This window comes from Nicotiana tabacum, chromosome 21 (genome assembly GCF_000715075.1).
Source record: "Nicotiana tabacum cultivar K326 chromosome 21, ASM71507v2, whole genome shotgun sequence".
NCBI classification, from domain to species: Eukaryota; Viridiplantae; Streptophyta; class Magnoliopsida; order Solanales; family Solanaceae; genus Nicotiana; species Nicotiana tabacum.
In genome coordinates, this window is record NC_134100.1 from 35,856,512 (window position 1) to 35,928,600 (window position 72,089).

The following is a 72,089-nucleotide window of genomic DNA, read 5'->3' on the forward strand; positions in this document are numbered from 1 at the left end:
ATTAATAATTTTCATATCTCACGATTAAAAAAAAAAACTCACAATATAGATGTTTCAATGCATCAAATGTCTATCAATTTGTTCGATTGTTACTAAACATAGATTATAGCATATGAAAAGTTTTCTCTCTATCTCTATGAATTTGAATTTAGTGTGACAAGAAAAATAAATCAAACCAAAAAATAAATTTTACTTGTTTTTATATATTTAGCAAACCAACCAGTTCTAAGTAGAAATTTAATCAATTCTGACTGTGAACACCCCTAACATTGGGATTTGCCTTGGAATTGGGACATTTGACCCTTTTCTTTGTCTTTACCGTAGATCTAGGCCCAAATAAATAGTTCACACTACTACCATCGTAAAAGCTTAAGGGATCTTTATACAAATAGCCGATTGATTTTATTGTTAACTTTTTTTAACCGATATACATAAATTATATATTATTTATACATGGTTATATATGTATTATACGTAGATTATATATATATTATATATTCTCCGGCTAGTTTTAATTTAAATAATTGAGTGGACTGTTATTTAGGTTAATTGTTCAAAGCTTAATGGGGCAGCCTATTTGGATACTCCTATTTAACCTGTCGCGAGTATTTCCAAAAAATATAATTGGAAGGCAGTGTAAGTAACTTCAGACAAAACTGCTTGAATTTTAATTTTTTTGTGTTTTTTTATTTTATTTAAAATAAGTGGTTCTTGAATTTTGATTATGAAAATAAATCAAGCGAGTGTTGTAGAAAAATTGGTAGTTTAAACTTCAGAAAACCCGATAATGAAGGCCAAAATTCGGGTGTCAGTATCAGACGTTTGGCTGTGGCATGCCAAACTTCAGGCGTGATTGTCGAAAAATTGGCCTCAGTAAATCATACTTCATGTGCATATGTTTGAAATTTATGCGCATATGCCAGAAATTTACTTGCACAAGTAATATGTCAAACATCAAGTAAAACTTCGAATATGAATTTTTGCAAACACGGTTGCACATGTCGAAATATTTTTTTTAAGTGACTAAACTTGCAAAGATTAATAAATCTGGGCTAAATAGGCCTCAAGATGGATGGTCTTGAATTATTGTACGCGCTAGCCCCATGGGCAGAATTTTAAGTTTGACAAGTATTTCCCCTCACTTGCCTCATAGAAATACTTTTAACTTTTGACTTTGAGATTCTGCCCATGGAGTAAGTGGGGGTAAAAAAAATTAAAGGACACCCAAAAAAGTGTCATATTTATGTAATTTTTTGTTAAATGATAAATCGGCTATTTGTGCACTTATCCTAGTAGCATCCTCACATTTGAACCGGAAGAATTAACCTAAATAGCCGCCGACCCAACTGATTAAATAACAAAATATCAGGATAATGTACAATATATGTATAATATGTGTATAACCATGTATAATCAATGTACAATCTATGTATACTAGTTAGAAAGTACACTGTGAATCCAGCCGGCTATTTGTGTAAAGATCCTTTTGAACTGCCCACTATCCTCCAGTACTAATTGGGCCCAGAGATGACAATTCCAGTTTCAGCCCAATGAAACACAACCCGTCCAAAACACTAGGGTTTTTGAAGGTTTCGCCCTTTGTATAAAGTGCCAGAGTATCACTATCTTCAAAGCTAGCAACTGGTAGCGACTAACTCGTTCTGCTCGGTGTCCTCGTCGTCGTTGTCGTGGTAAGTCTCAACCCCTGTGTTTAGATCTAAACCCCTTTATCGGTATCAATCATTTGCTAACTTAGGTTCTGCGATATTATGCTTTTGCATATGCAATTTGCTGAATCTTTGAATGATCTCTAATTTTCTCTTTAAGATATACATTTTGACGTAAATGGTTGACTGATTTCTCGTATTCTCTCTAAGATTTTTCTGTGCTTTTGAATACGCACGTTATATGACTTGTGTTGGGCAATGTAGTTTAAGTCATGAAGCATAACAATGTTATTCCGAATGGACACTTCAAGAAGCACTGGCAGAACTATGTGAAGACATGGTTCAATCAGCCAGCACGCAAGACCAGGAGAAGAATTGGTAAATATTTGATAAATTATACTCTACTAATATTGTTTTAACTCAAATAGTTTGCTGACCATCTTCCAATTGCAGCAAGACAAAAGAAGGCTGTCAAGATTTTCCCCAGACCAACTGCTGGAACTCTTCGCCCTATTGTCCATGGTCAGACACTCAAATACAACATGAAAGTTAGGTCTGGTAGAGGATTCTCCCTTGAGGAACTCAAGGTTTGTTAATCGACTTTTTATTGCTTCGTCTTCCTTAAAATTAACTGTGAGATGAGCCTATTCTTTCTGCACATTCAGTGTCAGTTGTTTGATTAATAGCTTTAATCATGCTCTAATAAGAAAGCAATTTGCCTGGGATGGAGTCTATATTTTTTTTTGGGGGGTGGGGGGACCAATTTATGTCCACCCACTATTAAATTATTTTATTTAAGATTACAAGGGGTATATCAATTGCTTGCTACTAACTAGAATTTTAGCAGTCTGATACACCCCTTTGGTGGTGTCAAGATTGTAGGATTTTCATACTTTCTTCTTTGTGAGCTCATTTACAGTGTATTTTAAAAAGCAAATGAAAACTTAATTATTGGTGAAGCAGCTGGCAAGTTTTTTCGGTGGGCAAGTTTTTTCGGTGCTGATTATTTTTGTCATTCTAATGTTATTTGGGGGTTACACTGACAATTGAGAACGTAATACAGAATTATTTTACTTTGCTGATTCATTCAATTCATGTTTGTCTGATTGTTATGTGAATTGCTTCCAGGCTGCAGGTATCCCTAAGAAACTGGCTCCAACAATTGGTATTGCGGTTGATCATCGTCGCAGGAATCGGTCACTTGAGGGGCTTCAAACTAATGTTCAAAGGTTGAAGACCTACAAGGCCAAATTAGTCGTCTTCCCAAGACGTGCTCGCCAGGTCAAGGTAAGATATGTGGTTTCTGCTAACTGGAAACATAAATGTGTGTATTGCTTCTTCTGAGAGGTGCTTTCTCTCTGTTTGTTTCCTAATTGCTGCAACTCCCTTCAGGCTGGTGATTCTGCCCCCGAGGAATTGGCTACGGCAACTCAAGTCCATGGTGCTTACATGCCTATTGCACGTGAGAAGCCATCAGTTGATCTTGTCAAGGTTACTGAAGAGATGAAGTCGTTCAATGCCTATGGCAAGCTACGTGTGGAGCGGACGAACGAGCGTCACATTGGTGCTAGGATGAAGAGGGCTGCAGAGGCTGAGAAGGAGGAAAAGAAGTAGTGAGGTTTATCTTGGTTGATTTACTTGTCCCATCTTTTTGATTCCTACTTAGTTAATTACAGAATTTGCTTTGAACTTTTTAAATATAGCATTCAATGTCAGCTGAGTGTATCAATTTCAACACTTGTTACTTTGTTGTTGAGATTTTAAGAATGTTTAAAATTATTTTCTTGGTGCTGACCTAATTTGAACAGCAGCATCCTTTGAAAATTTTGGAGTGCAAGGAAGAGTTACCCCTGCCCCCACTGGGTTTATTTAATGGTGAGTGGGAGGAGTGGCGGTAGGTGGTTTGTGTTGATGGCTATATTTTGCTGAATAATGTCCTCGGGCTTGACAGTGAGGTTATCATTTGTAATTTGACCTGATTAATTCGTGAAAGATATGTGATTATTCTGTGAATGTGTAAAGACCGATTACTAGAATGAAGAAACACTGGAAGGTACAAGAGACGATGTTCAAGACCATTAATACCCCAACATTTAAAAGTGCCAAGCTAGTAATAACAAGGACAAAATCTTGATTGATGGGCAAGTTACTTGGTATTTATGCTTGTGGAGTTTAGAAAGGCCAATAGCTGTGGTGCGATATTTTGGTATATAAAATGAGTTTTTGAAGTTATGCGGAAAAATAATTTTTGGAAGTAAAGGTTATGTTTGGACATGCATTTTACCTAGAAAAAAAGTTGAAGCTCTGTGAGTGGAAGAAAAGATTTTCACCCAAAAGTTTGTCCAAACTAAACTTGAAAATCTATTGGGAAAATAACACTATTACATTAAAATTAATTATTATATATATGTTATATTTTTAGTTTATTTGATTAATTTTATATGTATTTCATTTTAGAAAATTATATATGTTATATTTTAGTTTATTTGATTTTTTTAATGTGTATTTCGATTTATAAAATTAATTATTATATATATTATATGTTTGAAGTGATCTTTGCCTGATATTTTTTTTTTTCTTCAAAAACTGATGACTTTAATGAATAAACAATGTTTTCAAACAACTTTTTTTTTTAAAAAGAAAAAAAAATCTATATCCAAATGGAAAATGGAAACTTAATTTGCTGTTGTTTCGTTTCTGCCAGGAGAATAACATTGTTTTTAGAGCCGTAGATTTTGATCCAATATGAACTCGACAATATGGACTTGGATACTGAGTTAACCATAATGCATTTGCTGTTGGGGGCGTCTCGCGTCTGTAGAGTTAAGCCTAGGTTCATTCGAACCCAATAATTAACTCAAATCTTAGCTAGGGTTTGGTTATAGATTCTCAAATTTGTTTTAAAAAAATTAATTTCGGTAAAATTTGATTTGAAGATGAAAATCTGTTTGGATATTGTTTTTCAAACATGTTTCACTTTATTTTTTTGAAAAACATGAAATGTAACTTATACCCATAAGTTCTAAAACTATCAAAAATACCCAATAGTACTAAATAAACAAACTTGTTAATCCTCGATGCCATTCATTATCATTAGCACAAACTATCGTTCCGAACATAGATAAGTTTGGCACAAAATTATTATTTTTATAATAAACTATATAATACACTATCCTAAAACCATAACCTGATATTTTAATATCAACTGCTAATAACACAATTACTAGCCACTATAATTTGTCAAATTGCAATAATATTACAAGATCCACCGGTCCAAAAAAAATTGATAGTAATTAACTGGTGGATTAGTTGGGTCATAATAGATGGTGGGTTTTTCTTTATAAAATATAAAAAGTTTGAGTTAATTTTTGAAATTGTTAAAAAATCCAACGGCAATATTTTGGGCCAAAAACAGGTCTAGAACTAGTTTTGGAATTTTGAAATTTTATTTTCAAAATCTGCCAAAACATGAATAAAATCTATAAATAAATATCTTGGTAAAATCTACGGCCAAACAGAGGCTTATATGTGTTCATTAAACAAGTAGAAAAAACTTAAGTTTGAACTCAATAAATCAAATGAGTTACGGTAGAATTTTGAAGTTGAACTCCTAAAGTTAAAATTTTGAAAGTAGCGTGAGAGAAGACAATTAGCGTGGAATGTCATTTACGAAACTTGATTTCCCTATTCTCACAAGAAAAGTCATTTTCTTGATTTCTTTTAAAACACTTGTGTTTTTAGAGAAAACCAACCAAACATGAAAATTATAGAAAATTTCCTCCATACTGAACACACACTCTCAGTGTGAAGAGTTTCATTCATGATAATATGCTATCCAATCAAGATTTTCTTATATTCCTATTAATTCTGTTTTAAAAAAATAAAGAATAACTAACATTTGGAATTGTTCAGTCCTATTATCACTAATTACCAAAAATAAAAAAAGAAGTTCTATTTTGTCTTAGAACATATATTAGCTTATTTGGGTTGTATAAAGTTGTTTTCCTATTTCTTTTATGGCGTATATAAAATTGCAATTCTGTGGAACAGTATTAATTTTGGGTATCGAAATTGCAATTTCTTTTGTCGTTCGAAAACATTTACTCAAGTCCTTAAAGCGTATATTATATTTACGTTACAATGTTTTATTCTATACTTATATATAAGCCACAGTTTGAGGAGCTTGAGGTAAACATGTGTGCTTCAGCTGCTAGCTTAAAAGCAAACCTGCTTAGAAATAGAGGGGGTTTCCGGTATTTCATAAATTATGTGCTTTAAATAATTTGTACCTGATTCTCTTATTTGTGTACGTTCTTTTTGTGGACAAAGCAACCACACTTCGTTGCATACACCATGAACATGTGTAAACAATTTGCTGAACCAGTGGGTCCGCTTTAATTCACTGTATCATACGTCCAGCTATGTTTTTAAGGCTATTTTGTCCATGTGGGGCCCGTTTTTTAATTTATCATTATACTTCACCATTTTGACACATTCATCTGAGCAATTTCTGTTTAGAGTAAAATGAGCTACTTAGGCTCTTCCTTAAAAGAAACTAAATTAGTCATGATTACTCCATAAAATGTGTAAATTCTAATGGATGGAAAAAGAAATCAAATTCTTTGAGAAGTCTTAATAACTAAGATTAACATTTCAGCAAATAAAATTTATTTCGTCAGCCTCATTATGCAGAAATTTATTGATTAACACCCAAAAAAATTAGTGCAACATCACAACTCCGACGCCAATCTTTTTAGCAGTATTATTATTAAGGGGCCGTCCGTTTAAAATGATTAGGAGAAATCTTTTCAGAATAAAGTTATTCTTAAAATAAGACAAAATTTGATTGGAAAGATTAGAAAAAATAATTTTCACATAAGTAATGCACTTTTTTTGATTGTATTAGAAAAATATTATTGGATAAACTAATGCAGAGTTTAATTAGTCTGCAATTTTAATTAATATACGTCTTACATTTTGCACAGAATTATATACTTTATCCTTCCTAATTTGTATGACGATATTTGACTGGTTACAACGTTTAAGGAAAAAAAGAAGACCTTTGACAATTGTGGTCTACAATGAGCCAAAAATATTTGTGTCGGCTATAAATCATCTGATCAGGCGTATAATTGACATTCTAAAGTTTAATTATTACTCAATATTAAAAAAAATTAATTGACTAAAAAGAAAAAAGTATCACATTAAATAGGACAGAAGAATATCATTTTAGATGTGATAAAATGTCAAATAAGAATACTAATTTTAGCATTGCAGGATTAAAAAGGACAAACGAATTACTACAAAATCTATATTGTTAGAATACGGGTGTGATGACCCAAAAGGTTATCTTATGTTTTAGAATTCGAATCGGTGCTTTTAAGCCTTAAAAATCTTATTTTTACCATTATCGATTTACGTGCGCAGTCCGGACAGGTTTCCGGAAAGCTTTTATGTTGAAAACTAATGAAAATAAGAATTTTTGCCTTAAAAGTTAATTTTAGTTGACTTCGGTCAATATTTTTGGTAAACGGGCCCGGCTCCGTGCTTTGACGGTCTCAGTAGGTCCGTATCGAATTATGGGACCTAGGCGTATGCCCGGAATCGAATTTGGAGGTCCTTAGCTTGAGTTATGAATTTTTTATGAAAATTAAAAGTTTGAAAATTATTTATTTTTAAGAATTGATTGATATTTGGCATTGTTAGTATCGGGTCCGTATTTTGGTCCCGGTGCCCGGTACAGGTTTATTACGATATTTAAGACATGTTTGTGAAATTTGGTGAGAAACGGAGTTGATTTGACGTGATTCGGACGTCCAGTTGAGAAGTTATGATTTTAAAGTGTTCTTGAAAATTTCATTTGAATTGGTGCTAAATTTAGAGTTCTAGGTGTTATTTTGGCGATTTGATCGTGCGAGCAAATTCGTATGATGTTTTTAGACTTGTGTACATGTTTGGTTTGGAGCCCCGAGGGCTCGGGTGAGTTTCGGATAGGTCATGGGATGTTTTGGACTTTGAAAATCTAGTTTTTCTACAGAATGTGTGTTCTGGTATGTCCTTCTTCGCATTCGCGAAGGTACTCTTGCGAACGCGAAGAGTAATCAGGTGAGGCTGAGAATCCTTCTTCGCGAACGTGAAGGCGCGGTCACGAACGCGAAGTGATGGGGGATTTACCCTTCGCGAACACGACTTGCTCATCGCGAACGCGAAGCACTTGGGGACCTGGGGGAGGGTTGGTCGTTCTTTCATCGCGAAAGCGAGCAGCGTCTCGCGAACGCGAAGGCCAGGGGAGCATAACAATCGCGAACGCGAGCAAGGTCTCGCGAATGCGAAGGCTTGGTAGCCAGTACCCTTCGCGAACGCGATACACACTATCGCCTAGTGCATAAAACAGAATCAAACACGGGTTTAAGCCATTTCTTCAATATTTTTCAAGAACCAAACGGGTAGAGGCGATTTTCAAGAGTCATTTTCTTCCCCAAGGTGTTGTTAAGTGATTCTAAACCATTTTCTTTCAATTACCCATTACATTCCTTGAATTATCAACTAAAAATCTAGAGTTTTTATGGTAGAATTAAGGGTTAGGGTAGAAAATAGGGATTTCGGGAATTTGGGGATTTAGACCTCAATTTGAGGTCGGATTCCAAAACTAATTACATATTCTGGCTCGGGGGTGAATGGGTAAAAGGATTTTGATCTGAACCTCGGGTTTTGACTAAGCAGGTCCGGGGTCGATTTTTCTACTTTTGAAGGAAAATTTGAGAAATTTAATTTATGCAATATAATTGATTCCTTTAGCAATATTTGATATTAATGAGTCATTTTTGAATAGATACGAGTGATTTAGAGGTGAATTCCAAAGGAAAGGCTGTGATTGAGGATTAAGTGGCCTTCGGAGCGAGGTAAGTGTTGTGTCTAATCCTGACTTGAGGGAATTAGGAACCTTAGATTAATTGCTAAGTGAAATTCATGTGAGCGACGTATATGTGAGGTGACGAATACCTATGCGCCGCCAATTTACCTGTTTTTTTATGTTTCTCTATTTTTTTGACATTGTCTCATTCCTATGCCAAATTGCTACGTGTTATACTAGTGTTATCCAAATTATCGTTCTTATTATGTTTATGAATTTTCTGGTGATAATTGAGTTTTTATTTCAAGTTGAGATTGATATTATGGAACCAAATGTTGAAGTACAGTTTGTACTTGTTATTCTATCTCCCTGTTGTTATTTATGCATTGCATTATGGTAAGGGAGAGTGTTAATGAACGAAGGGTGATGCCGTGCCATATTGTGAGTGTTAATGCAAGAAGGGTGATGTCGTGCCATATTGTGAGTATTAATGCACGTAGGGTGATGTCGTGCCATATTGTGAGTGTTAATGCACGAAGGGTGATGTCGTGCCATACTGTGAGTGTTAATGCACGAAGGGTGATGTCGTACCATGATATGAGAGTAAAAGCACGAAGGGTGATGCCGTGCCGTTTTTATTAATTTTATGGTGAGATTGAGAGTAAAAGCACGAAGAGTGATGCCGTACATTTTTACTTACTGTATTCACTATTCCTGTTGATTCATGGTATATTGACTGCTCCGGTGATCATTCTGTTGTAGTTCTTTATCTTGTATTCCCCTCAGTATGTTTTTCCCTCCCAACATTTCCTGTTTAGTTCTTCATTCCTGTTATTTGCGTATACACTGTTAAATTGTACAGGTTGATTGTAGGTGCCTTGCCTTAGCCTCATCACTACTTCATCGAGGTTAGGCTCAACACTTACCAGTACATGGGGTCGGTTGTACTGATGCTGCACTCTACACTTTCTGTGCAGATTTTGATACCGGCTCTGGTTGATCGAGATTTTGCTATTGGTCCGCTGTCCGGAGACTCAAGGTAGATCTGTCGGTATCCACAGACCTTGAAGTCGCCGTCTATCATTTCTGTTCTACTGTTTCTTTTATTCAGGCAGTTATATTTTTTTCAGACTATTACTTGTAGTAAATTCTAGAATGCTCGTGAATTGTGACTCCAAATCCGAGAAGTAGTAATTAATACAGTTTTTATGATATTTCGCACTTATTATATTTCATTTTAGTTAATTATTGTTACTTAATGAATGAAAATAAGGAATTGGTTTAATGATTCTCTAACGTTGGCTTGCCTGGAAAGTGAAATGTTAGGCGCCATCACAATCCCGTCGGTGGAAAATTTCGGATCGTGATAACGGGTTAGAGTCGAAATCTTAAAAAGGAAAGGGGAGATCAATATACTTTACAAAAAGGTACTACTAACATTTTTTTTGAAGATGGAGAAGGGTTGGAGGAGGGAGGGCGTACTACTACTTACATTTATATAAATGAAATTAAGTAAACTAATCAAACGAACATGTTAATAGTACTAGAATGCAAATAGAAACATTATTTTTTAAATAAGAGTAGAAAATAAAATTTTACGAGTTGGATGAAATATCCATGAAAGTGCCAAAATATATACTCCATAATAGCATATACATTAATAATTGTTCTTTATATTATAATATAAAAATTGAATTACTATATTTGAATGTATATATATTTTATATTAGTTAAGGAAATAGCAAATTCGATAGTAAATAGCGGGAGAGGTCGATAATAGATAGCTAGAAAAGGAGCTCCATGGGCTCCCTAGAAATTACAAGATATTGGATAGACGGAAAATATTCTAGGTTTGACAAAATCAGTACAAAGAAGGATGCTAAAAAAAAAATTCTTGAATAAGTTATCACAACCTCCACACCTGATCATACCCAATTGAAAAAGATAAAGTTACTGACTAAAAATAATCTAAGAGAGATGCATGTCATAGACTTCAAAGTTATGCTCAAAAGCTGCTCAATGCCCATTACATATAACTTCTAACTTCAGCAGAAATAAAATCTCAAGTTCAAAGGTATGCACTCTATTTTATTGCAAGCTTAAGTTAATTATAACTTTATTATAATATTTATTTGATTAATTGGTCCCAGGGACATGAGACAAAAATATATATGTGAAATAATCTTAGCACAAAAATTTAGAAATCTGATAACATAGAGGCTACCCACCATTTAGGTTGCCCCATACTATTTGATGAATATACTTTAAGGCTCAAAACGCTTATTTTTTTTGAATAATATCAGGATAGTGTTGCCGTTGAGAATTGACGAAGAAATAATTAAACCAAAATATAAATTTAGATACAAATTAATTACTCACATAGCCATCGGGCCCGGACTTAGCCCGGGCATAACCTGCTAGTAATAGATAGAAGAGGCTTGGAAGCTGTTTACTCGAAAAATCGGAAAACGTTAAATTTGTGTATGGTTCTAAGGATATGTGATACAATTTGATACAAATCGTACAGGGAAATAGAAATATTTGTGTTCTTGGCTATGAGAATGGGAATAGTGAGCAAAAGAATGAATAAGGTAAAATAAAACAAGCATGAAGAGATATCTTTCAATATGAGAAGTGATCTTTTGTTACAATGTATTTTTCTCTTGTCCCTGCTTACAAGGATCCCCCCTTTATAATAGAGGGATCCTACTTCATTTATAATAAAATAAAGCATATAGTGGAGGACCCATGATGATTTGTTTCTTCCTCGATTCCTGCAAAGATTCTCTCTCTTAGTGCGGTTGTAACGACTCTTGTCTGTGAGCTCGACACTGGCTCGGGCTCGTTATTGGGTCGAATCCTCGGTTTTGGCTTGAGTTCGACCTCCGCGGTGGGCGTAGCGCATTTCTGACCTTGAAGCAATGCCTTACGGACCGATTCGGTCACGGGCTCGATAAAAGTATCGAGCCGACTCCTCGATCAGCTTTCGGACTCGAGGCTCGTTTGTACTGCCTTCGGAACTCATCCCAAAATCCCACTCCGATTGCTTACCATTCGAACTCGATCGAACGTAGGAAGACCGAAATCTATTTTGACCGTATACAGAAGCAGCTCGGCGTTGTCTTGCCGGCTTGCCGACCAAGGCCTCTTTCTGTCATTTCATGCGTAACTTTTTTAAGTCATTGATCATTTAAATGTTGTTGTGAGCTTTGATTGGTCCAATAAGTTGATAACTACACTAACTATAGTAGAGTTCGACTGCGACGACTTTTTAGCATTTTGAGACAACCGTATAAACTTTTAGTGGGTCCATCTCTCATTAGGATTGCGGCTGACAATTCCATTTCCATAGCTAATTTTATTTTTTTGTATATAACTTGCCCATTACCATTATCTACTAGAGCAAAATCTAAAATGTCCCAACCATTGTTATCCTTCATTTGTTCTGCTTTATTTTCACTACATGAAATGATGCATCATACATATAAAAGAGATGATTTTAAACAGTATATATCTATGTCTACTTTTAAAGTTTAGAGCTGTCGTTATCAAACTATTTAAAAATTATCAAGGATTATATTTTTATATCATAAATTGCAATTATATATTATGACAATTGATTTTTATAAATACTCTCTAAGATTAGTGATATATATCATAACTTATAATTATTTTATGTGGTAATTCATTTTTACTTGAAATTGTTTGGCACAAAAGTTATAGTAGATTTAACTTGTGTCAACAAAGACTTTATTTTTCTCAAGAACTAAATCATTTACAGGAAAGGATTTGTCAAATCATCTTACCTTTTACTATGGTTAACTTGAAAATTTCTATTCTAAAAGCTCTTAATATAGTGGTCGTGTCAAATACTATTTAGTTTAATAAAATACTTGCTAATATTTATGAAGTAGTTAATTTGGTTTAATCAAGTTGAAGAAGAATAATTTGCAAAAGACATATTTTATTTTCCTGGTCATATTCTTTGTTTAGTTTTCTATTACGAAGTTAAATTTTATTTGAAGTTCTTTTTATTTATTCAAAAAAATTTCAAAAAGTTTCTAAAGGTCCGTGAAGAATAAAGAAGGGAGAAAGTAAATAAAGATAGAAATTAATTTTTACTTTACAATTACTAGAAATCAACGTGTATATATTAACTAAGCTTACTTTCTAAATAACTCAAACGTAAATGAAATAAATGGAGCACATAAGGGTATTAAGAGTTCACCGCTTATAACTACGCTCAAGTAAGCAAGATAAAGCTAATGGAGAAAAATAACATTTTAAAATACCAAAGAAATGAGAATCATCCTTGCATATTTGCAAGGTTTATTTTTAAAAAAAATATTCATCGAGCGTCAAATTGAAATAACAAAACTTATTAAAAATATTATAATTAAATTATAGCTATATAAAACAAAAAAAGATAGAACCACGAATGAGTGGGGGTGGGGGATCACAATATTCATTCAAGTATTGTTTTTTTAAGAAAAATTTATTAACAAAATTAAAATTGGATGTCCTTCAAAGAGCTTTGTGTTTATTTTCTCACTTTTGTGCATCTTATCTTTTCTTAATTTTACCTTAATGTTCTAATAAGTTGACAATATAGAAATGCATATTTGCTTCATGATTATTTTTGTACTCTAAGACTAAAAAGAAAAAACTTTGAGCTTTGTTAGTTGAATTTGAAATACACAACTAATTATAATAAATCATAAATTAATGCGCGGGAGTTAAATGAACTTTGATAGAATTCACATTGATAATAAGCACCACAAGTGGTCAATGAAGTGGGTGAGAACCATGAGGTCACAGGTTCAAATTCTGGAGTCAAATGCTAGGTGATTTCTTCCCATCTATACAAGCCTTGGTGGATAGAGTTACCCGGTACATGTTGCTGGTGGGAGGTGACAGGTATCCCGTGGAATTAGTCGAGGTGCGCGCAAGCTGGCTCGGGCACTACGGTTATCAAAAAAAAAAATAAGAATTCACATTGATAATCTAGTTATAATAGATAGGAGTATAATATAACATGGTGACACGGCAACAACCTTCTTATGATTGAATTATTCTGACTGACGGTTTTTCTTTTTCTAAATCTCAACTGACGGTTGGTCTTGTTTTTTTTTTTGTTTTTCCAACTGAGGGATTTATAAGACGTTTCACTATTATCATGACCAGCGGTTGCTCTTCTTTTAAGAGTTACAATCTCATACAAGATCATTCTCTCTTCTATCTATCTAATATCTAATTTTGCTGCTTTTATGAAAATTGATCCGAAATAACAGCAATTATACGGGTGAAAATGGCGGAGGCCAATGTGGATATTAGATCATTGAGCCAAAACTTCAATGAAACGAGCAAAGCGAGATTGCTGCACAATGGTTCAGAGTATGGATTGGATGTTGAAAATGAAGGATTACGCAATCGAATTAATGAATTTTGCAGTAATGTTAAACAAGGTTTATTCAAGGCAATTGAGATGGGTCGTAAGGATCCTAGGAAAGTCATTTTCGCTGCTAAGATGGGTTCAGCACTTTCCCTCGTTTCGGTTCTCATTTTCTTTAAAGAACCTCTATCCTATATTGGTACATACTCCATTTGGGCCATCCTCACCGTTGTCGTTGTATTCGAGTTCAGCATAGGTATGTTAAAATTTTGTGAATATTCAAATTATTATTATTATTTAAATGGAATGGGCTTGAATAGTGCAGATTGCTTTTGATTGAATTCAGCATAGGTATGTTAAATGCCGTCGTGTTCAAGTAATTTAATATTGGACTGAAATGAGCACAAATAGAACTAAATGATTAGATGATGATTCATATGGCCAATCCTAACAACTTCGGATTCAGGTCCACTTAAATATGGTTGTGTTCCATTATTTAGTTATTGGTATGAAATGAGCATGAGTAGAACAGAATGGTTTTATGTCGATTTAGCATAGGCATGTTATATGTTGTCGTATTCAAATTATTTAGTGTTGGAATGAAATTGGTCCCGATAGAGTGGAATACACACATATAATTCAAAGTGTTTTGGGATTGAGACAAAATTGATGTGGCCCTTTAACTGTTCATTGTTCTTTTACATTTGGACAAGGTGAGTTGCTCTGATGGTAAGCACCCTCCACTTCCAACTAAGAGGTTGTGAGTTCGAGTCACCCCAAGAGCAAGGTGGAGAGTTCTTGGAGGGAAGGATGCCGGGTGTCTATTGGAAACAGCCTCTCTACCCCAGGGTAGGGGTAAGGTCTGCGTACACACTACCCTCCTCAGACCCCACTAGTGGATTATACTGGGTTGTTGTTGTTGTTGTTGTTGTTGTTGTTGTTGTTCTTTTACATTTATCCATTTTGACAAGTTACAGTTATCCATTTCTTTTGGTGGATATTCCTGCTTGATATCCACAATCTAATTGATATATACAAATGCTAGGTGCGACACTTAACAAAGGATTCAACAGGGCTCTGGGGACATTGTCTGCTGCAGGGCTAGCTTTGGGCATTGCCGAATTATCTGTTATGGCTGGAAAATGGCAGGAGGTTGTGATTGTCATCAGCATTTTTATTGCAGGTCTGGTTTGAATTCTAGTATTTTACATCAAGAATATCCTTCAAGTCTCACTATTTCCTTATTCATGATGTACACATTGGGTACAGTTTCATTTGTGAATGAGCATGAACTTCTTTCATCCCATTTTATCTGCTTCTCCTTACTTGCAAGACTATTTTAAGGAATAACTAAGCTGTTGAAATGTCAAACTATTCAATAGCAATTTAAGAGAATAGGTCACGGGTTCGAATCGTGGAAACAGCGTCTTGCAGAAATGCAGGGTAAGACTGCATACAATAGACCCTTCTGGTCCGGCCCTTCCCCGCACCTCGCGCATAGCATGCACCGGGCTACCCTTTTTAGATGTCAAAATTTACTGATAGCTGTCTTGTATTTGGGTTAGACTAAAAGATGAGCTCCGACACCTCTTTCCTTTGAAACCCCCATGGCTTTGATCAATTCTGTAATTCCGAGTAAATGATTACTTAATTCACACTCTCTCTTAATAGTGGTTCTGACTTCAATAAAGCCCCTCGACATCCAATGATTAGGCTGGTAGATGGAGTCACCAAGGGGGCAAAAATTGGGAAAAAACCATTTTTCCCTTGGGAGGAGGGAAGGGTTGAGGGATAGGGTTTAGAAAAAGTTAACAAATCCCCTAAAATGGAAAAAAAGAGGAAGAAGAAAGGGAAACAGCGGCTTTTTTGTGAAACTCTTCCTTTTTAAAATTTAGTATTGTACAAATCTGAAAAGGCTTTGTTTAGATTCTTAATTTTACAGGCTTTTCTCCTGAAAGTGTAATATAGTACTTAGGCTAGAAGGATTGTGGAAATGTTGGTTATTAGGAGGAAAAAATAGCACGAGTAGAAGTAAATAGAGGGACTTCTTGCTGCTGGGAGTCGAAACATGGAGAGTAGACTAGAAAGGAAAAGTAAGTAGAGAAGTCTAAGATTCAGATACAATCTTCTATAACCTCTTTTATTAAGACTACATAACGTACCAGAAGCACCAACAAGAATTACCATCTATATCTTTTCTAATGCATAAGCATTATATGGACAATACTAATCAAAGCAGAAAAGAATAAGCAGCTTAAAATGTAAAATTAAAGGAAGGGTTTACCTGGTTGCTACATGGACAAAATCAAGTAAGAGAATTACTGCATAAGTTTGAGACTAATGCGTATCTGATATTATATTCTTTTACCTTTCACTTCCTCTGTAAAGTAACATCTCTCTTCTCCTGTTATCCTTGGTGAAATATGCATGGCTGGGCATCTGACTTGTGTGCAGCTCTAATCTTATTACTTTTCTCTTTTGATTCAGGATTTTGTGCAACTTATTTGAAATTGTATCCTGCAATGAAGCAATATGAATATGGATTTCGAGTGTTCTTGTTGACATATTGTATTGTGTTGGTATCGGGAACTTCACATTTTTTTCAAGCAGCTGTTTCCCGATTGTTGCTAATTGGGGTTGGTGCTGGCGTCTGTTTACTTATAAACGTTGGCCTCTTCCCCATTTGGGCTGGTGAAGATTTGCACAAATTAGTGGTAAAGAATTTTAAGGGTGTTGCTACTTCTTTGGAAGGTGAGGATTTCCTCTATTCTTATCTTCAATTTGTCTTGGAACATGTTCTTTCCAGGCTATGCTGAACTAACACCAGCGACACGTCTTGTTAGGTTGTGTCAATGGCTATCTGCAATGTCTTGAATATGATAGGATACCATCAAAAATTCTTCTTTACCAGGCCTCTGATGATCCTGTGTATAGTGGATACAGGGCCGCTATGGAGTCCACAAGCCAAGAGGATTCTCTGGTACACTATTCTTCATAGATACTTTATGGTGAATATAAAACTCATAATGGTTCTTTTGAATTATTTTAGGATGGTTTTGGGGGTTGAATTGGACATTCATTTGGGACATATAGATATTGCGCAATTTTCTCTTATTACTAACTTTTAATATTCCTGGTGCAGCTAGGTTTTGCTGTGTGGGAACCCCCTCATGGCCGTTACAGGATGTTCAATTATCCGTGGGCTGAATATGTTAAAGTCAGTGGTGCATTGAGGCATTGCGCTTTCATGGTCATGGCTATGCATAGCTGTATTCTTTCGGAAATACAGGTAAAGCTTCAATCTTCAAACTCCTGCATCAAACTCTCATCCTATTTTATTGCAGATGCTTTTAAAATCATGGACTTATTGGAACTAGGTGATTCCTTATAACTATTGTCTTACCTTCTCCAAGAAATGAAGTAAAGATCTTATTGAAGTAATTGGATATGATTTACCGAATGGATATAAATTACAACCTGCATATTGATATGCATCCCTTTAGCTATGAAGCAGCTTAGGAATTATGAATAGAGAATTTTAGATAATGTGCCAAGTACTCTCCATATCGGGCTTTTGCAACTCATTTTGGGCCAAAAATAAAATGGGCACTGAGAAATGTTTATAGATCTTCTGCAGATTGTTGAAATTCTCATATGTTAACTAACTTATTTTGGGAGTCACCCTTGGACATTTCTAAAGTATCCAGTGTTTTCAGATTTAAATTTTTACAGAGTCATAGATCGACCATACATTTTTGTGCTATAGTGCTCTCCTTTTTACTGCCAATTGGACCTGCACTGTCCAGTTTTTACTTGACTTACCTGTGTTTGGTGGAGATAGTTAGTTAGTATAAATCCTTTATATATGTAATTAACTTATTATAAGTTCAACCAACCAATTTCAAAAATTGTCCATCAAAATCTTTGCATGTAGGCAATAACTGTGTCATTTTCCAATGTTTATTTGATTCTTATTTTTGGAAACAAGTTATCCTAAAGATGTTAAAATGATTTAATATGTTGCTGTATAAAACGTTTTACATTTTTAGAGTCTATTTGTTTTAGTGGTGGTTTCTAAAGAAGTATTATAAACAAAAACTCCATATGACAGATTCAGTACAAGTACTTTTGGTACTTAAAAATGCTACTGTCATAAGGAAGCTTCCAAGTTTTGCGTTGTTAGACAACCACAAATGATATATTGGCCAAAGATATGAAAGCAAGTATGCATTGAGATTGGATTCATGTATTTTCAACTGGATAGAGCATATGCTTTATATCTTTGTCTATTTCAATATATATTATTCTGAATAAAGTAAATGGAAAAAAAGGCCAGCTTTCTCATTTTTTTTTTGTTAACGAGATGATTATATATATGTATTAGCAACTAAAGTTAAACAGGTGCATTGTTTTCAGGGGGATATGAATTAACCCCTGAGCTGTGATCAAGAGTATTAATATTACAATCCAAAAACTTCCTAGGAAAAACAGTTCCTAAGATGTATGCCCAAAAAGCTTCATTTGCAAATACCGAAGGAACTTTCATAGTTGCTTTACCAAAAAGGTTTTTGTTTGCACCCTCCTTTTCCATCAGATCAGCTACTTTGTTCATCTCCCTGTAGCTGTGCTTCACTACCACGTCTCCTAATCTTAGGATGATTGACCTGCATTCAAAAATAATTGAGTCAAAGGCATGATTACCCAAATTAAGCATTCTTATTACCTCTGTTGAATCTGTGTTGATTTCTAGGGGGACGAATCCTCTTAGCTCTGCAATTTGTAATCCCTGCAGCACTGCAAGTAGTTCAGCTTGGGTGTTTGTGGTGTGAGGCAGACTTCCCATAAATCTCAACACCCAGTTGCCGCTGGAGTTTCTGAAAACTCCTTCCATGCCACCCTTCCCAGGATTCCCTAAAGCAGTCCCGTCAGTGTTGAGCTTGTAATGACCTGTTAGCGGGAAAATCCATTTGACCCAGATGGTCTTCTCTTTTGTGGGTGTTTGGCTAACTGAGATAGTGATATACTCAGTTGCCTTAGCCAATACAATAGAAGCAGGGACACGATCATTTTTGTTGTTGAAGAGGTTGTTATTCCTAGTAATCCACATCTGCTAAAAGCTAAAGAAAAAGAGGTCTTCCCAACTAAGAATGTTGTTGAATGGTTTTCTTTCAAGGGTTGACCAAGTGTTAAACCAGGATCTACTTGTAAAGGTAGGGAGCTGACTTTGGGTTATTGTGGTGCTTTGGGAGGTTAGCTGTTGCCAGAATGATTTTGCATTAGGGCAGTCAAAGAAGATGTGGGCAGAGGTCTCAATAGCAGTAGCGCAGAAGCAACACATTGGGTTACAATAAACCCCAATTTTGTGGAGACATGCCCCTGTGGGAAGCCTTTCATGGTATAAGAGCCATATGAATATTTTGATCTTGTTAGGCACCTTCAATTTCCAAATTCACATGTAGCTATTGTTATCCTCTTCCACCTTCTGGGTATTATTAGCAAGGATGCTATAGGCTGATTTAGTGCTGAAGAGGCCATTGCTAGTTTTGCCCCAAATCATTTTGTCCTCCTTTATGGGATTGGATGGAATGAAGGTAGTTGAGAGGTCTCTGATGTTAGGAGGGATGCTCAAGGATATGGAGGAGGTGTCCCAAGCCCCATTATTATAAATGGTAGCTACTTTGGCTGAATGGTCAGTTTGAGTAAGAGGGCCCTCAATCATGTTCCTGATTGATGGGTGGTTGGGGATCCAAGAGTCATAAGCTTACTCTGTCACCTTTGTGCACTACCCATTTTATGGCTTTTCTGCAGGTGTCCCAACCTTTTAGAATACACTGCCATGTAGAGGATTTGGCTTTTTTAGGGGGTGGGCCCACTTACAGTGCTTGGCAATCATGGTCTTTGCCCATAGAGAGGAGTTGTTATGAAAGTGTCTCCACGCAAGGCCCGAGTGAATAGCTTTATTCTTAAACACAGCCTTTTGTATTCCCTAACCCTCCCTGGTTTTTAGGCTTGGCAACAGTGTCCCAGCCTACTAAGTGTATTTTTTTTTGTTGGGTGTTGTACCCGATATGAAGTTCCTCTGAATTTTATCAATTTCTTTTGTGGTTTTTTAGGGGAGCTTGATAAATTACATGACATGATCAGGGAGGCTTTTGCTAGGGTAGTTCTCCCAGTCATGTTTAGAAAGCTTATTTTCCATCTAGCCAGCTTTGAGTGCATGTTGTCAATGACGAATTGGAAGTCACTATTAACTGACCTTTAATGAAAGATGGGGAATTCCGGATATTTGCCAAAGGTAGATGCGGATTGGATGGATAAGATGGCAGAGTTAGCTTCCATATGGTGGAGTTGGCAGTTGGCAGAGAAGAAGACTCTTGACTTTGTGAGGTTAAGTTTTTGGCCCGAAGCCTGATTAAAAGAGTTTAAAGTATTGATGATTGTGAAGCAATTTTTTGGGTCAGCTCTAGCAAATAATGTTAGGTCATCAGCAAAGAACATATGAGAGATCTTTGGTCCAGACCTGCTGATGCTGATTGGGCACCACTCCTTAGTCTGAACAGCTTCGTCAATTAGCCTAGAAAGTCTTTCCATACATATGATGAACATATAATGGGATAGAGGATCTCCTTGTCTTATGCCTCTTGATGGTTTGAAATGAGGGGTTTGATCCCCATTAACTAGAATTGAGATGGGGGAGGAGCTTACACAGGACAAGATGAGGTTGATAATGTCAGTGGGGAAGTTGAAATCATGGAGAGTGTCCCTGATAAAAGGACCACTCAATCCTATCAAAAGCCTTTTTCAGGTCAATCTTTAGGATCATGTGAGGTTTCTTGCCTCTCATTTTTCAAAGTGGGTGATGTATTCCTGGACAATAATAACATTATCAGAAGCTCTCCTGTTAGACAGGAAACTGGCTTGACTGGGAGAAGATTGCTCTTTTGATCTCACTGTCTCTGAAGGGTAGAGCCAGATTGGTCGTTTGAATTGTGGATAGTGTATGATTCTGTGAGTTTGAATTAGAGGTAAGGATGGGAGACTGGGTGTGTGAAGAGATGTAGAGAGCATTGAAGAATCTGATAATGGATTCTTTGATTTCATGGGGCTCATGTTGCCAGTTACCAACCTCATCTTTGAGCGAGAGGGTCCTATTTCTCCTCCTTCTATTTAGAGTAGAAGTGTGAAAAATCTGGTATTGGCATCACCATCAGAGAGCTAGTTAATTCTGGATTTCAACTTCCAGAAATCCTCTTCATTTTTTAGGATTGAGTCTAATTCCTCGATTAAGGTGTTTTCTAAATTCAGGAGGAATTGACTAAACTGGTAGTTTGGAGATTTTTGGATACCAGCAATCCTGGCCAACGGTCCCTTCTTTTTGTGGAATATGCTGCCAAAGGGGTGTTTGTTCCAATTGGTGACATTAGTTTTGAACCTTTGGGATGAGGGAAGTAAGGTGGAGTTTGGTGGGAAGGAGTCCTGAATGAGGCTAGTGAAAGCAGGGTGATTGCACCACATGAACTCAAATATGAAAGGCCTTGCATTAATATTTCGGGGGCCATTTTTTTAACTTAACTAGAAGGGGACAGTGATCAGAGTGGGTCCTAGGTAAGTGGGTTACAGATGCTTCAGGAAATTCATTAATCCAGCAGTTATTAGCAAAACACCTATCAATTCTTTCTAGGATTAGGTTTGTCTTATTCCTATATCTCTTGTTTGTCTAGGTGTATTTACTACCTTTGTAGCCCAGGTCCACTAATCTACACTGGTTAATGCAGTTCCAGAATAAGTTGCTTCTGCTTGTGTTAATACACTTTTTACCAAACTTGTCTCTTGCTTTTAAAACTTCATTAAAATTCCCACCCACAAACCAACTACCATTTATCTTATTTAAATTATCTATCAGATTTTCCCAAAGTATTTTCCTATCCTCTAGATAATTACTTGCATAAATAGCGGAAAATAACCAAGGGGGTTAGAGGGTAGTACCTTGACCATTGCATGGATATCTTGAGGGTGTGACTGATACCTCATCCACCCGGAGGATATTTTCTTTCCACATGATGACGATGCTTCCAGAGTGACCCACGATCACTATGGGACTGTTAGCTTCTTGTAGTATGCCATCTTTGTCTCGAGCAGCACCAACATAGCCGGCTTGTGAAATTTGATCATCTTTGAGCAGTGTCTCCTAAACTCCACATTGTTTGCCCCTCTAACATTCTATATAATAAAGTTCATTAGAGGGTTGTGGTTTGTTTGGGGAGCCACTGCCGGTGCCTTTTCCTTCCCCTGGGTAGGCATCATTTCCTTCCTCCTTGCTATTGGTATATGTGATCTCATCACCGGAGTCAATGGTAGCAGTGGTTTCAGCACTCCCTGGCTCTGATGAGAACCCATGCTCAATCCACATCTGGCAAGTGTTTTGGGGCAGAGTAGTATTAGGGTCTCGTTGTAGCTTTCTCGTGTTCATCAAAGTAGTTGCATATCAAATATGATGGTACAACTGATTTTTAGTTGTTTTTTCCTGTTTGCACTTCCTCTGTTCCTACTTCTTGAGGCCCATGATTAAGACTTTAGGCTTCATGGTTCCATATTAATTTTCACATTTTTTTCTTATTGTAGGCAGCGTCTGAATTGAGGCAGGTCTTTTGCAAGGAGATCCAGAGAGTTGGGATTGAAGGAGCTAAAATGATACGACATCTCGGAGACAAAGTAGAAAAGATGGAGAAACTTAGCCCCGGGAACCTTCTTGAAGAAGTTCATGAGGCTGCTGAGGATCTACAAATGTTGATTGACCAAAAATCTTATCTTTTGGTTCATGTGGAGAATTGGGAAAATGCAAATCGACCTAAACAGTTTAAAGATCCTGAACATCTTCAGGAACTAAAGGACAACGAACCTAAACGCTTGGCGGTTAACTCCCTTAGTGAAGCAACTCTCAATTTAAGGTCTGCTCATACATTGAAATACCTGGATACTCGGAATCCAAATGCAAGTATGAATATTTCTGCTTCACAATTATGTTCCTCTGGGAATGTGTTCAATCAGATGGTGTGGCCTTCACGACTTTCAATTCTTGGAGATGTGATTATAAATGAACGTGAAGTACGTACATATGAAAGTGCAAGTGCATTGTCGTTGGCGACTTTTACTTCCTTGTTAATTGAGTTTGTTGCAAGACTTCAAAATCTTGTAAATGCATTTCAAGAACTTAGTGAGAAGGCAAAATTTAAGGAACCTGTAGATGCAGAGGAGGCAACTAATTTCTAGAGCTGATTGCTTAACTTCTCATGCTTCAAGGATGAAGGATTAAGTCAATTTTTTTCCTAACGCTAGTCATGAAGATGCTATTAGGCAACAACTCACTTAGATAAATATATACTCGGAATGAAAATTTTCTACGAAGCTGAAGGTACGTTTTACCTAGGAGATGATAACAAAGTAGTAAGATATCTATGAGAAGTCAAGGAAATGGATTTTTAGTTCTGCAGCAAGAGGAGGAATTGCAGTGTTTGAGATCACATAAAACTGACTTGCTCAACTGAAAAAATGAATTTGGGTTGATATGATTATAGTTGTAATTCTGTAAGACAGGATTTTGTAACCTCTTTTTTCAGATGGCAAGGGGAAGAGTTGTTTCACAAATATTTTATGTCCAGTTGGGATAATATTTTGTATCTGGTTAAAGCTGTAAGGCTCTAATGGATTTTAGCGAACATTATCTGGAAAATGAAGCGTTGTTATACATGAAATGCAGATATAGTTATTTGTCTTGTAATGGTTTCACATTGAATTGATTATCTGATATTCACCAGATGATTAGCGTCCTTTTTGGAATTGGAACATCTTAGAGATCCTCAGAGTAACATAAGCAAAAATAATCTGTTTTGCTTTCCAGAATTCCGAGACTCAATTGTTGCCTTATTGACCAAAGGAGGAACCTAGTTGCTCGATATCTCAGCACATAATTGAAAATCTGCTGCTGTTGGTTAGGCTGGAGTCCATCATTCTGGTTGCTTTATTTTTTGTTTGTTTTTTCCTTTCCATTTCTTTGTTTTGTTATTATTTTTTTTTGTAGGGGATTGGGGAGTCCAAATCTGCATAAAAGCACATAAACAGACCTTAAAACTTGGCCTCAGCTAGTAAGTATGCCCTCCAACTTTGGGTTTGCACGAGTAGGAACCTCAACTTGTATAAAGTTGAACACGTAAACACAAATGCTGACATGACACATAAATTTTGGAGGTGTCTAGATGATCATTTTGTAAGTTGGAGCATTCAATTGGCAAAGTGGAGACAAGTAGAGGTGCCTACTTATGCACACCTAAAGTTGGAGGGCGTACTTGCCAGCCGATGCCAAGTTTGGGGGCATGTTTATGTATTATTCCCTGCATAAAATTAGCTCGACTCGCTAAACTACAAGGACAAATTACCAATCGAGCGTATGGAAAGCAAAAAGATGGTAACAAGAGTAATTTAAACAGCAACTTGCGAAGTACTAGTGTTGTTGAGAAAATTCTGAAAAAGAATGATGGGTTTTAAGTAAAAGACTAATTGAGTTTATACCAAACTAGTAAATGCAAAAAATATATTTTCCGTACACTCATTTATTATTTACTAGTAATAGTTAAGTATTATGCATTCTCACTAGAATTTTTAAATATTAAGATTAAATTATTTAATTTAGTATAAATATGGGATAAGAAAAAAATATTTATTGTGATTCTAATAATATAAAACAAAAAGAAATAAGTTACCAAACATAAATACTCCACATTATTCTTTTTGGAGTTTGGACTAGGTACGCAGCGTTTTTATCGCGGAGAAAATTTATTAACAAATCAATGTTTGCTTATTAATCTTTTATCACATTTCATAATTGAACCGATATGAATTAATGTAAACATGGGTGCTAAAAAAAGGGTACACCTATGAAATCCAGAGCATGGGATTAAGCAAAGTGTGGTCGAAGCGATGTGGTCTTGTGTCTTTCCAGGAACGGCAAGTGGTGGTGCTGCTTCCCAACGCTTCTTGCTTTCTCCTCGCAGCACTGCACATTTCACTTATTTCCTCCCATCACTACAACAACTTGAAGGAAAAAGGAGCAATTTCAAGACTTTCCCTTTATCGCATTTCTCAATCAAATGTTCATCCCCGACTCAGGGATCTACTGCAGACGATAGCTTTTTCCAAGAAAACAAAGAATCAAATGTAACTACTCTCTCTCTCACACACACAGACATCCCTTTTTCCTCTATATTCTGATATAATTTTTTTCTTTTTGTGTGATAAGAACCAAGAAAGCAAAGGGTTTTGGAAGAAATGGAAGGTAAAGAACACCCATCTCCTATTTTGGTGAAAATCACTTTGGCATTTGGTTAATTGACTGGGTGTTTGTTTATCAGGAAAACTCAGCGGAGATGAGCGCAAAGTTAGCGAAGCTGGGGCTTGCAGCTGTTCTGGCTTATGGTCTGTTTGATGGTGTCACATACACTAGCTTCTTTGTGCTTGCATTCTTGGGCTATGAGAAGAGTACTGGGAATAATCCTACTGCAAATCTCCAAGCCCTCTTGGGGGTAAGTAATGCTTAGCTACTGATGTTAGTATACCTTATATGAGGTTCCGCAAATCTTAGTAGTCCTGTTGGTTCGGGAAATCTTGGCCGAACCAATAACTCGTTTTAGTTAATGAGTTCGCAATTAAGTATTTATACATATTTATTGGATTTCCTAATACACTTACAGGGTCTAAGTAAAACCTATTAGGTTCATCCGAACTCGTACATAATACTCTATCTTCGCTACTGATTGGCTACCTTAACTTTGACCTTGTTGGTGAGGGTTGTAGGTGTAGAATGTGCCATTATATCTTTCTGGCAAAGGTTTTGAGCTAAAAGTAGTGGATGCATCCGCACCCGATACATTGGCCTGTGGCCACTAGGTCTGAGACACTGGTTTTCATATATGTTAAAAAGCATGGTATGAATGACCTTTGGAAAAGGTAGCTTTAATTTTGGCCTGAAGAAACGGAATGGCCAATTAATAAAAGGAAGAGATGGCCTTAGTTTTTGCTTAAAGGAATGGAGAAATGATTTCCTACCCTTTTTGGTGCAAAGGTTAAAGGGGCTGACCTTATTTTTGACCTAAAGAAAAGGAAGATTCATGACAGCATCATGAAATGCAATAGCAAATTTGTGTTGTTCACATTTTGGATACGGAATGAATGCTTATAAATTAGCATCCTCATTTATAGTAAAGTATCCACTTCAAGTAAAGGATGTAGCATGCCAAATTGTCTTTTCATTGAGCAGCTACTATTGACCTACCATTTATGATTTACCAAATTCGAAAGTTTTGCAGCTTACTTCCCAGTTTGATGTGTGCTATTTCAATTTCCCACTTGTGCATTTTCATTTCTCCTTTGCTCAAAACACACTCTTCATAATGGCAGATTATAATAGCGATGTGGGCGGGAAATAATGTGACTAGGCCATTTAGGGTAGCAGGAGCAGCTGCTTTGGCACCTGCCATTGACAAAGGACTAAGAAGAATCCAAAAATACTTCAACTTTCCAACTCTTGTATATGCTTTTGCTTTAGTAGTGGGTATAGTTGCTGGGACATGTTTCACCATTATTGGTTTACTCATCCTCTCAAGATGGGGAAAGTTAAATTTAGCTGGATATTTCGTTGTCATCGGTCAATGGTTACTTGTATCATTGAGATAGTTTTGACGCTATCTTTTTTCGTTTATACCGTCTTGTTTCCTCATCATCTCTATCTATATAGAAAGTAGTATACTCATTCCACTTTTAGCTCTTTATACTTCTCTTTTAATTTTTGCTCGTCGAGAATGGTAAGTACTCTCAAATAGCTTTTCTTATTTGTTTATGTTTTGCGGTGCCTGCTTGTGAAAAGTTGGAAACATATCTTCAAGGTATTAGCTAAAGGCCGGTTGATGGCATTAGATTTTAGTTTCTTTGTAAAAAGTAATGCCCAAGAGGTTGATGACAAGAGTGGGTTGCTCTAGTGGTAAGCACCTTTCACTTCCAACCAAGAGGTTGTGAGTTCGAGTCACCCCAAGAACAAGGTGGGGAGTTCTTGGAGGGAAAGAGCTGAGGGTCTATCGGAAACAGCCTCTCTACCCAGGGTAGGGGTAAGGTCTGCGTACACACTACCCTCCCCAGACTCCACTAGTGGGATTATACTGGGTTGTTGTTGTTGTAAAAAGTAATGCCCAAAATGAAAGGTTAACTGAACCACACAATTTCCTGCAATATTCATGTCTATTGTTTCATTTACATTACAGGAATTGCTTTCCTTCTTTTACCTACTTTGTTAATTTTCTGAAGTAAACCTTGTAAATAAATTCTAACTTGAAGACCCAACCTAGTCTTTGTCTCAGAGTTCCTTCTGTATTAGATTTACATTAGTAGAATTTGCTGGCAGTATTCAGAATACATAAATAAGTGCATTCATTCAAATGGGTTTTCTAAACGTATTAACAGGATTTAAGTTCTTTATATCTAGTTGAAGTTTTGCAGAGGAGTTATATATCCCATGGCAGATGTCAGATATCATACATAGGCAAGCTAACCAGACAAAGCCTATACCATGTGATGTCCAACACTGCTATACAGAGACAAACAAAGTACCTATATCCTAACCATGCTTACTTTCGATCCATAATCAAATCTTTTTCTTGATTAAGGCATGGTTATCTGTACCTCAAAACACACCTTAGAAAAGGAAATTGTAGTTCCATTGAATGAAAGGAAATAACAATCTGAGTATGAAAAGAATACTAGACGACTACAGAAGAAAAATGGCTGATCGAGGAATTATTGATTCTAAACTTTCTATCACTACACCCTTTTCAACCATCTCAAATAGCACACTAGCCATAAGAGAAAACAACAACACCAAGCCTAGTAATTTTCCACAAGTGGGGTTTAGGGAGGGTATGATGTACGCAACCTTACCCCTACCTTGGAAGGGCAGAGAGGTTGTTTCCGACAGACCTCGGCTGGAGAACGGATGAAAAAAGTAATGGCAACAAGTAGGAATAACAACAAGATAAAAATAAGATCGAAGCCAAGAAAGCAGTGAAACTCTAGGTAATAGCAATCTATGAATAAAAGCATATCATACTAACACTAATGCTAGCGAACTGAGTAAGACAAAGAGAAACGCTCGACTACCTACTAGCCTTCTACCCTAATCTTCGACCTCCACACCCTCCTATCTAGGGCCATGTCCTCGGTCAGTTCCAGCTGCGCCATGTCTCGCCTAATCACGTCTCCCCAAGACTTCTTAGGCCTACCTCTACCCTTCCTGATACCTACCACAACTAACCTCTCGCACCTTCTAACTGGGGCTTCTATGATTCTCCTCTTAACATGCCCGAACTATCTCAACTTCGTCTCCCGCATCTTATCCTCCACAGGGGCCACTCCCACCTTATCCAGAATTTTCATCAAGGGGTGTCAAAATTTAAATAATTAGATACATCGAAAAGTCAAGGGAATTCAACGTATAGTAAATATACATAAAATAAAAAAAATTATCTAGCAAAATAGTGTAATTTTCCGGCGAAGGGATGTCGCTTGACACCCCTTGCTTCAATGTAGCTCCGCCACTGGGGCCACTCCAACCTTATCACGAATAACTTCATATATTCCTAATCTTATCTAACCTGGTATGCCCACACATCCACCTTAACATCCTCATTTAAGCTACTTTTATCTTCTAGACATGAGAGTCTTTGACTGGCCAACACTCTGCTCCATATAGCATAGTTGGTCTAACTACTACCTACTAGCCATAAGAGAAAGAGGTGTCGACTACGGCCACTTATCCACTGAGCTGTCCGAAAGAAGCAAGCAAAGAATTAGTTCGCCGGTGCTACCAAAAAGTCCCATGCTTATGTTACTGTTATTATTGATTGTTTGATTATCTTGTACCACGAGGACCCCAGTTGTGCTTCTGCTAGTCGATGACCTGATTTTGGAAGCAGTCGTCTTCCTTTCTATTCCTCGGTAAGCTGATTCATAGGAGCACCGTAGGAGCATGGTGGGAGGGGAGAGGTGATATTTAATTGATAAAAAGCATCTCTTTTGTCTCTCCTAGCTGAACTCACCAAAAAAGTAATGGAAAAAGTTGAATTGAGCACAGCAAGAGGGCATCTGAAATGGCATTCCCGTCTCTGCCTCTAAATAAAGAATTATAGGGGAAATCCGCCTGCTTGAAAATTTTGCATTTATATAGTCTATATATATATATACAATATTTTGCAGGGTACTTACAAAGAATAAGTTGACAATCCATCATGCATTATATAAGGAGCTAAGGCAATGTATCCTACTCCTACATGTATTTACCTTTGGCTGTTAATGTATAGTTCCTCCCACCATACAGAGAATGCTTTTTTTTCTTCCCCTTAGTCCATTGTGACTTTTGACAATAGTCGTGGATAATATTTAAGGTACTAAATGAAAGGGTAAGATTTTTATTTATTTATTTACGCTACTAATATGCTTCCATTACCATACTTTTCTATTAAGAAGAAATACGAACGCTCAGTCATTTGTTAGTGGACACAAGTGGTTCAGTTCCAGTTATCTATAATCTGGGGTTGTCCAATAAATAACCTTCAGCCACGTGCTAAGCACCCTTCCAAGATATCAAACTTTTTGCCTTGAACAACTTCAAAAACTAGAGTACATTTCAGGATGGTACATAAAAAAATGAACTTAACCTTTCTTAGGCAAGTGGCCATATGGAAATCTATGAAGGAATATATTGTTCATCATATCCAAATTCCATATGATGTTTTTCTTTTTCTATATATATCAACGAGTGTCACTCAGAAACCATACAGGCACCTTCCCCTTGCGGTAAGTTTCATCGGCCACTTGCAAAAGTAATTAAGATCTGATCTTTGTTATAGTGTTTAAATCATTTCACACATTATATGTCATGCATAGCCTTTCCTTTTCATTCGTGTAGAAATTAAAGTCTTCAAAATTAATGTCTTAGTAAGTAGTACAACTGGAAGTGGCCACTCACTTATTTTTTGCTGCACTCCTGCACATAGGTAAAAAGCTTTGATAGCTAATTAATTGGTGAAAACTGAAAACATCCACTCATGGGTCAGCAGAGTTGGCTGGACTACAATGTGAGTTTCACCAGCAGTGTGAAATGATTTCACTTGTTACAATCATCAATCATCAGAGATAGCTAGCAGCCTTTCCAATGCAATGCAGTTCTTGGAGCCCATCTTCTACTGTAAGATACAAAAATTCTATAACAAGTTAATGATAACACTCTAGTTTATATACATTGCTATATTCCAATGCATAATGGTCTGCTTCTGCAGAATAATCTCTTGTTGAAAGACACAGAGGATTATGATGCAGAAATGCTGGAGAGCTCAAGCTACAGAGCTATAACCAACAAACACTACATTAAGGTGATCAATTGGAACTCTCTACACATGCTTACAGAATGTTTACAGTTGATAAATGTCGAGTCTATAGTTAACCTCTATTCTTGTTATTGATATTCAGCTCCATTTCTAATGGTGACCTCATTCTTTTCCTATCATAGTTGGACTTGCATCACATGAAGGGATGGCTAAAAAGCAAATCTCCATTTTGCTTCTTTAGATCATCACATCAAGAGAAGAAAGAGAAACTCCGGTTACAAACTGCAAAATTACATGCTCTACTTTCTCTCACACAGCTTGCTTCAGCAATTTCTGGCTTTGCCAGCAATAGCAGCTCCGGAATTCTAGACTCACAGCAAATGAATTGGAGCCACAATATGGCTAGTGTAGTTGCTTCTGCTGCAGCTCTGATGACAACAGTATGTGCCGAGGCAGCTGAATCTCTGGGAGCAGGAAGAGCTCAGGTTGCATCTGCAGTCAATTCTGGCCTGGCCATCCAAACTCCTATGGATATGATCGCAGTGACAGCAACAACAGCCACATGTAATGCTTTCTACAGTATTGCTTACAACTGATAACACCCTATATCTAATTTTCTTAGCAATTATCAATGAACAGATCATTGCTTGTTACCAGGTTTACGAGGAGCTGCAATTCTTAAATCAAGAGCCTTGGATGATCCCTCTCCTAGGATCCCAGAGATGCTCACTGCAGGCGCCCGAATACGGATAATAATGCTCTCAGGTAAGAATCGTATTTCCTGAAACCTTCAAAACATAGAATCAGGAGATGTTTTTTCACTCCATTTCCTACCTGCCTAAATATGATACTTTTGAGTTATTGTTATAACACGACAGGACATAAAGAGGACAAATGGGTGACCCTACACCAGAAGCAAAACCAGCTCATACTGAGCCTCAAAAGGAAGTACTTTGGAGCTTTAACAACTTCAAAAGAATGTAAACTATCTATTTCGTTTCTTTCATTGCTTCATTGTTGCTTCAAAACATGATGGTTCTCACACCTATATTTGGACAGTATCCTCCTAATAAAAGTAAAGAAGCTCCTAAGACTAACAAATTACCCTTATGCAGACAAGCTTATCAACATAATAAGAGAGTGTTTTGAGGCTCAAGACCAGTACTTTGTTAGCTTGAAGACGAACAATGGCATCATCAAGCTTCTCTTCAAAGATGAAATGCAATTAAGCATCTGGATATCTACCATTTCCAGTGTCTTAACATCCTCTTGAGAAAGAGGTCAATGTTGTACAAAGCATTTGACAAGTCTAATAACATTCTTGAAATCATGCTCAACCTCATACATCAAAAGTAGATGTTGCAACTTCCCGTCCCACAGTGTAATTATGTAAAACACAAGTTTTACACAAACCCGCAGTTGAAAAAAGGAATAAATGCACTGAAGTAGAGAAAGAGTTCAAAGTCACAAATGTTTGACAAATATCCAGTAGAAAGCATCTTTCGTTTTTCCCTGGGCAATGTTTCTATGAGCAATGAAATGGACCAAAACCCATAAACGTGAATATCAGATCAGGCTTATATGACACTTGGAATATGAGATCTCAAGTCAGGCTTATATCATTTAATCAAACTTCACGTAAGCCTCTGACTCCTATTCCAAAAGACAATTTTAATTGTGGGATTAACCATGAAATGCTTGATATGCAATGTTATGAAAGAAAATGAAGCTGGGCTTGAGATAGATGTTGGGCCAGCTGAGAATGCAAGTATTGGGCCAGTCTGGAAAAGCAAGAGAACTAACAAGACCTCCCCAAAGGCTATTAGTCTACGTTTGGGTCCCTCGTTGAGGGAATTAGTCAAGAGAAAACTACCCTCTATAGTTCCTCAAAATTTTAATAGCCCATATTTTTTTTCACTGACACGAAATGGCCCTTCGGCCCAAACTTATTGCATCTAATAGCCCGAAATATCTATTTTGTATATTTTTTGTATAGTGATAACTTGTTTTGTATATTTTTTGTATATTGACAATCTATTTTGTATAGCGACAGTCTATTTTGTATATTTTTTGTATAGTAACAGTCTATTTAGTATATATTTTGTATAGTGACAGTCTATTTAGTATATATTTTGTATAGTGACAGTCTATTTTGTATATATTTTGTATAGTGACAGTCTATTGTATATAAATTGTATAATGATAGTCTACTTAGTATATTTTTGGATAGTGATAGTCTATTTTGTATAGTGACATTCTATTTAGTATATTTTTTGTATAATGACAGTTTATTTTTGTATATGTTTTGTATAATGACAGTCTACTGTATATAAACTGTATAGTGACAATCTATTTTGTATAATTTTTATATAGTGACAATTTATTTTGTATATATTTTCTAATATACCAAGATTCAAATTTATTTTCACCGAAAAAAATACATAAATATCCACGAAAATATATACTAATGGTGGGCCTGAAATTATGATTCCTATCAAAATCAACTAATGACATACATGTGGAAATGAAAATTTATTTGGTGAAAACCAAAAGATTTCCCTAGCAAAGAAAGTTAGCCTAGAAAAAAATGAGGCTATAACAGAGAGCTTGGGATTTTTATTCAATGGGTGGTTGCCCCTCTCTTTAGCCAATGATTTTCCTTTTCCACTTTTAAAACAAAATCAACAGCCCTTGAATTCCTGGAAATACGTACTAATAACAAATGAATTGATTTGTTCCTTCAGTTTGGTTTGGAGTTGCTCTTGCTCTGTTAAATCGTTATATTATGCTTATTGCATTAATTGGTAAATCTCTTGTAATTAGATCAAAACTGTTCCATTATTGATTTCATAATCCAACGTAAAAAACAAAAGAAGTAAAAAAAAAGTCCAAATAAAAATCAATAAAACGCGCATGCAGAGGACGAAATCTGAAATCTATCCAATATCATTTCGCAATGCTGCATGACTAAAAATTCCAGAAAAACAACCATATGATTATATAGTATGGATTTACGTTAAAACCAAAGTAAAGATTAGACCAAATATATAAAATGCTACAGTTAAAAATGAGGGGTTTTCAACAGATTGTAAGCAGAGAAACTGAGAAAGAAGCAGAAACTAGTACTTTTGGGCTAGCCACTAAAATTATTTTTGGGCTATAAAATGTGTATTGTAATTTTGGGCTACCGGATATTATAGGTTTGGCCCGAGTGGCTATAAATGATATTTGCTCATTAGTTAAATAGCAGAGTACGAGCATTATGTAGGTAGACTGAATATTGTAGATAACTTCCTCTCTCTCCCACGTCTATTTCTCTCTGTGGCTCTATCTCTCCCCCTACTTTCTTTCTGATACTATCCTTGTTATGTTAATATCTATCTTCTTATTCTCTAATTCTATGTACTGAGTTTCCGTTAATGAAAGATCAATTCACAATTCCTATTTGTAAGTGTGTTGTTTGAGAAGTTTATTACATTGGTGCTTTCATTGATTTGGACTCCATGGCTCTCTACTCTTTTACTATTATAAATTATCACCCCGACGCCATCCAAGGACTGATGATGGCGATGATGGACAATAACAATCGTATGCTGAGAATTCTCAGCAACATTGAGAACAAGTTGTCTGCCTCTTCCACGACGATCCCCGAAGCTTCTGTACATCGGAATATGGTTGTGTCTTTGGAAAATAAGTGTGAACAAAAGGAGATATCAGCAACAGAGATTGGTTCTGATTTAGATAATGGACGCTCCAACCCTGCGGATAATTTTGAAGTACTCATTGAGATGGTGGAAACCAAAATTGGCGAGGTGGAAAGTTCAAAAAGCTATGCCTGCAAGGTGTTGGCTGAAATACCCGATAGGAAGATTGACATAAAAAATGATTCAGTGAAGAATCATTCAGCCAAGCTTGAAACCCAGGTGGTTGACGAAATGTTTCAAATAGTTTGCGTAGTCAAGAGTGATTACAATAACCACGTCATATTTGATAATCCACTAGTGCTGCCAATTGTGCCTTCTGCTTGCAGTCCCGCCCAACGTTTTCACAGAGGCATATTTGATTACTTAAGTGGACATAATCACGCTAAACTTATCTTCGCTTAGCATCAATTACCACCTGCTCAATTCAAATTAGTGTTTCCATTTTATCCTAATTCTAATTTACTTACCACATCCCTTAGTGTCATAAAGTATTGTGTATTTTACGCTGCTTCAGGCGACTTAGAGCTTGATAAGTTCATAACTTCAACCTTGTGGAATTCTTGCAATTGTGTCGACACTGGACATGGATTTACGAATGATTCAAGTTGCACATATCATCATATTAGTCATTTATTTACATCAGATGCCCATAAACTATTTGAGGGAAATGCATAATGAAGTAGGTGTTTAGTTGCATGATTATATGATCGTGACTGTGTAGGTCGAGTTCAATCGGGTGTTGAAAGTAGTGATACATTTCAAAGTCTTTTTTGTACATCATACCAGATATTAGGAGATTCTCATTTAGGCATGCTTGTGGACACGACACCCATGTTGTTATGCTTTTTGGTGCTGCGACGATTCTTCAGGAACAATATGATGAATTATAGGGTACTACACTTTTGGTTTTTCAGCCAGCCGATGCGGGAGGTGAAGCAAAGAAAATTCTTGATTTCGGGATGCTTAAGAATAGTGATGCACTTGAGGTCACTGTTTACTGTGCAATGGCTGCTCCGAATGACACTGAAATTATTGTTATGGTGACTACACCAGGCAGGCCATCAAAGGGCGAATCTAATGGTCTTGATGCTACTTTAGACAACATCCACACTTACGCCAATAATCTGATAAATCATGTGTTACTCAATATGAAATGTCCTATGCATCCCGAGCAGGTTATAAGTGTGTTCAATTTACTAATGCTAACAATGTCCATTGAGAGCCAAACAAAACAAGGTAGCAAGTCATTGATAGCATGTGCAGTACTCTATTCAAGCTCTTTCAAAGATATCTTTAATTGCAGAGGCTGTGAGGAATACAAAGACATACCATTTAGTACCTATGTAACGGACTCTATCTTCGACCTTTGTGTTATACCCCATGTTTTCGTACGTAAGAGTACGTCATAAGTCAATTGATGTAAGCTCAGAAATAAAATTATCTTTGAAAAGTCTATAAAGTAAGTTAATCATGTTACCGTGGAGGTTACAAATCTTTAAGATCATGGATAACAAGTATCAAGAGGGTTGGAAAGCTTAAAAGCTAAACGAAAAATAAGTTTCGTCTAAAGTTGATAATTTTGGAATATTATAACATGCACTTTGGGGTGAGACTAGGGTTCTTAACGTGATAAGGAGGTTATGTTATGAGTTATTTTAGCCTTATGATAGTCGTGTGTTACGTTTTGAAGTCAAGCCAGTTGTGGAACAAAAGTTGGCAAAGGTCATCATAAGTTACATTCATAAATGTGCTGAACATTGGGTCAAATATAGCAGAGCTCTTCTCCCAACAAACTTGGAATTATGGGATTATACACATAGAAAATTTAATATCTACGAGTCTAGTTTCTAACGCAATAAACCGTTTATCGATACGATATCAGAGTAGAGAGATATTTGCAGTTTCGCGAGACTGCAGAGACTGCATAGGTGACAAGTAAGTGTGTCACTGAAGCTTTTTGAGCACTCTATTTCATGTGTTATATGAGGTCTTTTTGGGACATATTGTATACCAAATTGAAGGTCTTGGAATGTAGTTTCTAATGCTTTTAACCGTTTAGTCATACGGCATTCGGATAAAAATATAAAAGCATCGAAAAATGGGCTAATGCTAGGGTGCCAAGCTAGCACCTTTTTGACTTTTCAAAAGTTGATATATAGGTCTTAGGTTGTCTTTATCTTCATTTTTCCACATAACACGACCAAAGAACACCCACAAATATATCCTTAAGCACTCTTCTAGGTTTTCAAAGAAGATTAATGAAACACCCCGAAAAATTTTGAAGTACTTAAGTGTAAAGCCCGATAAAGTTTGCAAAGAACCATGATCATCTTCCTAATTTTGATTCAATTTGTTATATTTCTAAAATAGATTGAAGTTGCTAAGAATTCCGGAACGTTTTAGAGTGTAAGGAAGCTTAAGTGAGGTATGTTGGCTAAACTCTTCTCTTAGAATTGAATCCCACGTTATTCATGTAAATTATGTAAGTCCCGAGTGATTCATTATCAAATTGGCTATTCCGAGTAAGATTGGGTTGAAAGATATATATTCAAAAAGCATCCCAAATGCTCTATTCATGTTATGTTACCAATTGAGGATGTGCTAAAATATGGACTGTGCATTAATAATGTTTCGACTTTAAGTCAAGTTCAAATGAAGGCTATTATGCCAAATTTTGTGAAATATCTCTATGTGCATTAGACTTTAAATTGCTCACATGTGTACTACACACTTTGATTTGAATTATGTTTATTGTTGATGATGAGGATGATATTTGAAATTGATAATGTGAGCATGAAATACTGAATATGGCCAGCGTGCCAAGAATGATCTTATAATTATGGCCACTAGTGCCAATGAAATGAAAAGATGTGAAAGTATTATGAAATGTGATGATTGATATAAAAAGGTTGATGTCTCAAATAAGACGGCCTAGCCGATCGGGTCGTGATCGGACACTGCCGCACACATGGTGGTGATTGTGCTGGAAATTGTAATTGAAATGATAATTGTGGTTGATGTCCCTAATGGATAGCCTAGCCGATCGGGTCATGATCAGACTCTGTGTTAAAGACGGTGGTATTGATATTGAGAGAAATTGTGGTTGATGCCTCTAATGAGATGGCCTAGCTGATCGGGTCGTGATCAGACTCCGTGCTGAGAGTATGGTGGTATTGGTTTTGTGAATAATGGTATTGTGAATAATAGTATTGTGGACAATGGTATATCGATACTAAAAATCTCCCAATGTGAGATATGGAAATTAATTTGAACATTGTCTTGATCCTAAATTGAGGTTTGATGTTGATTAAGTCTTTCATTGATATTATGATAATCTTATTTGTATTATTTGTCATTCTATTGAGAGGGTGTTTAGTTATACATACTAGTGCTATTCGACGGTACTAACGTCCCTTTTGCTGGGGGCGCTGCATCTTTAAATGGATGCATGTGGCCACAGCAGGAGATATTGATCAGTGATAGCAGTGCACCTTCTTCCCAGCTGACTTGGTGAGCCCTACTTCATTCCGGGGTCATAAATCTTTTGTACTTTGTATATTCAGTTGAGGTATAGCCGGGGCCTTGTTGCCGGCATTATCATTATACTCTTCTTTATCTATAGAGGCTCCGTAGACATAATGTGGATTGTGTATTGGTGCTGAGAAAAGACAAACTATGTTATGTTGTGGATGTATTACTTGTCCATTTGAGACTTTAAAAATGATGAAATAATTGGAAATGAATTGGTATTGTAGACATGAACACATTTTTGTCTAATTAATGATAATATGTATTATTTCTATTCATGGATGATTTTGGATAGAATGAAATCTAACAGGCTTGCTTGGTCGGGTTCACTCGATTGTGCGCCGGTCGCACTCCTCGGTTTTGGGGCGTGACAATTAACATCTCGGGTACGAAACCAAGAAGCGATAACATTAGAATGATTCCTACAACGTAAGTATCGCTATATCGCCTCTCTTTTTCTTTGTAGTTTAAACTTTGGAAGGTACTTCATAGTTAAGAAAACATATAATTTCTGTATTTAATCTTTTAAATATCTAGAAATGTTGATAAATTCATTTTCTAATTGTTAGAACTCACGGGACGGTGATCAGAAGCCGTGAGGTCGATTTATTTTACTTTTAGTGGACTGTTTTGTAGTCCACTCGTGTTGGCCTATTGTTCTGCTAATTTATGGAGTTTGGAAGGATGAATGGCGTGGAGAAATGCCACACGTGGTAGGGTAGTAGGCTGGTCGCTTGTCGTTGCAATTTCAGGCTAATTGATAACTTGTTGATTGGGTGTGTTATGGTATATTTGGGGGATTTGTTGTATTGAAGGTCCTGAATTGTAGTTGGATTATTTTAAAATTGCTGATTGTATTGTGTTTGTATCTCGCCTATAGTAGGCTTGAGGGAGCAGTAAAATCAGGGGAAATGCTGCCTGTTTTATTTTAGAATCGAGTTATCGTTTGAGATACGTGATATACTAGCGTCATCTAAGTTGTACCTGTATTTCTTTGTTATAGGGTTGGCGCGCTAGTTGTCATAAGCTTGCTATTGAGTTGCATTGACGGATTGAGGTATGTTAAGGTTATCCCTTCTTTCCTTTTGGCATGATCCATATGATACAACGAAACGAGCAAGCACAAAACTTTCATAAATGATTCTATTCTTAGAAGTACTAGGGTTGCCTATGTTCTTGATTCCCCATGTGTCCTACTATCATATGGTCTGTTCATGTTCATGGGTCTCATGACATTCCAAGAGATGATATAATGGGATACTCTCAGAGGCTTGATGATGTTATGTACGCATATACCTATGGATGATATGATATTTATATGCACATGCATGACATTATAAATGTTTCATGATTCACAGAGCTATTCAGACTTACAGGTTGAGTCCTTTACTTCATGTTTCTTTCATGTCTTTTATATACTGCTTTTCATGCCTTACATACTCGGTACTTTATTTGTACTGACATACCTTTTGCCCGGGACATTGCGTTTCATGCCCGCAGGTCCCGATAGATAGGTTGACAGTTCTCCTAGTAGGCTATCAGCTCAGCGAAAGGTGGTGTGCACTCCACTTGCTCCGGAGTTGCTTGTTTGGTTAGTATGATTTGGACATGTATTGATTGGTATGGCGGGGCCTTGTCCCGATTTTATGACGTTTATGTACTCTTAGAGGCTTGTAGACAGATATCATGTATACGGATACTTGTATGGCCTTGTCGGCCTATGTTTTGAGGATACAAATGATCATGTTGGCCTTAGAGGCCCGTATGTCACATGTATAAGTTTCTATATCATGTTGGGTCGTCCTATGTCTAGTATTCCCTTATGTTTTTATTCCTCTTATATCATGACGTCCCTTCTGGCCCATTTATCCATGATAGTATGACATAAAAAGATACGTTATATTGGTACTCGGTTGAGTAAGGCACTGGGTGCCCGTTGTGGCCCTTTGGTTTGGGTCATGACAAAAGTGGTATCAGAGCAATTCTATCATAGGGAGTCTACAAGCCGTGTCTAGTAGAGTCTTGTTTATGGGTGTGTTGTGCACCACACTTATAAGCAGGAGGCTACAGGGCATTTAGGATTGTTACTCTTTCTTCTTACTCTAGATCGTGTGATAGAGCTCAGTTGTAAGAATTCAAATTTCTAAATTCTATTTTTATTCGTAATATAACGATACCTACATCCATAAAGACAATGGGTAAGAGATTGAATGTGGTTGTGAAAAAGTTGAGTCGGAGGAACTCGATTTTGTAACATGCTTATGAGAGTAAATGTGAGGTCTTGAGCAGATCATGTGAGTACTAAGACGTGTAAGCTTCTTGATAAGGAGACCTAAGGCATGAATATATATCCACTCATATGGTAAAAAGCAACGAGAAAATCAGAAGGTAGGCACAAGTTTCAACAAGTAAAAGAAGCAAGGTGAAGAAGGATACGAGGTACCCAGTTAGTGAAGATTATCAATATTTACAATTCAAGCAGATAAATATAAGTATTCTAAGTTCCTTTCAACAGTAACGGAGATATATACACTTGGCCACACCCATCTCAGTTATGCCCTATGAGAGCTAATTGATATAGTTTAAGAGAAGGATGGGATATCAGGATCCAGTTGGGGTTAGACTAACCCAAAATGGTGGATAGATTGTTAATATTAGCTGACATTTTCGAAGGATATTGCAAACGTGGTAATAATTCTCCTTGTGAGACACCTCGTTGGTGCACTCTAGAATAGTACATTTAGATATGAAATACTAGAATGTCTAAAAAGAATTTAGAAGATTGGCACTGGAATCCTAGAAGGGATAAATATTTACCTTAGTATGACTCTCGTCCCTAGTAAAGAGAGAATGTTAGGCGACCCAAATAGCTAGTGAGATGGTGCAAGGGGAGCTAAAATCAAAAGAATATTTTGTTGAAGTTTTCAGAATAAGGTGATAGAAAAAAATATTAGCAGGAGAGTAAGAATAGAGTAAACGAAGCATTATGAGTAAGATGTGATAAATGAGTGATAACGGTAAATCAAAATATGACACGATGACAGAGTCTATAGTCAAGTGAAGGAAAATATAAGAGGTGACAGGCCTTGAAATAATAAAAGAGTATAAGCCATAAAGTCATGTCCTCATTTTGAGAAATAAGTTGGAGACTCCAACGCGATTACCAAAAGGAAAAGTTAGACCCCCGGAGTAAAAGAAATCGGTATGGGCCAGTGAACAAGATAAACTGAACATGAATTAGGGACCAAATGATTTGGTAATGGTCAGCATCGTGAGAATTTCAGAGATCGTGTTCAAGAATAATAGAATGGACAACAACAGTATAACCTTTAAAGGTCATTCAGGAAGACGCTTCCCTAAAGAAAGCACTGTGAGCAGAGTTAAGCTTAAAGGACTAGGCTTGCCAGTTACACTAGGTGTCACCCTTGTGCATAAGGAATTCAGTTATCCCTGGTACAGAAGGGTTACTGTAAGGCGAGTAAGGGTCATTGATGATGTGAAAAGATGTCAAAGATGAAGACGTAAAATATCTATAGGTAGATCGCCGTAGCACTAAAGCTTAATACTTCCCTAAAGGGGGGAAGATGGTGTGATGTGGTATTAAATCAGAGTTAAGTGGTTCAAGTAACTATGGAATGGTAAAGGAAGAATATGGTAAAAAGGCGAAAGGGAAGAGGTTGCATTTATCCAGCTCCTATAGATATGTCGCGACTCTAAAACATTATGCAAGCACGATACCGAGGAGAGGCAGTAAGAGTTCCCGGTCAGGATGTTATTGATAAATAAGTGCGAATGGACACTTGATACATCAGAAGCTAGTGCGAGGGGTAAATTAAGACAAATGACATAACCCAAGAGAGATTACGCATAATATAGATATGAGAATGGACCAACGAGTAGTTAGTAGTTGATTCAGGAAGAGCCTAGTTATGGCTAGATAAGAGGATACAGATAAATCAGTAGATCATGCAAGATAAACGTAGTGAACCCCAACATAGTGAATTCAGTCTCGCAGATATGGCATCATGATCCTTGAGAAATATTCAGATAGGAGTTAGGTAGTTAAAAGTACCGTATAAATGTTACAGAAATAAAAGAAAGTGCAACTGGGGAGACAGTCAAAAATTTTAGTTTATAAGTAACCTATGAGCACGAGGGCATGGAGGTAAGTAACTAAGGATAATTATAGGCGAGTAAGAACATCAAAAACAATTCCGTCGGGTATACAATATAATAAGCTCGTAGATTTACAAGAGTCAGAGGGTCTTCCCTAAGTACTACCACGAAAGACTAGCCGAGAAAATAAGGAAGAAGGCTTCAACATAAGCACAGTGACCTAAAGAGTAAATGATCTTGTAACAACAGTCTCACTACAATATTGTTATACACTCCATAAGAAAGTGGCACCTATCGTGGCTAATGAGCAGAAAAAAATCAAAGGTGATGTTTGAGATTATATGAGTTACAGGAAATTCCAGTATTCGTGGGCAATAAGATAAGCCAAGTATTCATGCAACAAGTGACAGAATGACCAGGAAAAGTTATTGCTTACATTTAAAGATAGATAAGAAGGCACGAAAGGAAATCTATGGTGCTAGCAAGTTAAAGGAAGGTTGGGAGTAGTATGAATAAATATGCGTAGGTCGCAAGATAAAGTATCGTAGAGCGACAAGGTTTTAGGTAGATAGGAGTGAGGATAAGAAAATGTGAGTGACAAAGTGACAAGAATAGGTAAGGCCTCGGGATTAAGCCCATCAAAACAAGAAAGCTGATGGTTTTTGTAAGTTATAGAAAGCTCAGTATAGCATGAATGAACTCAGAGGAGTCTAAGACTATGAGCATTTAGAAGAGATGAAATACTGCCCTGGTAGTAGAATAAGGGTGTAATTGTGATTGATAAGAGGATGACGTTTAGGCCTTTGATTGAGTAATTATTTAAAGAAAAGGGATTTCATGAGTTGCACGAGATTAGAATATCCCCATAAGATGAATCACGTTACGATGCCATGAATACAGTTATTGAAGTATAATATTTTCCCTAGGTGGATCAGGCAAATCACTTCAGATGTTCCCCGATGAGACGTGAGCCCTAGTGACAATGTATTACATAAGAGGTTTCAAGTTATCAGTGGTAGATTATGGATCAACATTAAGGTGAATCAACAATGGATGAATAAAAGTTACAAAGTATGAGATGAGATTAGGCTGTCATTCTTAAGATGAACAGTAATGAAGAAGAACTAAATCACTTAGATTTATACATATAAGACTTAGTGAGAGAGTAACTTGGAGTTGGGTAGAAAACCCCAGTAATAATAAATCAAAGTAAGAGTTATGGTATAGTATGACCTACCTAGTTGTAGTAAAGCCATAACCATAGATAACTGAGGCTATGAAACAAGATATATCAATAGTCGTAAGTTCGACAAAGTACCGAGTGAAGAACTTCAGTACACCTATAGATGCCCAGAGGAACAACTTGCCATAGTTCTGTATATGTTCACAAAGTGAGGCCTAGAGATTGGCTAAAATCTGGAGGTAAAATAAGAGAAGAGTCGCATAGGCGCACATACAAGGACAAAGTCGTACAGGCTGCACGACAGGAGGTGGTAACCGTTACGAGATTGGAAGAATGTCGACAACAAGTCGTGGGGTGAGAAAGAGGCCTGAATGGGAGAATGCCCTGGCCGTTGGATTTGTTCACAAAACAATTGCCTAAATGGCAAGGACAATATTAAAGTATTTGGAAGAGCTATGAGTTATAAGATTGATAAGCGCATTAGTCAACATTCGAGGGCGAATGTTCCAAAGGGGGGAATGATGTTACACCCTATGTTTTTGTACATAAGAGTATATTGTAAGTCAATTGATGTAAGCTCAGAAATGAAATCATCTTTTGAAAAGTCTATGAAGTAAGTTAATCATGTTACCGTGGAGGTTACAAATCTTTAAGATCATGGATAACAAGTACCAAGTGGGTTGGAAAGCTTAGAAGCTAAACGAAAAATATGTTTCGTCGAAAGTTGATAAGTTTGGAATGTTATAACATGCACTTTGGGGCGAGACTAGGGTTCTTAACATGATAAGGAGGTTATTTTATGAGTTATTTTAGCCTTATGATAGTCGTGTGTTATGGTTTGACGTCAAGCGAGTTTTGGAACAAAAGTTAGCAAAGGTCATCACAAGTTATATTCATACATGTGCTGAAAATTAGGTCAAATGTAGCGGAGATTTTCTCCCAACAAACATGGAATTACGGGATTATCCACATACAAAATTGAATAGCTACGAGTCTAGTTTCTAACGCATTAAACCGTTCATCGATACGATATCGGAGTAGAGAGATATTTGCAATTTTGCGAGACTGCGGAGACTGCATAGGTGATAAGTAGGTGTATCACTGAAGCTTTTTGAGCAATACATTTCGTGTGTTATATGAGGTATTTTTGGGACCTATTATATACCAAATTGAAGGTCTTGGAATGTAGTTTCCAACACTCTTAACCATTTATTCATACGACATCCGTATAAAAATATATAAGCAACAGAAGATGGGCCAATGCTAGGGTGCTAAGCTAGCACCTCTTTGTGTTTTCAAAAGTTGATATATATAGGTCTTAGGTCGTCTTTATATTCATTTTTCCATAGAAAACGACCAGAGAACACCCATAAACATATCCTTAAGCTCTATTCTAGGGTTTCAAAGAAGATTAACATCCCAGGTACGAAATCAAGAAGTGATAACATTAGAACGATCCCTACGACGTAAGTATCGCTATATCGCCTCTCTTTTTCTTTGTAGTTTGGGTTTTGGAAGGTACTTCATAGTTAAGAAAACGTATACTTTCTGTATTTAAGCTTTTAAATATTTAGAAAGGTTGATAAATTCGTTTCCTAATAGTTGGAACTCACGGGACGGTGATCGGAAGTCGTGAGTTCGATTTATTTCACTTTTAGTGGACTATTTTGTAGTCCACTCGTGTTGGCCTATTGTTCTACTGATTTATGGAGTTTTGAAGGATGAAGGGCGTGGAGAAATGCCACATATGGTAGGGTAGTAGTCTGGTCACTTGTCGTTGCAATTTCAGGCTAATTGATAACTTGTTGATTGGGTGTGTTATGGTATATTTGGGGGTTTTGTTGTATTGAAGGTCCCAAATTTTAGTTGGATTGTTTTTAAGTTGCTGATTGTATTGTGTTTGTATCTCACCTATAGTAGGCTTGAGGGAGCAATAAAATCAGGGGAAATGCTGTCCGTTTTATTTTTGAATCGTGTTATCGTTTGAGATACGTGATATACTAGTGCCATCTAAATTGTACATGTATTTCTTTGTTATAGGGTTGGCGCGCTAGTTGGCATAAGTTTGTTGTTGTGTTCCATTAATGGCTTGAGGTATGTTAAGGCTATCCCTTCTTTTCTTTTGGCATGATCCACATGATACAACGAAACGAGCAAGCACACAACTTTCATAAATGATTCTATTCTTAGAAGTACTAGGGTTGTCTATGTTGTTGATTCCCCATGTGTCCTACTATCATATCGTCTGTTCATGGGTCTCATGGCATTTCGAGAGATGTTATTGACTTAATTCATTATGCACTGCATTCATTTATACATGTATGGGGTTATATACACGTATAGTATATGTATATGGGGTATGGGGAAAGGTTATGGCGTTATATACGCACCACCACCTGATCAGCTAGTATACGTTGATGATTTCGCCCACAAGGGCCGAGATGATATAATGGGATGCCCTCAGAGGCTTGATGATGTTATGTATGCATATACCTATGGATGATATGACATTTATATGCACTTGCATGACATTATAAATGTTTCATGATTCACAGAGCTATTCAGACTTACAGGTTGAGTCCTTTACTCCATGTTTCTTTCATGTCTTTTATATATTGCTTTTCATGCCTTACATACTCGGTACTTTATTTGTATTGACGTCCCTTTTACCCGGGGATGCTGTGTTTCATGCCCGCAGGTCCCGATAGACAGGTTGACAGTCCTCCTAGTAGGCTATTAGCTCAGCAAAAGGTGTTGGTACACTCCACTTGCTCCGGAGTTGCATGTTTGGTTAGTATGATTTGGACATGTATTGATTGGTAGGCGGGGTCCTGTCCCGACCTTTATGACGTTTATGTACTCTTAGAGGCTTGTAGACAGATGTCATATATATGGATACTTGTATGGCCTTGACGGCCTATGTTTTGAGTATACAAATGATCATGTCGGCCTTAGAGGCCCGTATGTCACATGTATAAGTTTCTATATCATGTTGGGTCATCCTATGTCTAGTATTCCCTTATGTTTTTATTCCGATTATCTCATGACGTCCCTTCTGGCCTATTTACCCATGATGGTGTGATAAGAAAGATATGTTATGTTGGTACTCGGTTGAGTAAGGCACCGGGTGTTCATCGCGACTCTCCGGTTTGGGTCGTGACACTTTGCCCCAATAATCCAGGACCACATACTAAAGTTTTGCTGGACATTGTGGACATAAGAACATTACAATTGAGATGGTTGTGGTATCAAATTAGTCTTGTGAACCTAGAACTTGCATTAGCTTCTACTACCATACTTGAAAACATACTGTATGGAAGGCTTGAGGTAACATGGATTGAAGTTAAGATAGCTGCGTCTGCTGCCATTGTGTTGGGAAAATTTTTGTTTTTCTTCAGGTGCTTCAATAAAGGACAATGCCTAATTAATGTTTACATGCTTGTTGATGCAACAACTATATTGTGTGACATATATCGTTTTGGCTAGAGAGAAAACTTGGTTATTGAGACAATTGTTGGTGAGCACACTACTGACACTATTCTTGACTCGAACCTTGAGGACAAGGTTCTTATTGAGGACGGGGGTAATGTTATGAAAAACAATGAAGCTGGATTGAGATAGATGTTGGGCCAACTGAGAATGCAAGTATTGGTCCAGTCTGGAAAAGCAAGAGAACAACAAAGCCTCCCTAAAGACTATTAGTCTACGTTTGGGACCCTAGTTGAGTGAATTAGTTAAACATCAGAGTACATGCATTATGTAGGCAGGCTGAATATTGTAGATAACTTCCTCTGTCTCCCACGTCTATTTCTCTCTATGGCTCTATCTCTCCCCCTACTTTCTTTCTAATACTATCCTTGTTATGTTAATGTCTATCTTCTTATTCTCTAATTCTATGTACTGAGTTTTCATTAATGAAAGATCAATTCACAATTCCTATTTGTAAATGTGTTTTTTGAGAATTTAATTATATTGGTGCTTTCATTGATTTATACTCCATGACTCTCTACTCTTCTACTATTATCAATTATTATCTCGACGTCATCCATGGACTGATGTTGGCGATGATGGACAATAACAATCGTATACTGAGAATTCTCGGCAACATTGAGAACAAGTTGTCTGCCTCTTCCCTGACGATCACTGAAGCTTCTGCATATCGGAATATGGTTGTGTCTTTGGAAAATAAGTGTGAACATAAGGAGATATCAGCAGCAGAGATTGGTTCTGATTTAGATAATAGACGCTCCAACCCTGCGGATAATTTTGAAGTACTCATTGAGATGGTAGAAACCGAAATTGGCGAGGTGGAAAGTTCAAAAAGCTATGCCTGCAAGGTGTTTGTTGAAATACCCGATAGGAAGATTGACATAAAAAATGATTCAGTGAAGAATCATTCGGCCAAGCCTGAAACCCAGGTATTTTACGAAATGTTTCAAACAGTTTGCGTAGTCAAGTGTGATTACAGTAACCACGCCATATTTGATAATCCATTAGTGCTGCCAAGTGTGCCTTCTGTTTGCAGTCACGCCCAACGTTTTCACATAGGTATATTTAATTACTTAAGTGGATATGATCACGCTAAACTTATCTTTGCTTTGCATCAATTACCACCTGCTCAATTCAAATTTGTGTTTCCATTTGATCCTAGTTCTAATTTACTTACCACATCCCTTAGTGTCATAAAGTATTGTGTATTTTGCGCTGCTTCAGGCGACTTAGAGCTTGATAAGTTCATAACTTCAACTTTGTGGAATTCTTGCAATTGGGTCGACACTAGACATGGATTTACGAATGTTTCAAGTTGTACATATCATCATATTAGTCCTTTAATTACATCATATGCCCATAAACTGTTTGAGGGAATTGCGCAACGAAGCTGGTGTTTAGTTGCACGATTATATGATTGTGACTGTGTAGGTCGAGTTCAGTTGGGTGTTAAAAGCAGTGATACATTTCAAAGTCTTTTTTGTACATCATACCAGCTACTAGGAGAGTCTCTAGAATTCTCATTTAGGCATGCTTGTGGACACGACACCCATGTTTCTATGCTTCTCGGAGCTACGACGATTTTTCAGGCACAATATGATGAGTTACAGGGGACTACACTTTTGGGTTTTCATCCAGCCAATGCGGGAGGTGAAGTAAAGAAAATGCTTGATTTCGGGATGCTTAAGAATAGTGATGCACTTGAGGTCACTGTTTACTGTGCAATGGCTGCTCCGAATGACACTAAAATTATTGTTATGGTGACTACACTAGGCAAGCCATCAAAGGGCGAATCTAATGGTCTTGTTGCTACTTTAGACAACATCCACACTTACGCCAACAATCTGATAAATCATATGTTACTCAATATGAAACATCCTATGCTTCCCGAGAAGGTTATAAGTGTGCTCAATTTACTAATATAACGATGTCCATTGGGAGCCAAACAAAACAAGGTAGCAAGTCGTTGATAGTATGTGCAGTACTCCATTCAAGCTCATTCACAGATATCTTTGATTACAGCGGCTTTGAGGAACACAAAGACATACCATTTGGTACCTATGTAATAGACTCTATCTTCGACCTTTGCCCTTATGATCCAGGATCACATGCTAAAGTTTTGCTGGACATTGTTGACATAAGGACATTACAATTGAGATGGTTGTGGTATCAAATTGGTCTTGTGAACCTAGAACTTGCATTAGCTTCTACAACCATACTTGAGAACATACTGTATGGAAGGCTTGAGGTAACATGGATTGAAGTTGAGATAGTTGCATCTGCTGCCATTGTGTTGGAAATTTTTTTGTTTTTCTTCGAGTGCTTCAATGAAGGACATTGCCTAATTATTGTTTACATGCTTGTTGATGCAACAATCTATATTGTGTGACATATATCTTTTTGGCGAGAGAGAAAACTTGGTTATTGAGACAATTGTTGGTGAGTATACTAGTGACAGTGTTCTTGACTCGAACCTTGAGGACAAGGTTCTTATTGAGGACGGGGGTAATGTTATGAAAAAAAATGAAGCTGATCTTGAGATAGATGTTGGGCCAGCTAAGAATGGAAGTATTGGGCTAGTCTGGAAAAGCAAGAGAACAACAAGGCCTCCCCAAAGACTATTAGTCTACGTTTGGGACCCTGGTTGAGGGAATTAGTTAAATAGCAGAGTACGAATATTATGTAGGCAGGCTGAATATTGTAGATAACTTCCTCTCTCTCTGGTCTCTCTCTCCCACGTCTATTTCTCTCTCTGGCTCTGTCTCTCTCCCTACTTTCTTTATGTTACTATCCTTGTTATATTAATGTCTATCTTCTTATTCTCTAATTGTATGTACTGAGTTTCCATTAATGAAAGAACAATTCACAATTCCTATTTGTAAGTGTGTGTTTTGAGAAGTTCATTACATACAACACATAGCATATCTATCAAAATTTATAAAGACAACACTATGAAAAATTTCCCTGATTATTGCCAAAAGCCCAATAAGAACCCACCTTGTAGAGACATCAGAAGCTCAAAGAGCCATTGTGTAACATGATTTATAAACCATGATTTCGGCAAACGGGATAAATTAGAGTCTGTTTCTGAATAAGACAAATTTCTAGATATCATTAATATTTTGGAAAAAGCTCTCAATTTAGCAACTCAACTCTTCATATTAGATTTAGAGGAAACTTATGTGTTCAGAATTCTATTTATTTAAAGTTAGTGGATTCTAAATTACTTTGTACATATTGAATGAAATATTTAGACAAATACAAGGTTTGGACCAAAACCAGAAAGTTCGATCAAACCTGTAACCATATTCTAGCTCGTAGATTTGTGTGAACCATTTCATGACTTTCGTCCATCATGTATGAATTTAATTTAATTTTACTTCTTTAAATAAAGACACCTTCTTCATTATTTTTCAGGTGGGATGACTCAACGGAGCGCTTAAATTAGGTACTCCTGTGACGGTCGGTTAGTAATTATATGTAGTTTGGCAGTATAGCAAACTCCTAATATTTCATTATCAGTAAGCGTTCGAGCAATTTGAATTATTTTAAGTGAGTTCATATAGAATATCTTTTACAAGATTGATTTATTAACTTTCTCTATAGATAATGTAACAATTTCCGAAATCATGTTACATTATTGTAGAGTTCTGATATATTCTTTATGGTTTATAAACTATTAAAAGGTATTAACATAAATCATTGAATTTCTTGTTCCTGCTGGATCTGATATTATAACAAAAGGTCCGGTTTTTTTGGTCATTGAGTATTTGTTTTGTATTAGAAGTAGTAATCCTATGACATAATTTCCTAATACAAAGCATTAAGACAGTGGAGTCGATACAAAGTACGACTGGACATTATGCTATTCTACCCAATCAGTTTTTGTCTTTTTAAAGTAAGTTTTTCAACTTTTATTGGCTAGAATTTTCTGATCTTTAAACAATACCTTAGCTTCTTCTTCCTCAAAACATTTAAATTGTCCTTATGTACCCAACTTCATCGAACCAAGGCCGAAAATTGAGAATATGATTTGTTTACCGACTTTTGTTCTCAAATCTCGTGTCTTGTATTTGCTGCTGCTACTATACCTACTAAAGACAATCAGATGGCTGACACAGCGAAAACCTCCACAACAGAAAAAATGCAATAAACAAGGAAGGCCAAGTCAAAATGCTATCTAAAGTAACCATAGTACAGTCGTCTTCCCTTTGAATAGAAATAACTCCGACAAGGCAGAGTAGATATAATTAATATATTGTTAAGATAAATAAACACGTTCAATTCAATAAAAATGGTATTCCAGCGCACTAAGTTCCCGCTATGCGTGAGATTTGAGGAAGGTTCGGACCACAAAGATCTATTATACATAGTCTTACCATGCATTTTTGCAAGATGCTGTTTTCACGGCTCGAACTCCTGACTTCCTGATCACATGTTAGCACCTTTATCAGAATGAACACGTTCAATTCAATAAAAAAAAATATTTTTTCGATTCATTTTTGTTCCTAAGACACAATACTTAAAAATATAGATTCTTGTAAGCATCACACTGATAACAAATGCTCTTTCAGCTATCACCTACTCTAACCTTACCAAACTAAGAATGCATCAGGTGAGACAAGGAGATCAATGTGATCAATGCCTTGGATTCATTGAGTGATAGATTTTTCAGAACCACATTTAAGGCACGACTTTAGTAATATATGAAGGCACAAGATTAAGGACCTTATGCTTCCATGAATTAAGAAGTAGCATTCAACACATCAAAAGAGATGTTGGAGCAAGAACTGGTACAAATGTTGATTTATTACGATTAATGCGGTTGTTTATACAATTATACTTTAGTTTCTTTTAAGCCCTTCTTAAAAAGTTACTCATTGAATTACTTACGGAACCTGAAATTGTATAGGGTGAAGTTGGTTTATATTAAATGCTCAAATGATTACATGACACGTGGAACCGGAGGCAGACAGGAGATGAAGGGAGTGAAAACCAAGACCGAGGATAGAAGCTTCGGTTGATACCGGGCAGATTCTGAAGGGAACACAGTCAACAGAAGCAAATGAATGTTTGTCACGAGATGGCATTTAATGAAAAATATTCCTCCGTATTAAATATGCAGTTGTTACAGAGAATTTTGGCATTCATGGTCTGCCATTACATATTCATCAATGGCCCTTATTATTGTCATTTAAGAGAGGCTTGATTCTAGGATCTTGTTCCCTAGGTGTAGGTAGCTATAAATAGTGACTTCAACAGCCATTGTAAGACACAAAATTTCCTAGTAAAACTTATGCTACATTTTACTATCAAGCCAAATAATACAGCTTTATCTTTTGTCTAGTATTGTTCTTGTCGCTGTCTTCGGAAGCCTTACTCCCGGAACTAGGCTTGTTATTTCTTTCGATTTCAACGCTAAGTCTTACTTTTTATTTAATTTGTTTATCATTTTGAGATCAAATCAGTTCGCTTGTCTATAAACTACATAACAAATTCAACTATACCGTTTTATGGGTAAATAGTTTGGCGCCCACCGTAGGGCTTAGACAGCTACGTAATTGAGTTGATCCTTGCATCTATTTCTAACTTGTTTGATTCTTTGTTTCATAGCAAAATTGAAAAAATGGCAGCTAATGATGTCAACGTCACACACAACGTTGAGGCACACGAAAATATGCCTCAACATGAGGATTCAAGCAGTGACACCCACAATGAGGGGGACGTAGCAACTCTAGATCATGGCGGGCAATGTTCCCGACATGTGCGGGAGACGACTCTTGATGACGTTGAGGGGAGCACGTTGGGGAAACGGTTAGGATCTTGAGAGAGCAGCAAAAGGCCATCATGGGCCACCTCTCAAGGTAAGACCAAGTCATGACAAAACTAAAACAGGCGTTATCAGGCGCTTCCAACAACGCGAATGGAAGAGGCTATGTTCCTCCCAGTGCTCCCGCAAATCAAACAGCTCAAAGAGTTGATAACAACACCCCGAAGAGTGAGGTCAGCTTCGACAGAACCGTGCGGGGGGGAGGGGGGGAGGAGTGGGGGATCGGCAGTGAAACCGGTAACAATGACGACAGTGATCCCTTCAAAAAGGAACTCATGAGATTCATGAGGGAAATGAACGAGCGGATGGATCAAAACGCGAAAGAGTTCTAATAAGTGGGGATTTTAACTACTTATTTGTGCCTTTTGACTTTTGTTTTAGTTCAAAAATATTTAAAGGTATTTCCGAAAACTGATGAAATATGCTTACTTGCAGGAGTATTGGAAAATGAGCAATTACGATAAAATCAAACTCAAGAGGAGTGCTTTTGAACAAGGACAAAAATAAAGCACAAAAAAACTACAGTGCAGACCGCGGAATTCTGTGTGCGGCTGCAGAACATGAAGAAGAATTAACAGAGCTGCAATGTAAGGTGCGGACCGCACAATAATTATGCGACCGCAGAAGTCAAGGTTCAGAGAGTTCCAACTCCAAGCCCAGCAAGAACTGTGGACCGCACTATAATTGTGCTGCCGCAGAAATCAAATGTGTTGCCGCACCCAGAATTGTGCGGTCCGCAGAACTCAAGAGATACGACCGCAATGCAGAATTGTACGGCCGCAGATCCAACTCTTGTCAGGAGCTGAAGCAAAGTGCGGACCACACACAGAATTATGCGGCCGCAGAACCTCCGAAAGGGTAATTTTGTCCGAAAATTCTAGCTTTGTATAAATAGACTACTTTCCTAAAATTATGTCAAGTGTTGAATACCAAAAAGTCTGTAGCCATTTTTCTTTACTCTTTTAGGAAACTTTAGTTTATATTATTGATTTTACATTGGATTTTCATCTATTTATCTTTCAATATGAGTTTTAGCATCTTTTCTTCTTTATTTTCTTCATTACGCACTATGAGTAGCTAAATTTCTAGCTAGGGTTGTGACCCAACCCTAGTGTGGGAACCTAATGGGTGTTTGATTTAGGGCTTATTTATGGTTGGGTGTGTATTATTTAGCCTAGTTCTTGCTATAATTATAGAATTAATGGTTGCAAACATTGGTTCAAGCCTATTTAACTTGGTCTATACTTGAGAAAGAGAGACTTAGTCTAGGAAAACTTGGCTAACAAGAGTTTGGGATGAAATCAAGAGATTGATAGTCCCAATTAAAGGGTTGAACCTAGAGATAGTAAAACCCGACTTGAATAATTTATCAACTGTTTAGTTCAATACCCATTTGGACTTGAAAAAGCCAAATTGGGCAAAACCACTCTCTTACCGATAGGTATTGAGTGGGTATTTCAGTGTTGATTGCTATAATACACCCCGACCAACGAAACTCGCTCTAAAGCCCACAACCCATTAGGCAAACACCTAGGTGGAAGTCACAACCCTAGACCTTTTACATATTTGAAAAACAACAACAAAAACATTCTTCTCTAGTTTCATATTTTTCAATTGCAATCCTTAGTGTAATTTTAGAAGTAAAATCAAAACAAAGTTTGTGTAAGTGCAACTTAGATAATTCACGTGCTTAGACCAAATACATACCACTTATCCCATCTACGCTCCCTATGGATTCGATCCCGACTCCTAGTTGGGTATTATTATTGCAATTGACCGCTTTACAACCCCAATTTGAGGTGTGACTTGGGCGAGATCAATTTTTGGCGCCGTTGCCGGGGAGCATAAAAACGGATTTAGCTATATATTTGGTTTTGTGTGTGAATTGTCTTCTTTTCCTTCCGCGTTAATAATCTTTTTGGTGAAATAATTATAGGTGAAACAATGGCTCTCAACAACAATGATCCTCTCGGAAACATGCCTTTGGGGGATGTGGACGTGGAAGATGACCAAGTTGAAGAGGTTCCTCTTGAACCTCAAGCAAATAGACAAGGCCGACCGCCTCAAGACAACGTTTTCGTTCCACCCCCACCTCCACCAAGAGTGTCTCCACACCGGGTGTTGCTGAATGAAGGGTATGTAAGTGCCATAGTCCCGCCCCGCATTAGGGCAGGCAACTTCCAGATCACAAATGTCATGCTCACATTGCTAGAGCAATGGGAATTCTTCACCGGGGCTCCGAGTCAAAATGCATACAAACACTTGAAGGGGTTTGTGGACACTTGTTGGGGGGAGTAAACAGACCAACGTCTCCGAGGATGCTCTAAGGTTGAGGCTATTTCCCTTCTCTTTACGAGGGAAAGCCTTGGATTGGTTAGAAAGGCTGCCAAACCATTCCATCCATCTCCCGGGTATATGGATACTGTTAGAGACGAGATTCTAGCATTCAAACAAAAACCCAATAAGCCTTTGTATGAGATATGAGAGAGGTACCGAACTATGGTGAAAGAGTGACCGAACAATGACATGACAAAGGCTATGATTCAACAAACTTTCTATAGGGGGATCAATACTACCAATCAATGCGTGGTCAACCAACTTGTCGGTGGAAATTTCATGACAACACCATATGCCGAAGCTTGTGAGATCTTAGATGAAATAGCGGATACTTCATCGGCATGGCAAAGTAGAGAAAATATTCCTCAAGGTGATCCAAATGTGATTCACCTACATAAAGAATTGCATGATCATGGGCAAGCAATTTTTGAGTTGACCACTACAATGAATCAATTAGCCAAAGCTCAACTCCAACAAGTTCAAGGTCCTAAGAAAGTAAATGCAATGAAGGGTGTCAATATGATGGTAAACAAGAGAAGGAAAAAGGGTCAACAAGTGCAAAATCGTGCGGAACAATATGTGCAAGAAGATAGTGGGTTTGACCAAGATGAATCTTACAATGAACAAGAGGAGGAAGTACAATATGTGAATAACTTCCAAGGGCAAAGAAACAACTCTCAAGGCCCGAATCAACAACAATGGCGATCTCAAGGTAATCAAGGGAATTGGAGCTAAAACAACCAAGGTAATTGGAGTGGTGGTAACAACCAAGGTAATTGGAACAATCAAAATAATCAAGGAAATTGGAATGGTCAAAACGACCAAAGCAATTGGGGTGGCAATAGTCAAGGATATTGGGGAGAAAACAACCAAGGGGGATGGAACAATAACTAAGAGGAGGAAGTACAATATGTGAATAACTTCCAAGGGCAAAGAAACAACTCTCAAGGCCCGAATCAACAACAATGGCGATCTCAAGGTAATCAAGGGAATTGGAACTCAAACAACTAAGGCAATTGGAGTGGTGGTAACAACCAAGGTAATTGGAACAATCAAAATAATCAAGGAAATTGGAATGGTCAAAACAACCAAAGCAATTGGGGTGGCAATAGTCAAGGATATTGGGGAGGAAACAACTAAGGGGGATGTAACAATAACCAAGGGAATCGGGGGTCGGGCTTTCAAAGGCCCCCGATGTATCAACAACCAAACAACCCGCCTCCTTATCCTTCACATGGTCCTAGATCTTCCAACAATGAGATGGGGCGAATTGAGAACATGTTCAAACAAATGATGGAGAAGAATGCCGACTCCGATGCTCAACTAGCCTCTCACGACACTTCAATTCACAATTTGGAAGTTCAGTTGGGGAAAATCTCACAAGCTTTGAACACTCCTCCTAAGGGGACACTACCAAGTGACACGGTGGTGAACCCAAAGGGTGGGAATAACACGAGACATGCCATGGCCGTGACTACAAGGAGTGAAAAAAGTGGGGATGCAACCACCTCAAGTTAAAGAAAAATTGTGGATGATGAACAAGTGATTCAAGAAGATGAGATTCCAAACAATTTGGTGCAAGCCAATGATGAAGTAAGAATTGATATTGATGACAATATGGAGGAGACTCAAGAGGAAGTGACCCCGTCTAGGGAGCACATTGTAGACATACCGGAATCGGTAGTGCCAAAGGCTAAGGCACCAATGCCAAGGCCTCCTCCTCCATACCCTCAAAGTCTTGCCAAGAAAAATGGCGAGAACCAATTCAAAAAGTTCATTGACATGATGAAAAGCCTATCTATTAATGTGCCATTGGTTGTGGCTTTGGGGCAAATACCCAGTTATGCAAAGTTCATGAAGGATTTGGTGACAAAGAAGAGGTCGATGAATTATGAGACTATAAAGATGGCACATCAAGTGAGTGCAATTGTGCACTCAATGGCTCCTAAATTGGAAGATCCTGGCGCTTTCACAATCCCTTGTACTATTGGAAGCACCGATTTTGCAAAAGCTCTTTGTGATCTTGGGGCAAGTTTCAATTTGATGCCCTATTCAGTTTTCAAGACCTTGGGAATTGGGAAACCAAGACCCACATCTATGAGGTTACAAATGGCGAATCGCACTATGAAGAGACCATTGGGTATTATTGATGATGTGTTGGTTCGTGTTGCTAAATTCATCCTCCCAGCGAACTTTGTGATTCTTGATTGTGAAGTAGACTATGAGGTGCCTATTATTCTAGGAAGACCTTTCCTTGCTACGGGGAAGGCTCTTATTGATGTGGAAGCTGGTGATCTCACTTTTCGGGTGGGTGATGAAAAGGTGGTTTTCCATGTGTGCAAATCGATGAGGCAACCAAATAGCAATAAAGTTTGTTCGTTTGTGGACTTGGTGACCGATGTGATTATTGATGATACTAGTTCCATGATAAATGTGGATGATACTTTGGAGGCCGTTTTGCTCAACCTTGATGATGATGATAAGGATGGCTATGTGGATTGTGTGAATGCATTGCAAGGAATGGGGTCTTACACTTATGAAGCCCGCAAATTGTCCTTGGATATTGAAAATCATTATTTGATGGTCACGTCGTGGCATTGATTCATTTCAAGTGATTGATAGTAATCCGCGTCGTGCCGCGACGTTAAATCATGCGCTTCTTGGGAGGCAACCCATGTTTCTTTTTATTTTTCTTTTTCTATTTTTTTTTAGATAGGTCTTGTTTTGTGCTAACTGATTTTGAAGTATGTTGCAGGAATGAGTGAGATTTGCAGGAACTGTGCTCTGGAAAAGTGGCTAAGTGTGAAAAAAGTGTGGACCGCATATTTATTGTGCGGACCGCACAATTTTGATGGCCACGGCAGAAAGGGATTTGCGGCCGCACAATTCTTGTTGCGACCGCACAACTTGAAATTAGAAATTGCAAACTCTCTGAAGTTTGCATGTCAGAGAAATGGCCGATCTGCGGCCGCACAAGGAAATGTGCGGTCCGTACAAAAATCTGCGGCCGCACTCAAAAATGTGCGGACCGCAGATCGTCAAAAAAGGTAATTGGTAACAGGTAAGAAGTGCAGACCGCACATAAAATTATGCGGCCGCACTCAACTTAGCATTTTTTCCCTAGTCGGTCAAACAATAAATAGCAACCCCCCTCACACTGGTAAAACTTTACACACTCTAAACACTTAACACAAAGGCCAGCACAGTGCACTTAAATTGATTCAAGTATCTCGCACTCATTTCATCTTCCTTGATTATTCCTTGTATCACTACATCACTGGTAGGTTCAAATCATCTTCAATTTTTCAATTTTCTTAATTTTGTTCATAGTTAGTGTAGTTATTTTTAGGCCTAATGTCAAATTCATCATCATATGTGCTTAGAATTATGTGGGTAACTTCCAAGTTGCTAATTGGGGGATGGGTAAACTGTGTATCATGTCTAAATTGCCACTACCATGTCTAAATTATGCTAAATTGAAAAGCCCTAAGTTCACTGTCGTTGGTGTTTAAATTGTGCGTCCACACAAGAAATTGTGCGGTCCGCAGATTTTTAGGCCAGGGAAAATGTGTGCATTGATTGTGCGGACTGCACTCAAAATTGTGCGGTCCGCAAAAATTCAACCGCGGCCATAGAAAAGTGTGTGCGGCCGCAGATCAAGCAATTCTCTGACTTCAGAGAGTTGTCATTTTTTAAGTTTCAATGTGCGACCGCACCCAAAATTGTGCGGACCGCACTTCAGATGTGCAGACCACACTTAAAATTATGAGGACTGCATAATCATCACTGCGGCCGCACTTTCACATTGTGAGGTCCGCACAACCACATCTGTGGTCGCACTCAAAAATGTGCGGTCTGCACTTCCCCAAACCTGCAACATGTTTTGTTCTGCAAATTTTATGCTTACCTGCACTTAACTATAACTGATTTCTGTTGCTATGTATTGCAGACAATGATTAGATCACGGGGACGAGGTGATACATCCAAGGTGAGGGGTGAACCCTCCCGAGGCCGAGGCAGGGGTAACCTACCACTCTCTGTGCAAAAAGTGATCAGTAAGAAAGCAACAATAGGCCAAGGTAGACAACCGGAGCCCTACGAATCAAGTTCATATGCTCCGTCTAGGAAAGCATCGGAGGGCGACTCAGTGAAAAGGCAGCCTGCTGTGCAATCACAGCCACAGCTGCCCCATGACAGATACCAACTGAGAGATGAGCTTCCCTCTTCTGAAAGTACTTCTGAGGGGTCGGAAGGGAGCAACTAGGCTTCAGAACCCTCATCTACTCATGCCCCCGCCGCACCAGTCACAGTTGATGATGATGATGATATTTCGGATGACGGTCGTGGGTGATACTAGAGTTGCAGGCCTGGAGAGGTCAAAGAAGAAGGAAGTTTGGGAAGATTGGTTTGTAAGCCTGACTGCATTCAACAGGTTCCGAGAGTGGTTGGCTAGTTGAGATCCTAGCAGCTCTAGGACCACCACCACTATGGATCACGGCAGGGGTTCCTATTCTGCGGAACACCCTCAACTTTGAAGCAAACGGGTGGCAAACATTTGTATGCAGTCGCATAGACCCAAGTCGGAATGAAAACAATCTTCCAATCCCCCGGGCAGTCTTAGTTGCATCTATCATGGCCGGGTACCCAATTAATGTGGGTGCCATCATGTCAGCCAACATATATCTAGTTGTTAGTCAGGGTGAAAGCTCCTATCCGTATCCCAAAACTATCATGGAGTATCTCACGGATGCGAGGGTGGTATGATGACCCAAAAGGTCATCTTTAAATTTCATAATTCTTTCTGTGTTCTAAGACCTCAAATAGTACTATTCATCATTCCTCGACTTGCGTGTGCAGTCCGTATAATTTTTCAGAAAGTTTTTATGGGAAAAATTGATTAAAATGTGAAATAGAGTCTTAAAACTCAATTGGGTTGACTTTAATCAACATTTTTAGCAAACGGACCTGGATCAACATTGACAGTTCCAATAGGTCCTTCTCGTGATTTGGGACTTAGGCGTATGCCCGAAATTTAATTTGGAGGTCCCTAGCTCAAGTTATGGCCATTTAACAGAAACTAGAAATTTAAAGGCTAAAGATTTACAGGTTTGAGCACGCTCCAGAAATTTAAAGACGTTCCGTAAATTCTAGCAATCCCAATCTATTTGAGACATAACAAAATTGAACCATAATTAGGAAGATATTCATGGTCTCGGTTCATTTGAGCATTTTATCAAACACTAAGTGTGGATTAAGGTTCAAGGTCCTTTTATGGAGGATTACATCATCCCACAACCCAATCTTTACCATTTTTAGATCAACAATATTTCTATACCCTTTGATAACACATGCATGTAAAATAAACAATCCCTCTTGCCCAAAAATTATCTTGCTTATTACCCATTTTTAGACAAAATTCGAAATTGAGGGTTAGGATGTAGAATCTTACCTCTAGGATGAAGACCTAGTGAGTTTCCCTCCTTAATCTTCCAAAACTTGAGCAAGAATTGAAGAATCAATTATTAAGGAACACCTTCTCACTCTAGGGCACTCTCTCTCACTCTAAAATATCATATTATACCTCAAAAATGACCCAAAGAGTGTATTTAACGAAATAGGGTCGAGTTTGAAAAACTCAAAAATGGAGCCCCGGAACAAGGTATGTGATCGCATATGCAATCACATAACCGATATGCGGACCGCATATCGATCGCATAATTGGTTATAAAATAGCCAAAAGAATTGTCTGTGTATGGAGTCACTATGCGGTCCACATAGCTGTTCTGCGGTCGCATAGTGCACCGCATAACGGTTATGCGATCGCATAGTCGACCGCATAATTGCTTCCAACTAACCCAATTAACTGCATCACTCTACGGCTATTTTGCGGTCCGCAGAGTGATTCTGCGGTCACATAATGGACCGCAGAAATGCACTGTTCTGCCAAAAAGTTTCCTTTACTTTCCCATGCATTGTTCAACCCAAAAGGTCCGAGCCACGACGAGCAAGCTCACCGTGAAGAATTTCTACAATCCTCAAACATGTAATCCTAGTCCGGCACCATAAAACATTATTTTCTTTGAAAATTTTACTGGGCTTTACACTTAAGTTCTTCAAAAATTTTCGGGGTATTACATAGGGGTACCCTGCCACTCTCCGTGCAAACAATGATCAATAAGAAGGCAACAATAGGCATAAGTAGACAACCGGAGCCCTCTGAATCAAGTTCATATGCCCCGTCTATGGAAGCAGCGGAGGGCGACTAAGTGCAAAGGAAGCCTGCTGTGCAATCACAGCCACAGCTGCCCCAGGACAGATACCGACTGTGAGATGAGCCTACCTCTTCTAAGAGTACTTCTGAGGGGTCGGAAGGGAACAACCAGGATTCGGATCCCTAATCTACTCATGCCCCCGCCGCACCAATCACAGTTGATAATGATGATGATATTTCGGACAAAGTTAGACAAGATACTGTTACACCCTATATTTTCGTACGTAAAAATGCGTCGTAAGCAAACTAATGTAGGACCAAAAATGAGATAATATTTAAAAGTATATAAAGTAAGTTAATCATGTTACCTCTGAGGTTACAAATATTGAAGATCATGAACAACAAGTACAAAGAGGGTTGGACAGTTCAGAAGCTAAAGCAATTGAAGAAAATAATGTTTCGTCGAAAGTCGACAAGTTGGGAATGTTATAACATATACCTTTGGGGTGAGACTAGGGTGCTTAACATGATAAGGAGATTATATTATGATTTATATTAGTCGTATGACATCCGTGTGTTATGTTTTGAAGTCAAGAGAGTTGTGGAACAAAAGTCGATGAAAGTCATCACAAGTTACATTCATAAGTTTTACTGAAATTTTGGGTCAAATGTAACTGCGATTTTCTCCCAATATACTTAGAGTTATGGGGTGTTCCACCCATCAAATTAAAGATCTATGAGTCTATTTTCCAATTCATTAAACCGTTTGTCAATACGATATTGGAGTAGAGAGATATGTGCATTTTTGCGATACTGCGCAAGCTGCTAGGTGACAAGTAGGTGTGTCACCTACTTGCTTAAATGAAAGCCCAAAAATGGGCCATTTAGGGTCGTCCAAAGAGGCCTTTTAAGGGCCTATTTTCTTCATATATTAGACTTAAAATAGAGCATAATAACCAGACATAAGCTCTGCAAAAAATTCTCCCAAAAATTTCCCACAAACCCTAATTGATTTTCTCTCCCTTTCAAGTTCTAATTGGAGGTAAAACCTAGAGTTTGAAGAACCAAGATAGGAGCTGAGTTATCCAACAAATAAGGTGAGTTTACTGCTCTCTTTCATCCAGTTTTTCTTCTGTAAATTCATGGTAAGTCGTTCTATACTTGTAAGAACTCACGGGACGGTGATCGGAAGCCGTGAGTTCGAGTTATTCACTTGTAGCGGACTGTTTTGTGGACTGTTTTGTGTTGCTGTTGGGCTGCGTGTTTTACTACTATTTTTTGGAGTTTTGGACGAGGAAGGGGGTTTATAAACACCATATAAATGTAGGGTGGTTGGCTGGTCATTCGTCATAACATTTTCGGGTCGTTTGACACTACTACGGTGGTCGTTTTGTGTACGAAGAGATTGGGGTGTGTTGGGCTGTTTTGTAGTATTTGATGGTGTATATAGGGCTGGAAAATGATGTATATATGTTGTTATTGTTCTGTTCTTGTATTGTTGGTGTTATCTTGAATTTGGAGGAAGTAAGGATTATAGGGGAGATGCTGCCCGTTTTAATACAAAATAGGTTTGTCGTTCATTGTGCGATAGTTGTACCTTTCGTAACTTAACGATAGTATTATTATCATTCTTGTAGATTAAGGTGCGAAGAGGTGAGTTCAACTTGGTGATTGGAAAGATTGTGATAAGGTATGTTAAGGCTAAGCCTTCCTTCATTTTGGCATGATCTCGTAGCTACATGTGTTAGTAATGAGACAAAAAGAGAAGTTCATATTCATGAATTTATTCACACTATTCTAGTATCATAAGTTACAATATTATTCCTTATCGAGACTCTATATTCAATTTTAGTATTGTCTTCTTCCAGTCAAGAGAGCAGCAAGCCTATATATACAGTATTACAGTATTTTCATTACCATCGAGCTATAATCGATGGGCAGGCCCCTATTGGGCAACCTCTGATCAGATGGAAAGTTATATACCGAGCCTACTGTGGCCGAGCGCCTATGAGCGAGCCCAGCATAGTCGAGATACATAGCCTAGTATGGCCAAGCGCCTATGAGCGAGCCTACTATGGCAGACCAGTTATATATACCGAGCCTTATAAGGCCGTACAATTATTTTACTTACTATATTGAAGGAGTTGAGTCAGTATCAGCAGGTAAGTATATCTCCAGATCATCTTTGACTCCCAGTTACTTCCAGTTATTATATTATCAGTTCAGTTTCGATTTTCAGTTATGTTATTGCCTTACATACTCGGTACATTATTTCGTACTGACGTCCCTTTTCCGGGGACACTGCATTTTATGCATGCAGGTTCAGATAGACAGACGAGTAGATCTCCTCAGTAGGTGTTTCCCGAGTTCAGCCTGATCGGTAAGCTCCACGTCTTTCGGAGTTGCCAGGTCTAGAGTGTTGTGTACATCTTATGTATATCTGTATATATGTTATGGGTAGGTCGGGGCCCTGTTCCAATCATAGTACATCTATCAGTAGAGGCTTGTAGACATATCCTGTTGGTTAGTGCAGTATGTTGGGTTTGTAGGCCTGGTATGTATATTTGATGGTTTGTCAGCTGTAGTAGCTATGACGGCCTTGTCGGCTTAGCTTTATATTGATGTTTAGTTAGCGCTAGTTTCCATTCAGTTTTATATTTTGCTTTGCAAATTGTCTTGCAAGGTGGCCCCATGGCCAAAGTATGACATTATATGTTCAGAGTCCCTTAGTCGCAATTTGGTACGCCAGGTTAGGTGAGGCACCGGGTGCTTGTCTCGCTCCTAGGTTCGGGGCGTGACAAATACTAGAGTTGCAGGCTTGGAGAGGTCAAAGAAGAAGGAAGTTTGGTTTTATAGATGTGTTGTGCGCCACATTATATAAGCAGGGCACTACAGGGCATTTAGGAGTTGGTTACCCTTCTTTGAAATCTAAATCGTGCTACAGAACTGAGTTATAGGAAATTTGAATTAAACTTATGTGTTGGTGTTTGCATGCACAGATGCCGGTGACTAGGAAGACTACGGCTAGCCAGAGGAGAGATACAGCAGTAGGTGAGGGGACCAGCAGGGTACCCCCAGTAGATGGGGCCCAGTCTGAGGCTCAAGGTGAGACCCCTACTCAGCCATTACCGGCTTCTCCACCAACTACGGAGATTCCTAGGGAAACCGCACATCCAGTTCCCCCTCCACTTCCATCAGATCAGGAGTTGAGGAGTGCGGTACATTTGTTGACACAGTTGGTAGCTACCCAGCAACAGGCTAGGGCATCAGCTAGTGCAGGAACTTCTGAGGGGTCTGGGAGTTCAAGGGTCCGAGAGTTTATTGCTTTGAGTCCCCCAGAGTTCACGGGGACAGATCAGAGGGAGGACCCGCAGGATTTCATAGATCAGCTTCACAGGATCTTTCGTGTTATGCATGCCACGGAGAAAGAGGCAGTTGAGCTAGCAGCTTTTCGACTCCGAGATATAGCCATCCTTTGGTATGAGGGATGGGAGAGGTTCAGGGGACGTGATGCACCTCCAGCTATTTGGGAGAATTTTCAGATGCCTTCCTTGACCAGTACTTACCATGGGAGATCCGACAGGCTCGAGCCGATCAGTTTCTAGCCCTCAAGCAGGGTAATATGAGTGTTCGAGAGTATAGTCTCCGTTTTGACTCATTGGCCAGATATGCACCATCCATAGTTGCTACTATGCGGGACAAGATTCACAGGTTTATAGCAGGGTTAGCCCCAGAGTTAACCGAGGCATGTGCCACCGCTGCATTGCAGGATAGTATGGATATCTCCCGGATTCAGGCATTCGCCCAGAATATAGAAAGGGGTAGGCATCGGCAGCAGGGTGCAGAAAGGGCTGAGCAAGGGCAACGTAAGAGGATGAGATTTCCCAGGTCTCAGGAGCAATATCAGGGTAGTTATAGGACCCAGTACTTCGGACGGCCACCTAGGCCTCCGCCACCTCAGTTACAGGGTTACAGGTATGACCGCTATACTCAGTCAGGACCAGGTGAGAGCTCATGGGCATCGGGTTTGCAGCGCTAGCAAGGATCTGCGCAGACATGGTCATTTCCTCCATGGTGTGACATCTTTGGTAGAGGACACTTGGGCCAATGCCGAGCAGGTTCTGATGCTTGTTATACATGTGGGCGTCCAGGGCATATGATGCGGGATTGCCCAAATAGAGATTCGGGGGGAATGGCACAACCAACGAGTTCAGCAACAGGATCATCTATGTCCGTGCATCCTTCAAGGCGCGAGTCTCAGTCTTCGGCTGGTAGAGGTTGGGGCAGAGGTAGAGGTTCCAGTTCAAGTGGTAATCAGAACTGTATCTATGCTTTAGCAGGTCGACAGGACCAAGAGTCTTCACCAGACGTTGTGACAGGTATATTAACCATTTGCTCTCACGATGCTTATGCTTTGATAGACCCAGGATCTACTTTATCGTATATTACCCCATTTGTCGCGAGGAAGTTTGGTATAGTGCCTGAAATACTAAGTGATCCTTTTGCGGTATCTACACCGGTCGGAGAATCGATTATTGCTAGACGGGTTTACCGAGGTTGTACGGTGACAATTTGTAGTCGTCAGACCTCAGCTGACCTAGTTGAGCTAGAGATGATGGATTTTGATGCTATCATGGGCATGGACTGGTTGGTAGCTTGCTATGCCACAGTTGATTGCCGAGCAAAGGCAGCCAGATTTCATTTTCCGGGTGAGCCAGTCCTTGAATGGGTAGGTAATACACCAACACCCAGAGGTAGGTTTATTTCCTATCTGAAGGCAAGGAAAATGATCGCAAAAGGGTGCATTTATCATATTGTGCGAGTTAGAGATGCAGATGCTGAGATACCTACACTTCAGTCTATTCCCGTAGTCAAAGAGTATGCAGATGTGTTTCCAGATGAGCTTCCAGGTATTCCTCCAGAGCGAGAGATTGATTTTAGCATTGATTTGCTTCCAGGAACTCAACCAATATCCGTCCCTCCGTATAGAATGGCACCTGGCGAATTGAAGGAGTTGAAGGAGCAGTTAAAAGATTTGTTGGAGAAAGGTTACATCAGGCCCAGTACCTCACCTTGGGGTGCACCAGTACTATTTGTGCGGAAGAAAGACGGCTCGCTGAGGATGTGTATCGATTATAGGCAGCTGAACAAGGTAACTATTAAGAATAAGTATCCACTTTCAAGGATCGATGACTTGTTTGATCAGTTGCAGGGGGCTAGATGCTTTTCAAAGATAGATTTGAGGTCGGGGTACCACCAAGTCAGAGTTCGGGAAAAAGATATTCTGAAGACAGCCTTCAGGACCCGATATGGCCACTTCGAGTTCCTTGTCATGTCCTTCAGGTTGACTAATGCACCCGCTGTATTTATGGACTTGATGAATAGCCTATTCCGACCATTTTTAGATCTGTTCGTGATAGTATTTATTGATGATATTATGGTTTATTCCCGTTCAGAGGATGAGCATGCGGACCACCTGCGAGCGGTACTCCAAACCCTCCGTGATTGTAAGTTGTATGCTAAGTTTTCTAAATGTGAGTTCTGGTTGAAGTCTGTAGCATTCTTGGGGCATATTGTATCAGATGAAGGGATAAAGGTGGACACTCAGAAGATTGAGGCTGTGAAATCTTGGCCTAGACCTACCACTCCGACAGAGGTTCATAGCTTTCTAGGCTTAGCAGGATACTATCGGAGGTTCGTAGAGGGTTTTTCTTCCCTTTCGGCACCATTGACAAAGTTGACACAGAAAGAAACTAAGTTTCAATGGACAGAGGCTTGTGAGCGGAGTTTCCAAGAGCTTAAGAACAGGTTGACCTCAGCTCCAGTTCTAACACTTCTAGAGGGTCTAGAGGGTTATGCCGTGTATTGTGATGCATCAGGTGTCGGGTTAGGATGTGTCCTGATGCAACATGGGAAGGTAATTGCGTATGCTTCAAGGCAGTTGAGGAAGCACTAGAGGAATTATCTGACCCACGACCTCGAGTTAGCTGCGGTTGTCCATGCACTTAAGATATGGCGGCATTATTTATATGGTGTTCATGTTGATGTATTTACTGATCATAAAAGCCTACAATATATCTTCAAGCAGAAAGAGTTGAATTTGCGACAGAGGCCATGGCTTGAGTTATTGAAAGATTACGATGTTAACATTCTCTACCATCCAGGGAAAGCTAATGTTGTAGCAGATGGCTTAAGTCGCCGATCTATGGGTAGCTTAGCACATGTAGAGCCCAAGAAAAGACAATTAGCTAGCGAGATTCATCAATTGTCTTCATTGGGGGTTCGGTTAGCAGATTCTGAGGATGGTGGAGTTGTACTCCAAAACACTACAAAATCATCCCTCATAGCGGAAGTCAAGGAAAGGCAGTACGAGGACCCAGAGTTGGTCGAGTTGAGAGAGCGAGTTTCGTAGCAGAAGAAGCCATTGTTAGAGCTCAAGGGAGATGGGGTTCTCAGATACAGGGGTCGTTTGTGTGTTCCAGATGTAGCAGGGCTACGAGACAGGATTATGTCAGAGGCACATTATTCATGGTATTCCATCCATCCTGGATCGACGAAGATGTATCATGACATTAAGGATGTGTACTGGTGGAATGATATGAAGAAGAACATTGCTGAGTTTGTCGCCCAATGTACTAGTTGCCAACAAGTGAAGATAGAGCACCAGAAGCCTGGAGGGCTAATGCAGACTATAGAGATCCCGACATGGAAATGGGAGGCGATAAACATGAACTTCATCACGGGTTTACCTCGTTCTAATCGTAAGTTCGATTCCATATGGGTGATAGTCGATAGGCTCACGAAATCAGCTCACTTCCTACCGGTCAGATCTACATATACAGCAGAAAATTATGCAAAGTTATATATTAAGGAGATAGTGCGGCTACACGGAGTACCAGTTTCTATTATATCTGACCGTGGGGCTCAGTTTACAGCACATTTTTGGAGGTCATTTCAGAGAGGTCTAGGGACTCAGGTGAATCTCAGCACAACTTTTCATCCACAGACTGATGGACAAGCCGAGCGCATAATTCAGACGCTCAAAAATATGTTACGAGTATGTGTGTTGGATTTTAAAAGAAGTTGGGATGAACATCTACCTCTTGTCGAGTTTGCATATAATAACAGTTACCACTCCAGTATTCAGATGGCTCCGTACGAGGCTTTGTATGGGCGTAAGTGCAGATCTCCTATAGGGTGGTTTGATGTTGGGGAATCTGGGTTATATGGGCCAAACCTGGTTCAACAGGCCATAGAGAAAGTAAAGCTTATCCGGGAGCGACTGTTGACAGCTCAGAGTCGTCAGAAGTCATATTCTGACGTGCGGCGATGAGACTTAGAGTTCAGGATTAATGACTGGGTATTCTTAAAGGTATCACCTATGAAGGGCGTGATGAGGTTTGGCAAGAAAGGCAAGCTTAGCCCACGGTATATTGGGCCTTATAGGATCATTCGGAGAGTGGGCCAAGTAGCTTATGAGTTAGAGTTGCCCTTAGAATTGGAGTCTGTCCATCCGGTTTTTCACGTATCTATGCTACGGAAGTGCATTGGCGATCCTACCCGAGTGGTGCCCACGGATGATGTACAAATTACAGAGGACTTGTCATACGAGGAAATTCCAGTTGCCATCCTAGACCGACAAATCCGCAATCTACGAAATAAGGAGGTAGCTTCCGTAAAGGTTTTATGGAGGAGCAAGAATGTAGAAGAGATGACGTGGGAATCGGAGGAAGAAATGAAGTCTAAATACCCCCACCTATTTCAAACTGAAGATATGGTTCGAGATGGGACGCTACAACATAGCTCTATGTAGGCTAGCAGGTCATCAGGTAAGCTTTTATTTTTCACTTTCAATATTTATGATTTACGGTCGGTGAGGCAAATTGCTGCTATTTATAAAGATTGGCCATATGTGGCATGCATAGTATGTTTCTGGCTACGTGCAGGTTGGTTTTAACCTAGTGTACGAAGGATACTTTGGCAAAATTTTCCAAAGTCTCTAAGAGTAAACATTCGAGGACGAATGTTCCCAAGGGGGGAGTGATGTTACACCCTATATTTTCGTACGTAAAAATGCGTCGTAAGCAAACTAATGTAGGACCAAAAATGAGATAATATTTAAAAGTATATAAAGTAAGTTAATCATGTTACCTCTGAGGTTACAAATATTGAAGATCATGAACAACAAGTACAAAGAGGGTTGGACAGTTCAGAAGCTAAAGCAATTGAAGAAAATAATGTTTCGTCGAAAGTCGACAAGTTGGGAATGTTATAACATATAACTTTGGGGTGAGACTAGGGTGCTTAATATGATAAGGAGATTATGTTATGATTTATATTAGTCGTATGACATCCGTGTGTTATGTTTTGAAGTCAAGAGAGTTGTGGAACAAAAGTCGATGAAAGTCATCACAAGTTACATACATAAGTTTTACTGAAACTTTGGGTCAAATGTAACTGCGATTTTCTCCAAATATACTTAGAGTTATGGGGTGTTCCACCCATCAAATTAAAGATCTATGAGTCTATTTTTTAATGCATTAAACCGTTTGTCAATATGACATCGGAGTAATGAGATATGGGCATTTTTGCGATACTGCGCAAGCTACTAGGTGACAAGTAGGTGTGTCACCTACTTGCTTAAATGAAAGCCCAAAAATGGGCCATTTCGGGTCGTCCAAAGAGGACTTTTAAGGGCCTATTTTCTTCATATATTAGACTTAAAATAGATCATAATAACCAGACATAAGTTCTACAAAGAATCCTCCCAAAAATTTCCCACAAACCCTAATTGATTTTCTCTCCCTTTCAAGTTCTAATTGGAGGTAAAACCTAGAGTTTGAAGAACCAAGATAGGAGCTGAGTTATCCAACAAATAAGGTGAGTTTACTGCTCTCTTTCATCCAGTTTTTCTTCTGTAAATTCATGGTAAGTCGTTCTATACTTGTAAGAACTCACGGGACGGTGATCGGAAGCCGTGAGTTTGAGTTATTCACTTGTAGCGGACTGTTTTATGGACTGTTTTGTGTTGCTGTTGGGCTGCGTGTTTTACTACTATTTTGTGGAGTTTTGGACGAGGAAGGGGGTTTATAAACACCATATAAATGTAGGGTGGTTGGCTGGTCGTTCGTCATAACATTTTCGGGTCGTTTGACACTACTACGGTGGTCGTTTTGTGTACGAAGAGATTGGGGTGTGTTGGGCTGTTTTGTAGTATTTGATGGTGTATATAGGGCTGGAAAATGATGTATATATGTTGTTATTGTTCTGTTCTTGTATTGTTGGTGTTATCTTGAATTTGGAGGAAGTAAGGATTATAGGGGAGATGCTGCCCGTTTTAATACAAAATAGGTTTGTCGTTCGTTGTGCGATAGTTGTACCTTTCGTAACTTAACGATAGTATTATTATCATTCTTGTAGATTAAGGTGCGAAGAGGTGAGTTCAACTTGGTGATTGGAAAGATTGTGATAAGGTATGTTAAGGCTAAGCCTTCCTTCATTTTGGCATGATCTCGTAGCTACATGTGTTAGTAATGAGACAAAAAGAGAAGTTCATATTCATGAATTTATTCACACTATTCTAGTCTCATAAGTTACAATATTATTCCTTATCGAGACTCTATATTCAATTTTAGTATTGTCTTCTTCCAGTCAAGAGAGCAGCAAGCCTATATATACAGTATTACAGTATTTTCATTACCATCGAGCTATAATCGATGGGCAGGCCCCTATTGGGCAACCTCTGATCAGATGAAAAGTTATATACCGAGCCTACTGTGGCCGAGCGCCTATGAGCGAGCCCAGCATGGTCGAGATACATAGCCTAGTATGGCCGAGCGCCTATGAGCGAGCCTACTATGGCAGAGCAGTTATATATACCGAGCCTTATAAGGCCGTACAATTATTTTACTTACTATATTGAAGGAGTTGAGTCAGTATCAGCAGGTAAGTATATCTCCAGATCATCTTTGACTCCCAGTTACTTCCAGTTATTATATTATCAGTTCAGTTTCGATTTTCAGTTATGTTATTGCCTTACATACTCGGTACATTATTTCGTACTGACGTCCCTTTTCCGGGGACGCTGCATTTCATGCATGCAGGTTCAGATAGACAGACGAGTAGATCTCCTCAGTAGGTGTTTCCCGAGTTCAGCCTGATCGGTAAGCTCCACGTCTTTCGGAGTTACCAGGTCTAGAGTGTTGTGTACATCTTATGTATATCTGTATATATGTTATGGGTAGGTCGGGGCCCTGTTCCGATCATAGTACATCTATCAGTAGAGGCTTGTAGACATATCCTGTTGGTTAGTGCAGTATGTTGGGTTTGTAGGCCTGGTATGTATATTTGATGGTTTGTCAGCTGTAGTAGCTATGACGGCCTTGTCGGCTTAGCTTTATATTGATGTTTAGTTAGCGCTAGTTTCCATTCAGTTTTATATTTTGCTTTGCAAATTGTCTTGCAAGGTGGCCCCATGGCCAAAGTATGACATTATATGTTCAGAGTCCCTTAGTCGCAATTTGGTACGCCAGGTTAGGTGAGGCACCGGGTGCTTGTCTCGCTCCTAGGTTCGGGGCGTGACAGATACTAGAGTTGCAGGCTTGGAGAGGTCAAAGAAGAAGGAAGTTTGGGAAGATAGGTTTGTGAGCCTGACTACATTCAACAGGTTTCGAGAGTGGTGGCCTCATAGATTGATCACACTTGAGCGTCAGTTTCTTTTGAAAGACTTGGACAGGTACAATCCCAATGTGTTAAGACAATTTAGGGAAAGAAAAGTGTGGAAGTGGTTCAAAAAAAGCATATTGGATGCCAAAGAGCACTTAGTCCGGGAGTTCTACGCCAATGTGGAGCACATCAAGAAGGGGACTAAGGTTACTAAGGTGCGGAACTTGAAAGTACGATTTGATCAGAGCACCCTAAACACTTAATTGGGGTTCGAGGATATGGAGCCGGTGCAGTATTTAGAGAAGTTCGCACTAGGTGACGCAGCTCGACCTTGGCTAGTTGAGATCCTAGCAGCTCCAGGACCACCACCACTATGGATCACAGCAAGGGTTCCTATTCTTCGGAACACCCTCAACTTTGAAGCAAAAGGGTGGCAAACATTTGTATGCAGTCGCATAGCCCCAAGTCGGAATGAAAACAATCTTCTAATCCCCCGGGCAGTCTTAGTTGCATCTATCATGGCCGGGTACCCAATTAATGTGGGTGCCATCATGTCGGCCAACATGTCTCTGGTTGCCAGGCAGGGTGAAAGCTCCTATCCGTATCCCAAAACTATCACTGAGTATCTCACGGATGCGAGGGTGGTATGATGATCCAAAAGGTCATCTTTAAATTTCTTAATTCTTTCTA

At 38.4% G+C, this 72,089-nt stretch overlaps 4 protein-coding genes across 6 annotated transcripts; all 4 read left to right on the top strand.

The window, feature by feature from the left end:
* Positions 1 to 1,961: 1,961 nt before the first annotated feature.
* Positions 1,962 to 3,493, top strand: LOC107764897 (60S ribosomal protein L13-1-like; the record flags this gene model as incomplete). The annotated part of the gene is given in 12 exon segments (NM_001324861.1): positions 1,962 to 2,045; positions 2,121 to 2,254; positions 2,796 to 2,901; positions 2,904 to 2,917; positions 2,919 to 2,943; positions 2,945 to 2,954; positions 3,060 to 3,087; positions 3,090 to 3,138; positions 3,140 to 3,153; positions 3,156 to 3,161; positions 3,163 to 3,167; positions 3,170 to 3,493. Coding segments are annotated over 12 exon segments (587 nt in total), but the record flags the coding sequence as incomplete, so codon positions are not given.
* A 10,212-nt stretch (positions 3,494 to 13,705) lies between these two features.
* On the top strand, positions 13,706 to 23,655 carry LOC107770457 (aluminum-activated malate transporter 4-like). Its single transcript, XM_016589765.2, has 6 exons — positions 13,706 to 14,168; positions 14,958 to 15,095; positions 16,400 to 16,663; positions 16,756 to 16,892; positions 17,055 to 17,201; positions 22,535 to 23,655. Exons 1-6 carry the CDS (start codon positions 13,829 to 13,831, stop codon positions 23,180 to 23,182), a joined length of 1,674 nt encoding a protein of 557 aa, XP_016445251.1. The 5' UTR covers positions 13,706 to 13,828; the 3' UTR covers positions 23,183 to 23,655.
* Positions 23,656 to 24,798: 1,143 nt separating this feature from the next.
* LOC107770461 (uncharacterized) lies at positions 24,799 to 30,145 on the top strand. Of its 2 annotated transcripts, none has more exons than XM_016589768.2 (4): positions 24,799 to 25,123; positions 25,206 to 25,241; positions 25,318 to 25,488; positions 26,363 to 26,727. In XM_016589768.2, exons 1-4 carry the CDS (start codon positions 24,887 to 24,889, stop codon positions 26,636 to 26,638), a joined length of 720 nt encoding a protein of 239 aa, XP_016445254.2. In that variant the 5' UTR covers positions 24,799 to 24,886; the 3' UTR covers positions 26,639 to 26,727. The 2 variants fall into 2 exon arrangements, with proteins under 2 accessions (XP_016445254.2, XP_075098444.1); XM_075242343.1 differs by lacking the exon at positions 26,363 to 26,727 and adding an exon at positions 30,007 to 30,145 and having other exon boundaries at positions 24,800 to 25,123.
* On the top strand, positions 30,059 to 31,802 carry LOC107770456 (VAN3-binding protein). Of its 2 annotated transcripts, none has more exons than XM_016589762.2 (6): positions 30,059 to 30,197; positions 30,289 to 30,381; positions 30,519 to 30,900; positions 30,976 to 31,101; positions 31,215 to 31,316; positions 31,452 to 31,802. In XM_016589762.2, exons 1-6 carry the CDS (start codon positions 30,165 to 30,167, stop codon positions 31,607 to 31,609), a joined length of 894 nt encoding a protein of 297 aa, XP_016445248.1. In that variant the 5' UTR covers positions 30,059 to 30,164; the 3' UTR covers positions 31,610 to 31,802. The 2 variants fall into 2 exon arrangements, with proteins under 2 accessions (XP_016445248.1, XP_016445250.1); XM_016589764.2 differs by having other exon boundaries at positions 30,994 to 31,101.
* The last annotated feature ends 40,287 nt before the right edge of the window (positions 31,803 to 72,089 follow it).

Excerpts from the sequence above, each read along its gene's own strand:
- LOC107770457 (XM_016589765.2), top strand. The coding sequence starts at position 13,829 with ATGGCGGAGGCCAATGTGGATATTAGATCATTGAGCCAAAACTTCAAT. Across the intron at positions 14,169-14,957 it reads TGTATTCGAGTTCAGCATAG|GTGCGACACTTAACAAAGGA; the intron begins GTATGTTAAAAT and ends TACAAATGCTAG. Across the intron at positions 15,096-16,399 it reads CATCAGCATTTTTATTGCAG|GATTTTGTGCAACTTATTTG; the intron begins GTCTGGTTTGAA and ends CTTTTGATTCAG.
- LOC107770461 (XM_016589768.2), top strand. The coding sequence starts at position 24,887 with ATGTGGTCTTGTGTCTTTCCAGGAACGGCAAGTGGTGGTGCTGCTTCC. Across the intron at positions 25,242-25,317 it reads GGTTTTGGAAGAAATGGAAG|GAAAACTCAGCGGAGATGAG; the intron begins GTAAAGAACACC and ends TTTGTTTATCAG. Across the intron at positions 25,489-26,362 it reads ATCTCCAAGCCCTCTTGGGG|ATTATAATAGCGATGTGGGC; the intron begins GTAAGTAATGCT and ends TCATAATGGCAG.
- LOC107770456 (XM_016589762.2), top strand. The coding sequence starts at position 30,165 with ATGCAATGCAGTTCTTGGAGCCCATCTTCTACT. Across the intron at positions 30,382-30,518 it reads CCAACAAACACTACATTAAG|TTGGACTTGCATCACATGAA; the intron begins GTGATCAATTGG and ends TTCCTATCATAG. Across the intron at positions 30,901-30,975 it reads GACAGCAACAACAGCCACAT|ATCATTGCTTGTTACCAGGT; the intron begins GTAATGCTTTCT and ends ATCAATGAACAG.